The following is a 72,089-nucleotide window of genomic DNA, read 5'->3' on the forward strand; positions in this document are numbered from 1 at the left end:
ACCAGGATGGATTTAGTGAAGTAAGATATCATAGTTTCACCATGATAGGTAGGAAAGGTTAACATGAGGTTGTTAAAGGACTCAGTCATGGTTAGTGAATATCAAGTAGCCTTGTCTAGGGAGAAGGAGACTATTCTAGTTTGCTAGCTGCCAGAATGCAATATACAAGAAAACAGAACAGCTTTTGTAAAGGGGAATTTATTAAGGTGCTGATTTACAGTTCTGAGGAAGAGAAAATGTCCCAATTAGAGCAAGTCTATAAAAATGTCTAAATTAAGACACCAACAAGAGGTTACCTTCACACAAGAAAGGCCAATGAAGTTCAGAGTCTCCCTCTCTCAACTGGAAAGGCACATGGCAAACATGGGGATGTTTGTCAGCTTTCTCTCCAGTCTTCTTCTCTCATAAAGCTACCCCAGGAGTGTTTTCCTTCTTCATCTAAAGGTCTCTGGCTATGTGGGCTCTCCTTGTGGTGCTCCTCATCCTCAAGCTTTTTCAAGAATTCTTTCTCTTTTAAAGGACTCCATTAAACTAATCAAGATCCACCTGGAATGGATGGAGTCATGTCTCCCTCTAATCCAAGGTTAATACCCACAATTGGGTGAGTCACATCTCCATAGAGATAACTTAATCAACTTTCCAACCTACATTATTGAATAGGGATTAAAAGAAATTATTGCTCCACAAGATTGAATAGGATTAAAACATTGCTTTTCTAGGGTATATAAATCCTTTCAAACCTGATAGGGACCAATATAGTCAATGCGCCACATATAAAAGGCCAGTTATCATGTGAAACTTGACCCCAGTATGGGAACACATGAATGTTTACTTTTGGAGCACGAACCACAGCTTTTTGTAATAGATTTAGCAAGTGAAGAACCAAAGGGTAAGCCCATTTTCTGAGTCCATTCATCTAGGTTTGATGTTCCCCTATGATCAGAGGTGTTATAGACCTAAATAGCTAATTGATAAAAGAAGTTGGGGGACTCCAAGGTGGTGATCTTAAAAGAATGTGTCAGTAGTATTAGCAAAATTGCCCCCAGTATGGTATGGTTGTTGTGTGCAGAAACAAGAAAATAAGAATGGGTACCATTGCCAACTATTTCCAGATGTGGGACCCCCAAAAGAGCCAGCCCTAATTGAGGAAATTATCTCATTCCCATTGGTCTAACCATACAACAAGCTGTGTTAGGAGCCGGTGGTGAGTCCTGGCCCTCCAGCAGGCTCTATTTCTTACAATAGTGATGCTGCTATCAATGAAGTACACTGACTCTCCATGTCTGATGGTTGGATCCCAGGGGCTTCCCACTGGGTCAGAGGAGGAGGGAAGGGGATGTCATTCCCAAAGTCTTGAAGCATGTGAATGTAGGGAAGCCACATTCCCCTGTAGCTTGGGAAGGCCATGTTTGTGAGGTTTAGCTTTCTCCTGAAAGTACAATGTTCAATTTGCTTTGGTTGCTTAAGTGGTCATGCTTGGCTTCTGTGGGAAGTATCCTTCTCCCATAGAATAATGGGACTCTGAGTACGGTGGTTTGGAGCTATATTACCGATGGAAAACTCAGGAAATGGGTTGTTCTTAAAATCAATCCATTCCTGTGGGTATAGACCCATTGTAAATAGGACCTTTGGATGAGGTTACTTCAGTCTAGTTGTGGTCCAATTGACTCAGGATAGTCTTAATCCTATTACTGAAAGTCTCAGAGAGAAAGCAACAGGGTGCAGCAGAAAGTCAACAGAACGCTGAAGCAAAAGGAAAAGCCAAGGGAGGCTGTACATTGCCAGGTGATAGAAAATCCAAGGATTAAATATCACCAGCATCCAGTTCCAGAACGCCACAGGCTTCTGATAATGTCTTGATTTTGGACTTCTCTTACTCTCAAAGCTTATGAGCCAATACATTCTCATTGTTTAAGCCAACCCATTATAAGGTATTTGTTTTGGAAGCCAGGAAAACTAGCCAGGACTTTTGTTGTTATAAGGCTGTGAATCTCTTGGTTTCTAGGATGGTCCAATAGTTTGCCATGATCTGTTATTCTGAAAGGTGTATTGGATGGTAGCCATGGGCAGTCTTTTATCTAGAAATCCATAGGGAGCCACTGTTTTCCATGTTTAGTCCAAAGGCTCCATGGGACGTAGTCAAGAGTAGTCAAGAATTCTAATGGGAACTCGGTTCCCAGAGAGACAAGAGGCAAGGTTGCTTCCTATGCTAATTCAAGGGCTTATTGTTTGGGATCCCCTTAGTGGAATGTGGCAGATTTATGAGTAATTTTATATATGGTGGAAATTTATATATTTCAATTTTATATATTGAAAGATGAGGGATATGTTGATGCCAGAACATGAAAAGACCAAGGATGGATGTGTATGGCTCAGTGTGTGTGGTGAACTTAATTGTAAAAATTGGTATTTTACTGCTGGTCTGTTGACCGTTATAGGACCATGTGATTTTCCAGGAACTTTAATGAATTCTCAGATCCTTGCATCTTATGTGGTATAATTGTCAAGCTTCTGCCCTGTTGTGTGAGTGTATCGATATCTTCCCAGAGGCCTTCCTGGGGTGTTCTCTCAGTAGAACATACTCAATGTAATGAGTAATGGGAAGCTCTAAGTCATATACCCATAGATCAGGCACCTTAGAAGGACTGTACATATAACCCATCTGCAGCCAGTGAAAATATATTGAGGCTTCTAAAATGTGAAGGCAAATTGTGGTTGAGGCAATATAGAAGTTGAGACAAATATAGAACATGTTAGCCAAATCAGCAATGACAAAGTAGTTGCTGACAGGCTCTCCATCAGCTCTACGATATTTGGAATGAGTGCTTTGACTGCGGGGGACCTGTACACTTAGGTTTCTATAATCAATACTTACTTGGCATTCATTAGTGGAAACTTTTAACAGGTTTTATGGGACTGTTGCAGGGACAGATGTTGGATATTATTACCCCTTTCTCTAATATATCTTGAATAATGGTTACAGGCCCACAGTACCTATTTGAGGTGATATTGAAGGATGGAAGATGCATGGATTCCTGGAATCTTCGTGAAATGATATTTTAATACTAATCCTGGAATGCCTTTTATCAGATGTTTACACAAGACAAAAATATTTCTGTCTTGTTTCAGATTATACAACTTTGGATATCCATTATTTATCAGTGAAATTAAACCTAAGTGATAGATTCCTATTCAAGAAAAAATAACAGAAGACACAATTTTAGTTAATTTTATTCTTCTTAAAATGAAGGATAAAATCTCTTCTCATCAGATTGATTTGGTTTGTAAAGTAGTACATGTAATGTCGTCAAGTAAAATTTTTCTTTCTCTTTCTGTTTCTTCCATATAGCAAAGGACTAAAAGATAACCTTTATTAAAGAGCAAGTTATTTAAGAAAATGTATATGATAGTGTTAAGCAATCATAGAGGAGATAAGATGCCAAGAATGTGAGAAAGTGAATTACAGAAAGGCATTGTAAATAGAATCTGTGTATAAGTTTAAATTTTGAAATGGTAAAACTTTAGAGCACTGCTTTTCTGATGTATTGAAAATGTGTCATTACAGGGGGTGCAAGGGTCATTCAGTGGTAGGATTCTCTCCTGCCATGTGGGAGACCTGGGTTCGATTCTTGGCCCTTGTACCACCACCCCCCCAAAAAAAAAGCAAATAAACAAACAAAAATTCAACAAATCATGCTGCAATAATGGGACACCAACATGGAAAAAGAATAAAATGTATGCTGCTATACAGCATACAAAAAAAGTGTTATTACATAACTTCTCATATCATAAAACAGATAATAGTAAAGTTCTTTGGTTGAAAGGCCTTGTTTTTTCACCTTACTCATCATCCAATAAATTATCCTGAGAATATCTCTTGGGATCAGTAGAATAATATGTTTCAAACACTAGGTAAAAGATTTGGTGGACCAATGTCAAAATGTTTTGAAAGTACCATTTCCTTAACATATGCTTTAGCTGTATTAGCCTAAGCCTGAAATCTATTTTGAATTTTAAGTAGTTAACATGAAACTGTCATTGAGACCATGTTACCTAGGGTATATCTTTAGGGGTATGAATCAACTGTTTGTAAATCCTGAGTTAATAAAGTCATGTCTCTGCATTTAAGAAGCACCCTGGCATAAATTTCACTTTTTCATCAAAGTCTGTGCTTATTGTTGTAAATGAGTCCACACACACAATTACCTGTGATTCAGGAAGGCAGCTGCAAATATATAATACCACTGATGCATCTGCAAGGCAAAAAGAATAAAGAAAAAAAAACAGATGCTATGACTTTTATTTAGACTCCTTTCAAAAAAAAGATGAGACCCAATAGGAAGAAAAGTCACTGGACAATTAATAAACATTACTTTTCATCTCACTGCTTTGCTTTTATTGCCTCATCCTTTATAGTTTTATGGGTTTGTTCTTGCTGCCCTAATCTTTCCCTCTTGCAATTTTGTGTTGATTTAGAATCAGTTTTCCTGTGACTTTTTTTAGGCTGGGGAGTTCTTTCTTAATAGAGTGCTTGCCTAGCATTTTCCCTGTATCCCTCACATCCCTATTGAAGCGTTGAAAAGTAGGTAATAAAGTTGAAATATGTTAGTGCAAAAATGAAGAAAAAGATTTGTCTTAGTATATTAAGAAGATTAAGCAATCGGTAAGAGGGTCTTAGACCATCTACGGTTTAGTATTTGCTTGTAGCCACATCTCTATAAAGGCGCTAGATGACAGCCCCTATCTAAGGTCAGGTACGCTCACTGCCAGGGAAAAGCATGAAAGAGATTTATTAGGCAGCAATGTGCACCTATGCATTTTATCTTCCTCCAGTAAAAATACCTAGGAGATGCTTGAAGCAGTGTTTAAAAGGAATCCTAATGAATTATAAATAATGATAAATTTGATTTGACTTCAAAGTGATGGGCTTCTTACACTTAACAATTTTACTATGGTGTAAACTTTTTATTCCCCAGCCCTTTTAAGTTTGCATATAGGATGCATTATGCAAAACTGGAATTTAAGGGAGTCAATCAAAACAAAGAATAAATAGAGTAAAATATACAAATATAGAACAGTTATACTGTGTACACAGGTACACGTATACGTATTCACTAATTTATATGGGTGGACTTGCTATTACATATCAAATATATCAATCTTTGAACTAAAGCATAAAATACAGATTTTTAGTTTTTACTTAAAGAAAATACAGGTGTTATAAAAATCTGGACATATTTATCTTCAGAAAACTATAAATATCTATATGTTCTGGCTTACCCAGTTTTGAACTTGGGTGTCTGAAGTATATGACCTGAAATAATAAATATATCAATATATATTCATGGAGCATATATCCTTCTTCACATTTCTCTAGGAATTAAAAAGGAAGTTTGTATATATAAATCATTATAATATTCAGTATATTATTATAAATAATCATATTATATTATTAATATAATTCAGGATTGACAGTAATTAGCCCTTTCTGCCACAAGGATCTAGGGAAAGTTAATTTAAAAAAGAAGCATTTTCCTTGGCAGCACTTAGTAAATCTAATAAAAGTAACATGTATTATTCAATATCTGTCATGAACATTATATGTAAAGTGTAATTTACTTTCATAATAACTCTTATTTCTGCTATTTATATTTGTCTGAGCTTGAGTGAATTTTGAATTTTTCATAGCATTTAACATCCTTATAGGGGAAGTAAGAATGATGACATTGCCCCTCTCCACATGGTGTTTTCAAATAATAAATAATTGAGTGAAAACTCCTAACTCAATCCCTCATAAACTGTATGGCTGCCCCATATGCTTTCCAAGTAATACTTTATCAGTTTAATCTTAGTAACAATAATTTTTGGTTGTTATATGATTGCCATTTTCATTTCTTGAACAGTAAACAAATAATTTCTAGCAACAAGTATCCCTTATTGAAAGAAAAGGGAATCTGAAATACTATTCTTTAAAATTATTCCGTTTATTAACTAAATAATATATTGATTATTTACTAATATCTTACTAATTAATATCAATACTGAATTATCTTTATGCAGTGCCTATTATAGGCTAAGGATTGTAGTAAACCCTTTTTATTCAATATCTTATTCGAGCCTTATAACATTACTCCACTGTTATATTTAATACACTAGTTTATTAATCAGGGCACTGAAATTCAGTATCATGCATAGCTTAGCAAGTGGCAGAGTTAGAGTTCAAATACAGGCCCTCCTGTCTAAAAAGGTTTTTTCCAGCATATGGTACTGTGTGTTTTATGGAAGTCACTTAACATCTCTGTTTTTGTGGTTGTTGTTGATGGCAAAATGGGATCAGTCTTGACCTGCATTGCCATAGTGGTTTTAATAATTCTGAGAGTCAGTTGACATGTTGCCATAGGGCTTTCCAAAATATACAGCACTTTAAAATACAAGTATTCTTTTTCGTAATTACTCTCTATCTAAAATAGTTTAAAATCTCTTCATTAATATAAGAAAATTCCCTCTTTTGGACTGTATAAATCATTTTCAAGGTCTTTTCAGCAATGTATTTTGTTCTGCAAAGGTTCTCATTAAAGAACTAAATGATACCTGAGGAGAAATTGTAATGTGGAAGTCATTCTGAAAGATTAAAAAAAAATGACAAACTAAATTTTAAAATACTTTTCAATTCTTTGCTCCTTTTATAAAATCATTCATCCAATAAAGCTAAAATTTAATATTAAATTAACTTAATTCTAAGAGTAAATTATCCTGACCGGTCTTTGAAGGTTTGATTGAATAGAGAATATTCTGTAGTAATGAGATGGGGAGGCATCCAGTTATGTGCCAGTGGCAGGAATTTCCTTCTCTGCCTACCTTCTTTGACCTATATTTATTGGAAATTTATTTGGTTTCTTTGGTGTTGCTTCTACTTCCAAACACCATTAGGTTTCTCTACACTGTCAAGTTCTGGGGTCATAGGATCCCAGGAACTGAGAGGAGGAAACACCTTCCCAAATGTTTTAATGGCCCTGTTTTGTTAGACATTGATGATCATTTTTAACTTTGGGATAAAATGTAATCAGAAAACATATGCCATTTCCCATTTCCTGAATTTTAACTTTTCCCTACTTGTAGAATTACAGTACAAATATTCAAAATTGCATTTGAATCTTTGAATAAACTCTTTGTGCTTTACATATATCTTTGGCATATATGAAATGACTCATGACCAGATTGATTGAACAAATTTTCCCCATACAGGAATTGGCTATGTTATTTTTAAAAATTCAGTTTTAAAATAACTTAAAAAGAAAAAACCACGTCTAAAATTTGGCACAAATTTTGCACAAGCACAAATTGGTGGCAAGGCTTGAGAAAAATAAGGATTTCAGTTCTTATCCGGTGACCACACAATTTGGGTAGGCTGATGGACCTCAGCCAATGCTCATTAAAAAGTGCAATACCCATGATGTGTTAGAAAAAATGAGTGATGCCATACTTTTCCCATCTATCCCCAGGATAAAATGAGGGATATGCCATTGGTTCCACTAGAAGCATGTGGTACAAAAGCTAAGGAGTGAATAAAATTCACATTCTTACTTCGTGGCTCTCAAATTTTTTGAGTGATAAGAAAAACATTAGATCCTGGGCTTAAGCCAACTGTTTCATTCTGCTTGCTCTTGATATAGTTCAGAGACTGTCCTTTTAAAGAGAAAAGGTTGTGGGCTTGAAAACCAATAGCACATGTGGATATCTTAACTATTGGCAAGGCCTGCCTTACTCTATTGTGCTAATTACTCAACTATGCAAGGAACCGACCTTCATGCACACTAAATGTGGGATGGTGCGGTGGGAGGGGGTGTGTGGGTAAAACATGTCTGACATATCAACTCCAGGTTTAAGCTTCCCTGGTTAACCCCCATTTAAGAAATGGGGTTTAAATATATGATGCAATTGTAATATGTTTTTGTATTGCTTATAGGCTGTAATTATTTCTAGGTCTGCAAATAAAAGATCTCATTCTTATATAGGGTTCAATAAGGGAGAAAATGGGCTTGCTTCAAAATTATCGCTACTCATTTTAGAGTTTGAATCAGAGCAAATCTCAATCTGGCCATTTTTCATTTGAAATAGAGAAGAATATTTCAAATGAATTCCCTTTACAATAAACTATACTTTACTGTACATACAAGAATTTCAAATAAACTATTTCATTGCCGGTGATTATCCAAGAGTAAGAGTCTGCTTCTTCTACAGGAGATCCATTTAGAATCTTGACTCATTTGCAAACACACTAATGATATTGATCTACGAAAAATAATTATATGTATATATGTAGTGTAAGTTATATGCTAAAAACTCTATAATTATACAAACTCTATGCTTAGAAGTCAATGGAAGTTAATTAGAAGAGTATATTTTTCACTTTGGAAATAAGTAAATAAATTATCTGAGGCTTTATTTCTTAGGTTATGCTTTAATAATTAAAGTACTTTACAATTTTATTATTGAAAGATCCTCTAATTTAAATTTTTAGAGATAAGAAATTTAAGTTACCAACTAGCTCTAAAATAACGTAAAGTTCCATACCTATAAAATATGCAGATTCATAATTATCTGTGAGGGAAAATAGCTGCTGTGAAGGAAACACAGTGATACATTGTGTAAATTCTTTCAAAAGCATAAATTATTACATACTTACGTTATTTTAAATTTTATTAGACCTGTATGAACAAAATGCATTTCTGAGAAAAAGTGAATCATCACAGTGCAGAAAAGCAAGAATTATAAAATAAACAGATTTCTCTAGGTTTTTGAATATATTATTTTAGAATAGTCATTGATTCTTCCATCTGAGTTTTTCCTTTATTTATTAATTAATTTATTTTATTTTATTTTTTGCATGGGCAGACTCCGGTAATCAGACCCTGGTCTCCGGCATGACAAGTGAGAATTCTGCCACCGAGCCACTGTTGTCCACCCCTAGTTTTTCCTTTATTTTGATGCCAAAATAAAAATTTCCCAGCTGCCTTTGAACAACAATATTAGGAAGCATAAACAGAGTATTTTTATTTTATCTTACCACTTTTTCTTTTTCAAGAAAACTCACAACCATTCATTTAAATAACATTGGTTAACCATATTAAAATTTTGACAATTCATTTAGAACCAAGTTTGTTATTGAATATTTAACTCTGTTTATCCCCTATTGCATTTTGTAGATTTTTCCATGTTCCATAATTTTATATATGTTTTCAACTCTCAAAATACATTATGTTCATTATTTTATACAATCAATATTTCTTTAGATTTAACTCCATATTTAACTTTCCTTTCTGCACCTATATGCTTCCTTCTTGGATCCTTTTCCTTCTGCCTTAGTGTAATTCTGCTACTGATGGCTGCATCCTGACTTTGTTGGTAATACAATGATAGACTGGCAATTATTTTCTCCCATCTCCATTTTCTGGTTTCCATTTTTTTCTAGTGTTGAAATATGTTATTCTTAGTATTTCAAACGTCTTTCATCCATGAAAATGTACCATTTTTTACAATTTTACCTCCTTCTCTTTTTTTTAAAGCTGTGTGGCTACAGTATACCATTTTTGCTTTTTAGTTTTAATTCTTAGTGTTAGTAGTGAATTTTATACCTGTGACTTGACCTTTTTCATCAATTTGAGAAATTCTCATCTGTTATCTCTGAATATTCCTTCTGACCATTCTCTTTCTCCTCTCCCCCTAGGATTCCAATTACACATTTCTTATGTGCTTTCCTCATATTCCATATTTCTAACATCACTTAAGCATCTTTCATATTTTTGTCTTTTTGTTGCAATGTGGATATTTTTCTTTGACTAATTTTCCAGTTCAATCATTGATCTCTTCAAAGATTTCCAATCTGCTATTCATTAATTTGCTAATTTTTAATTTCAGTCATTTCATTTTAAGTTCCAGAAATTCCATTTTTTGTGTAAAAATAATCATTTTAAACAACATTTATAGAATTGCTTCTTATTTCTGAAAATGACATAATCAATTACGAAGCTCCATATTCTGATCTATTGGTTTGTACACTATTCTTATGCTATTATAATGCCCCAATATTTTAATTTCAATATCATTATTTAAATGACAAGGACAACAAAAACAACTATGATAACTAAGTATCTTGTATTTTTTCTTTGGGAATGATCTGACAATACTTTTGCTTTGGATTATCCATTGAAATTTTAGAAGCACTAGTCAAACTCGATTTTACCCTATAAGAACAAATGAAGTCAAAGAAATTCAAACCAGAATTTGTTTTGGGTATCATCCTTAGCAAAATACATTATGAAATACGTTATCAATAAGAGTGTGTGTGATGATTAGGTCCTGATGCCAATTTGGCCAAATGATTATGCCCAGTTGTCTGGTCAACCAAGCACTGGCCTGACCATTGCTAGAAGGATATTTCATGTTTGGTTGATAAACAAGAAGGTTGTTGTATTAATCAGTCAATTGATTGCATGTTGTGGTTGATTACATCTGCAACCAACTAAGGCATATCTCCCACAATGAGATAATCCAAACAGTTGAAGGTTTTAAGGAAGAAGAGAGGCTCTTTCACTGCTTCTTCAGCCAGCAAGCCTCTCTTGTGGAGTTTATCCAGACCCTTCACTGGAGCCACCAGCTTCACAGCCTGCCCTATGGATTTTGTACTCTTCCATTCCCACAGCTGCATAAGACACCTTTATAAATCTCATATTTGTATCTCTCTCTTGTTGGTTCTGTTTCTCTGGAGAACCTCTGCTAATACAGCTTGATATCAGGAGTGATTCTTGAAAAACAGAATCTTAGAAATGGGTTTTTACAATTGATTTTCTACTCTGACTAGACTCAGAATTCACTAATGATTCTGTTTACAATAATCAAGATTAGGACTGACGGTCCGTGGGGTGAGTTGACAAGAGAGATACTCAAAATATCACAATTAGATTGTGTGAGTGGTACATTTCTATGAGGGAAGGCACTGAGGTATACTGTTTTGACAACTTAATGGAGTTTTGTGGAATTAAGAATTATAATTATGTTGGCTGGTTGCTGTTAGACACAATGGATAAATCAATGAGGGAGAGGAATGAGTTAAAGGCTTCATATTTGCACCTTAAGTGCCATATGAATGATATAAAAGTTTCCATGTGTGCCCTGGAAGAAAATCTTATTTTCTCTGGTAATAGACTTGAGATCTCTGAAAACCAGATATAAAGTTTCACTGTGCAAGTAGCAGATTTACAATGTAAACTAAAATCTCAATCTTGCAGGGTGTCTGCTGTTAAAGTAAGAAATTTGATTGGAGAAGAATGGAATCCTGAATTGTGAGTTGGTGATATATCACTTGATAACGATTGTGATGGGGAGACAGGATCCCTGGAATCTGCTGAATCTTTGCTAGATAGACCTGTAATGGACTGCCCTGAGGAAAGAGCTTTCTGACCTCCAGCCTGGCTTGAGGAAACAGCTTCCTAGCTTCCAGTCTCTTCCAAGGAGTGTGCCATCCAAATTCCAGCTAATGAGATTAACCTTTCACTGCCTGCTAACTGCAATCACCTCCCTTTGGGAAATAGCCCTCATTCCTCTGTCTGGAGCAACTAGTGATGTTTTACCAGATGTAACTGCAATGGAATGCCATGAGGTAATTGGCTTAAAAATTTCTGTTTCTTTTCATGTCTCACCTCCACTACCCCTCTTTTCTTCAAGACCTTTAAGTAGACTAAAGTCACAACAGACCTTGAAATGTGAAGTAAAAAGTGTGACACATGAGGAGGTATGCTATACTTCAAATGAACTGCATGAGTTCTTCAATCCATAAAGACAGAAATCAGGGAGGTATGTGTAGGAATGGATATTAAGGGTGTGAGCTAATGGTGGAAGGAGTATAAAGTTAGATTATGCTGGATTTATTGATTTGACCCACTAAGCAGAGATTCTGCATTTAATGTTGTAGCTGGAGGGACTAGAAAGGACATTAACAGTTTGTTTGAATGGTTGGCTGAACATCCAAAATCAGCTAACATTACCTGGGGCTGAAATGCCAGAAGTACCCCGGTATAATATAGATGAGGGGATCCAGAGGCTTAGAGAGATGGGAATGTTAAGGTGGATTTACCACGGAAGACGAGCTTAAACACCCCAGGAATGCAAGAGGACACATTTTTCACCAGAACCTTGAGAAACAGATTTGTGAGACTAGCTTCATCATCTCTGAAGAGCTCTATATCGATCTGTCTCCATAGGTCAGATATTACTGTGGGAACTCCTGTCACTGAGCTGGAATCCTTAAACACAATGGGTGTGATCAGATCTCAAGTTGTCAGATGTCATGTGATGACCATCATTCACCATAGACAAGGCAGACATGACCACCAATAATGGACAGTAGACTCTAAGCAGGAGTCAAAATAATCTTACACTCATAGGCTTATAGTGTTGGCTAGTAGATCATGGGGTACCTAGAAGTAAAATAGACAGGAAGGCTCCTAAATTCTTGTTTGAGCTATATAAGCAAAAGAATGCAAGTGAACAGAAGTCTAATTTTAATTACAAAAACAGGAAGTCATGACTCCTTAATCAATTCCCAGATTTGAGACAATTTACTGACCCAGAGTCCCTTGAATGGCAGGACTGGCACGTACACTTGGGGAAGACCCTTTTACAAAGTCCAAAATTTGCATTGGTAACTGTCATGGTTAAGTTCATGGTTAAGTTGATGAAGTGGTTGTACCTGTTTGTCTGATTGGACAAGTGCTGGCCTGTCTGTTGCAATGAGGACATTTCATAGAATTAAATCATGATCATGTCAGCTACATTCACAGCTGATTCCATTTGTAATCAGCCAAGGGGAGTGTCTTCTGCAATAAGTGATGCTTAATCTAATCACTGGAAACCATTTAAAGAGGATTCAGAAGAGATAGGTTCTTCCTGCCTCAGCTGGTAAGCCTCTTCTGTGGAGTTCGTCCAGACCCTCCATCGGAGTCCTCGGCTTCACAGCCTGCCCTGCGGATTTTGGACTATTTGTTCCCGTGGTCACGTGAGACACTTTTATAAATTTTATATTTGCGAGTGTTCCCTGTTGATTCTATTTCTGAGAACCCTAAGTAATACAGTAACCTTCCTCCCAACCTTCCCTAAGGAGACCTATGACATTTTACCAGTGTGACTGTGGACTAGGGAAAAGGAAATGATCAGATATTTTGAGGATTATTAGACATGGGTTTAGAAGTGACACTAATTCCAGGAGACCCAAAACATCACTCTGGTCCACCAGTCAGAGTAGGGGCTTATGGAGATCAAGTGATAGATGGAGTTTTAGCTCAAGTCTGTCTCACAGTGGGTCCAATGGGTCTCTGGACCTGTTCTGTGGTCATTTCCCCAGTTCCAGACTGCATAATTGGAACTGGAAGACTCAGAAACTGGCTGAATCCTCACACTGGTTCTCTGACTCATGGACTGAGAGCTAGTATGGTAGGAAAGGTCAAGAGGAAGCCACTAGAACTGTCCCACCTAGAGAAATAGTGAATCAGGAACAATGTTTTATTCCTGCAGGGATTGAAAAGATTAATGCCTCTCTTAAGGACTTGAAAGATGCAGTGTTGCTCATTCCCAACACATTGCCATTCACCTCTCCTATTTGGCCTGGCCTGTGCAGAAAACAGATGGGTCTTGGAGGATGACAGTGGATTATCATAAACTAAACTGTGTGGTAACTCCAATTGCAGCTGCTGTTCCAGATGTGGTATCATTGCTTGAAAAAATCAACACATTCCCTGGAACTTGGTAGGCAGGAATTGATCTGGCAAATGCTTTTAGCCCAACAGTTGTCAGTAAGGACCACCAAAAGCAATTTGCATTCAGCTGGCAAGGCCAGCAGTGTACCATCACTGTCCTGCCTCAGGGGTACATCAATTCTCCAGCTCTACATCACAATCTTGTCTCTAGGGGTCTTAATCATTTTTCCCTCCCACATGACACCACACTGGTCCATTATATTAATGACATCATTCTGATTGGACCTAGTGAGCAAGAAGTAGCAACTACTCTGGACTAAGTATGGCATTTGTGGGTCAAGGATGGGATCTAAATCTAACAAAAATACAGGGGCCTTCTACCTCAGTGAAATTTCTATGTGTCTAGTGGTGTAGGGCATATTGAGATATTCCTTCCATTGTGAAGGTTACGCTGTTGTTCTGAATCCACCTATGACCAAAAAAGAGGCAGAATGCTTAGCTGACCTCTTTGGATTTGGGGGACAAAATAATCCTCATTTGGGTGTGTTACTCTGGCCCATCTACCAAATGAACAAAAAGCTGCCAGTTTTGAGTGGAGACCAGAGAAGAGGAGGTTCTGCTGTGCAAGCTGGTCTGCCACTAGGACCGTATGATCCAGCAGATCCAATAGTGTTGGAAGTGGCAAATGGGAAAGCTGTGTTGAGCATTTGGTAGGCCCCTCTAAGAAAATCAAAATGCAGACTTTTAAGATTTTGGAGCAAGCCTTATCTTCCATTATAATTACTCTCCTTTTGAGAAACAGCTTTGAGCTTGCTACTGGGCCTCAGTAGAGACTCATTATTTAACCATGGGCCATCAAGTTACCATGAGATCTGAATTACCTATCATGAGTTGGGTATTGTCTGTCCCACCAAGCCATAAAGCTCAGCATGCCAAGAAGTACTCCATCATAAAATGGAAATAGTGTATTAGAGATACAGTTTGAGCATGTCCTGAAAGTACAAGTAAGTTACATGAGGAAGTGGCTCAAATGCCCATGGTCCCCACTCCTGCCACATTACATTCTGTTTCCCAGACCAGAGCTACGGCCTCTTGGGGAGTTTCTTATAGTCAGTTGACGGAGGAAAAGAAAACTTGGGCCTGGTTTACAGGTGGTTCTGCACAATATGCTGGTACCACCGGGAAGTGGACAGTTGACAATCCCATTATGAGATGACCTTAAAGCAGAGTGGTGAGTCAAAATTCTTGCAGTTGACAGAACTTTGAATAGTGCAATTGGTTCTTCATTTTGCTTAGAGGAAGAGCTGTGACTGATTACGTCTATGATCAGCTAAGGCATGCTCCAACAATAAGATAATCCAATCAGACATAGGTTTTTAAGGAAGAAGAGACTCTTTCACTGCTTCTTCAGCTAACAGGCCTTTCCTGTGGAGTTCATCCAGACCTTTCATCGGAACTATGGCTTAACAGCCTACCTTATGGATTTCAGACTCTTCTACTCCCACAGTTGCATGAGACACCTTTATAAATCTCATATTTATGGAACTCTTCTGTTGGTTCTGTTTCTCTAGAGGACCCTGGCTAACATAGTCTGTGCTTAGATAACAAGGTGTGTATTAGTGTAAATACTCCTTTTCATGTTACATTGGAAAAATATTAAAACTGATCATTTTTAAACATAGAATTAATTTCAGTTCTGTTTTGTGTATTTGTGTATTGTGTAGTTCTGTATGTTATGTAGTATTGATAATAAAAATGATTAAATTTGTAATAAATTGAAATTTATTACACTATAATATATATATATTTTTTTACTATAATTTTATTCACTATTATTTAAAAGGAGATGGTATTTATAGATGGTATCTATAAATAAGACAAATCCCATGTACTTTTGAAAATACATGATTAAAGGTGTGGTACTGTATTTTATGGCAGGGGTCAGTTACAAGCTCTACTTGGTGTGCATGTAACTCTTTTTGTATACTCATTTATTGGCTATTGGCCCCTCCTGGGTTCTCCTTAATGGAATTTCTGCCTTCTGCTTCATCACAGCCCTTTATCACATTCTCATCATATTTGTAATTTATCCAGTATTTCGAATCTCTGATATTTTGGGTTTTCAAGAAAATATGGGAATATATAGCTATGTGCAAATGTTCAAAACAACACGCATTTTGAATTCTATGCTTTTCTGTCTTCTATTGCAGTTTATATGAAGAATTAGTTTCTGTTATATGTAATTCTCAAAAACAAAGGAACACTCATCAGTTTCATCATTTGGAGACAGGTTTGCTGGTGTTTGGTTTTCCACAAGGACAAGTTGGCAATTTTGCTACCATCAAGTTCTTAGCAATGAGAAAAGAAGCTTATTTACATATTACTATGCACATAATTGGGAATTTGGGTATGCAAATTGAACACTCCACATTCTGGCCTTGTTTCTGGATTTACATTCACCTAATTGCCGTGAACAATTTTGAAAGATTGAAAAAATGAGCTGTTCCTTTTACAACCAACAAACAAATATACAATAAAATTTCCCTATTAGTGTGTAAAAAAAGCTGCATTCATCTGGTAAAAAATACTTTAAAACATAAGGTCTAGGTGAATAGAGAATATGAAAGTTGCATCTTTTTAAGTCTTAAGCTTTCTCTTTTTGTGTGTACATAATTTGACTTTTTCTCTATTTCACCTTTTTATGCCATGAATCAGTTTGCATTTATCAATCTTTTTTTTTAAACATGACACTAGTTAACTGAAAGATGTCAAATAAACTAAGCTTTATAATTGAAACTGTGTTTACAAATGGACGTATTATTTAATAAAAGGTTGAAAAAGTGATGTTATCACTATGCTAGTTACATGTGGTTACAAGATAAAAGCTCACAGACTTTCATATTCTTTCAAAAGATCAATTTTAACATTAAATAGCAATACCAGGACTCTGAACATTCTTTATAAAATTAAGAAAATATATAAGTTGTATATATAAGAAAAGAAGGCAACACTTTACATGCATTAAATTCATAGATTTTTCTTTTTAAGTAAATGATCTCAGAGTAATCTCAAGACAATTATGTTCTATTTAGGATTCTGCTTTTGGTAACCTTGGAGAATAAATTTAGCACAAACACTAAACTTGGAATAGCAAATAGGCCAGACCTAAATTTGCGGCACTACTATGAGGTAATATGGACAAAAGATAACTTTCTAAATTATATGAAGAATTTATAATTTGCTAAAAGTATATTAGCTCCAATGGATAACAAAATAGATAACCTCAGTTGCTTACAATTTTTCCATTAAATAAGAATAATATTAGTGTTCTCTACCACTAGACTGCAAAGTGAGAGTAGTCATTGGCAGTAACTTTTGTCCACATATTTAAACCTTAGATAAATAAATTTAATGCCTAAACATACTATAGTATTTTATCTTGAATATTTGAGATAGAAGAAATTTGTTTTCTTTTATTAGGACTTTAGAATGATTATGAACATATGACTACATTTTCAATTAATGCTATTTAAAAAGCAACAACAAAGAAACATAGTGAATCAATTTCTGAATATCTCTGTGGTACAAGAACATTCTCCATGTGGGGAAATGGTTAATAGAGGTTTATACCTCACAGAGTTAAATATAAAAATAATAAGGCTGGGTATACATTCTCTCATTTGCCTTTTCCTCACATGGTTTGTGACTTAATTCAGCATGCATTGATTTTAACAGACTAAAACTGCAGGATTTATATATTGATTGAAAGAGATTAAATTCAGGAAAAGAGAATACTTTAAAGAAATTAAGAAAATAATTAGAGTTGTGTTTTTAGAATTTAATGTGTCAGTATAGAGCAGAAGTGATTTGTGTAGTTAGAAATTAGAGATAAGTTTTTTTTTTTTTATAATCCTGATAAATTCAAAAACTTCATAGGACAGATGGGAATACAAAGAAAGAAACTGGGGTCTATAATATTTTGGAAGATTGGCTCAAGAAAACGAAGAGAAATGTACTGCCACTAACAGAAAAAAATGGCCATCTTTAGGAAGCTGTAATTGGTGAGTAGACTATATCATGCTCTTAGACATATAGAATTAATGGCAAGTTATGGAGATGATACAATAAATGAAAGACATTCAAGAAATCTTGATTCTAATGTATAACTGTTCTGTTTAGTTTTTAACTAACTTCCTTTTTTAAGCATTTCTTGTCACCTCATCAGCTTCAATCTTGATGGAAGTAACCATCAAATCTCACTATGATCACTAAAACATTTGACTATCTTACTGTCTTATTCGCATCTACCTTTGCCCTTTACAGTTTTTAACACAACGTTCTTAGTGTTTCTGTGAAATATGAGCCAACCACTGTGACTTCTTTATTTAAAACCTTCCAGTCCTCACCACAGCCCCCAAACCCAACATGTTCTACTTCCTGTCTTATTTTCTTTCTCACTCTTCCTATCTACTGGGCACTCTAAATTTTAAATCCCTTCTCTTTGAAAGTTTCCAATTTTCATCTGCTACATTTATTACTTAGAAGCATATCAGATATTTTGCTTATTTATCCTGCTAATTTTCAATCTCTCCTGGTAGAATTTGAACTTTTAGGTAAGGAATATTTTGTCCGTTTTGTTTGGCAATGTAGACCTATATCCTGTAACTGTGCCCAATGCATAATAGTTAGTAGGTAAATTATTGAATGAATGAAATAGATATTTGTTGTTATTTTAAAAGAAAAGATTAGAAGCATGTCAGGACAAAGAAGAACTGTCAAAAATAACCTAAATAGGGTTTTTGGAAAAAATTACATAATTGATATTAAAAACTTCAAGGGATAGTTGAAGAGTATTTTATATATGTTTCGCTTCCAGTAATGTGGTGGGATAGTTATTTGAACTGCAGCTGCAACTGAAAAACCTTAAAATTTTTGGTAAATATTGCAAAAGCATTGGAATGGCTTAGGGCAAGGACAGAGGGAGGAACAGAAACTCTTTGCCCTGTGCCCTCTGCACTCTATCTCTTACTGGCCACTGATGGCCTGCCTCTCTGTTCTGAGGCCTGGCCACTGCCCTGCAGAAAAACTTTAATTATCCACATTTTTTTGCCAGATAAGACCAGTGTTCAGGGCTTTGGTTCCTTATTTAACTTGGACTTATGCCAAAGATGTAAAATTCAGTGCAGACGCCTGATCCTTAATGCTTCAAGGTATAAACCTTCCAGCCCATCCTGCAGGGAAAAAAGGGAAGAAAAATGACTATTGAACAGGGTTGGGGAAGTTCCAAAGTAACAAAAGATGGTGTGACTGTTGCAAAGACAAGTTATTTAAAGGATAAATATAAAACATTGGCACTAAACTTTCTCAAGATATTGCCAATAACACACAAAAAAGACTGGGTATGGTACCACTTCTGCTACTGTACTGGCAGGCTCTATTGCCAGTGAAGGCTTGGAGAAGATTAACAAAGATGCTAACCCAGTGGAAACCAATAGAGATGTGACGTTAGTAGTTGATGCTGTAATTGTGGAACTTAAGAAACAGTGGAAACCTGTGACAACCCTTGAAGAGATTGCTCACTCACATTGCTACAATTTCTGCAGATGGAGACAAAGAAATTGGCAACATCACTTCTGATGCAATGAAAGAGGTTGGAGGAAAGGTTGTCATCACAGTAAAGGTTGGGATAACATTGAATGATGAATTAGAAGTTTTTGAAGGCATGAAGTTTGATTGGGGTTATATTTCTCCATACTTTGTCAATACGTCAAAAGGTTAAAAATGTGAATTCCAGGATGCCTGTGTTCTGTTGAGTGAAAAAATTTTTCTAGCATCCAATCCATTGTACCTGCTCTTGAAATTACCAGTGCTCATTGTAAGCCTTTGAGTATAATAGTTCAAGATGTTGGTTGAGAAGCCCTGAGTATGCTAGCTTTACATAGGCTGAAAGCTGATTCTCAGTTTGTAGCAGTCAAAGCTCCAGGTTTTGGCGATAATAGAAAAAGCCAACTTAAAGACATGGCTATTGCTACTGGTGGTCCAGTGTTTATAGAAGAGAGATCAACCTTAAACATTGATGATATTCAACCTCATGACTTGTGAAAAGTTGGAGAGGTCGTAGTGACCAAAGATGATACCATGCTCTTGAAAGGAAAAGGTGACAAGACTCAAATTGAAAACATATTAAAGAAATAATTGAGCAGTTTGATGTCACAACTAGTGAATATGAAACAGAAAAGCTAAATGAATGTCTAGCAAAACTTTCAGGGAGAATAGCTGTGCTGAAGGTTGGCAGAACAAGTGACTGGACGTGAATGAAAAGAAAGTTACAGATGCACTGAATGCAGGAGCTGCTGTTGAAGAAGGCATTGTTCTGGCAGGTGGTTGTGCTTGGACTCATTAAATCCAAATAATGAAGATCATAAAAAATGGTGTAGAAATTATTAAAATAACACTCGAAATTCCTGCAATGACCATTGCTAAGAATGCAGGTTTTGAAGGATCATTGGTAGTTGAGAAAATTATGCAAAATTCCTCAAAAGTTGGCTATGATGCTATGCTCGGAAATTTTGTAATTATGGTGGAAAAAAGAATTATTGAGCCCACTAAGGTGACAAGAACTGCTTTAGGGAATGCTGCAGAGGTGACCTCTCTGTTAACCACACCAGAAGCTGTAATCCCAGAAATTCCTATAGAAGAGAAGGACCCTGCAGTGGGTGAAGTGGGCAGAATGGGTGGTATGGGTGGTGGCAAGTTCTAACTCCTACAATAGTGCTCTACCATGATTAAGGCACTGTGATGGGAAGCTCAAGGCAGTGTTTCTCACTAATAACTTACGAAAGTCATTTAAAGAAAATGACAGATGAAAAAGCTGGCTGATATAAGAAAATCGCTATAACCGTCAGCTACTGGTTTCAGTTGACAATATATAATGGTTTATTGCTGTCATTGTCCATGCCTACAGATAATTTATTTTGTATTTTTTGAGTAAAAAGACATTTGTACCTTCCGGATATGGGGGACAAGAGCCACGCACTGGTGTACTGCTTTCAATTTAAATTACGGAGGCATTTTTATTGATTCTGTTAAAATCAGGATTTTAGTGCTTGCCATTACTACATGAGAAGTTAAGAAGCAGCCTGTCTGAGGAGAGTAAGAATATTTCAAGACATGATATAGATTATGTGCTCAGAATCTAAAATACATTCTTAATAAAAATAGGAACTGAAAATTCTATTCACTATTTGACAGTGAATCACAAATAAATCCGCTCCATCCTCCCTCTTCAAGGTTTTCAAGAAGAGTGGCTTTGATGCTAATTAGAGTATGGTGAATTTAAATACATATACGTATATATATGTATGCATATATATTTAAATATATATGTATTTTTGATACTTTATATCCACAAGTTGGCTAACATGGATTTGCAGCTCAAATTTATATTACCTGTGTTGTTCAGTGATAACTCAGTGATATATTTAGCTTAGTTAGCATAGTGAAAGAGATTAAGAAACTTAAAAGGTGAGAAGTTTTCATATATTTCATCAGAGTTGCAGAAGAAGAAAAGAGAAAAAGAGAATGAAGGCAGAGACAATGTTTGGAAATATAATAGGCAATAATATTTCAGAATTCTATTTTGATACTCTTTTATACCTAGGGGTGTTTATTTTTATTGCGTTGCCATTATTTCTAGGCTTTTTCAATGACCAGAGTTGGAAATATCTATTTTTTTCAAAAAGAAAAATAAATTGAAATTTAATATTGCAGTAATCTATTTCTTTTGTATTTTATGTTTTAACTCTTTTCTTTTCCACTCAAAAAGTTGTTTCCTCAATTATGATGATAAAAAAAACATTTACCCTCTAGCCTCCTGTATTCTGGAGCAGCTAGAAGGAAAAACATGAGAGGATGGTATAGCAGCCCATGACAAATTCTGGGATCTGTCTTGTAACCTTGTTGAAGGGTGCTTTGAAAACTATTGCTTTTTTATTTTTCGCTTTGTATATATGTTATACTGTACCATAATAAAAGTTGGAAAAACCTTGGTTCTTAATGGTGTCAATAGTAACATAATTATCTATCTGCTTTTTCTATATTTTTATGTAGCTTATCAAACATGAATATATTTATAATATTTCAACTAAACACATTAATATTCATTTAATAATGAGAATATATACATGTTTTAAAATTTCTTTGTTATTATTTTTATTTGTACAGAACTAAATTAGAGTCAAAATATGGTGCTTTAATTCACAAACATAATTCATTTTAAGATGATTTATGCCACCATATTTATGAAGTTTATAGATATGGGTCATTTCATTTTTTTAAATTTTAGTGGTTGCTTTGTTATATGTTTTTATTTTATTTTCTCTTTTAATTATGTAAAATACACACATGATTCCAAAGTCAAAATTATAGAACAAAAACATAGAATACTTACCTTGATCCATATCCTCATTTTTGATTTTTTTATTTAACAGGCAAGGCTGCAATATAGCACGTTATATTTTTGTCAATGTTTCTTTTGAATACATTACTAGAAATAGAATTTCTGGAACAAAACGTAATACATTTAAAAATTCGTTCCTGCAAAATCCCTGTCCATAGAGCTGTGTCATTTTGCATTTCCATTAATAATGTTAAAGAATGTATCATTATTTTGAGACTTGCCAACATAGTTTAATGTCAAACAATGTATTTATATCCTTAATGAATTTTAAATTTAAGTTAAAATATGAGTCAACATGTAATATATAAAAATTTGATCCAACACTAATATAAATAAATTGGCAAATTTTATCATGGAAATGTGAGGAAAATAAAACTGAAGCCACAGCAGTGATATCAACACAGTTGAGTTTAAATTAAAAATATTCGGGTTAAAATTGAAAGTATATTGATGGAAGGCACACTTTTGCTAGAAATAAACTTGTCTGAACAAAATGTATTGCAAATAAATGATACAAAAGCAATAAATATGAGAAGTCCAAAATAAAATTCAATTATAAAGATAGAACAGTACTTTAAATTTTTTGTTATACAATTCAATGACAAACTTTACCTGGGCATAGACTAATTAGTTAATATAAGAACAAATCCAATTATTTAAGTTTGTATTTCAAATCTATAAATGTTTCAAGAACAAAGGGTCTTCCACCTAGCTATATCTCTTGCCCCTGATTCAAATAACTATCATATCACTAAGGCATATGCATTAATTTTAAAATGTTGTTGCCAGTAACCATATGAGACACAGAATTACATTGTGTCACTAATACATCATACTCTTCCCCAAGCAATTACGATGTGAGTTTTTAGTTTTATTTATTGTTTAGTATAATATCTAGTTTTAGTTGAGCACCCTCTTTTACTTTCAATTTAGATACCTCTCTAAAATAAATTCTCAACCAGATATGTTTAAAAATGGGCATTTTCAAAGGCAATTTAGCTATTGATATTATCAATTCACCTTCTCCAAAATCCTCTTCTAAACTTCACGTGCAGTGTGCTTGTTTGTAGCAAAGTGATTATTAAATGTTTCCTCATTCTCTAATCGTCATGGTGTCATGAATCAATATAAGACAGAATTTTATTTTTATAATTTAAAGCTTTCACATTTTATTGTTTAAAACGATAAATGAAATTTAACCCATTTTTGGCATACCTTTTAAATGCTGGTAAATGTATAAGATAGGTGATTATGGTGAAATCACTTTAAGAGCATCTGTCACTTTTCTAAAAGGAAAACAAAAAATTTATATAGTTTAGAAGCAGACCTTGTTGCCCTACTTCAAGTATACTCTGTATAATGGCTACTTTTAAGTTAGGATGAAATTGTCTTATAATATCATCAGAATGCAATCTGACATGCTTTCCTACTTATCTTTTCTTTTAAAAACATACTTAAATGACTCTTTACAAGTAATTTTTCCCTTCAACATCATAAGATATTTGGTTTAGAGACCAAAAAGTCCCCTAGGTGGTAATTGAGTTTCTCTTATGAGCTGTTAACACAAGACTATCTACGTGTAAGCTGCCTCCCAATGGCAGATATCAAGAATTTAATTCCAGGATGTCTTGAAAATCAAATAGCATTTTTAAAAATTTGTGTATGTACATGTACATTTATATAGAGAGATGTATAATGTACATATATTAGCACATATGTAAATATGCACATACATGAATAAATCATTGAAATATTGCATAGTACTATCTTTGCTCCAATTAAAATGTTCCAATATGTTTAATAAATTGAAATCTTATTTTTCAAAGTGTTAAGTCTCCATTTTACTCTTGATTTCCAGTAAGTATGTCATATTCTCCACGATAATTCTAAGGAGTGGGGTATTGATCTTTGATCTAAGCATAAGAGTTCTAATATTGTAGAAATTCCTGCCTCGTTTCTCCTGTGAACCTGAAGATTGAGCTACAACTTTATACTGTCCAAATTTCCCACCATGAAATGAAGTTAATAGGTAGAATTAATGAGATGGTAAGGAGGTAGAAATACAGCCACAGAGAAAAACAACGTCTATTTAATACTTTGAACCTTCCAAGTGCAAAACGAAGAAAAATTACTTTTTTCTTTCTTTTTATGTATTTATTTTTCATATTGGAATTATTCCCCTTTGCCATCTTCCAGGAAGACAAAGAGGGAAGAAGAGAAACTCCCTGCAAATAGTCTTCTCTCTAAAATGTTTAAACTGGAAGAAATTGTGATGAGATTAATTGGTACTTCTGTGGGGGGAAGCTTAAAATGGGAATAAGATAAATGATAAAAACATTATAAAATTACATTCTTATTGCGTATCTTAGGGTAAAATGTAAATCTACATTACAGTTTACCTTTACCATGTTTACCTTATTGAAACAATTTCAGAAAATTATGATATTATGATAACCCTTCAAAGTCAATCTTCGCTTTTGAAAAATAGTATTTTAAGTGAAAGCATTTGATAAACCTATGCAAGAATTTTTTTTTTCATATTGTTTAATTTGTGAATGTGGAATTTTGGCTACCTAGAGATGGACACTCAATTACTGATTATTATTAATTGCTACAATTCTCAAAGAAGCACTCAAAAACAAATATTTTCTTACTACTACTCTTATATGAAACCTAGATGTGATGTTTTTTTCTGGAAATAGTTTTGCAAAGCACCTGGAAAGAATAAAGTTCATTTACTGTTACATAAGATTGTATCATATTTCTAAGTAGGCTACAGGTGAAAAATAGCATTCTGATTGTACATGTTGCTAATTAAGTAGCTAAAGCACCATGGCAGAACCTTTCATGTACTGAATATGTTGTCTATCTATTATGCTGGACAACATTGATGCTGCAGATATAGTTTACTTTCTAGTATTCATTAAAAATTCAAGAATGCTATAAAATAAGTATGTCACACTTCCTAATTAGAGCTATCCATGTTTCATTGTGATACTACTATGATTTAATCCATGACATTCTTGTCATGGAAAAGAAAAGGCCACATAGATGACCCAGCATACTTAAACACAATTCATTATGTACTTTTTCAGATTAATTATGCCCTTTATGAACTGAGAAGATATTCTATCGCATTGGTACCTCACTTTGAGAGTACTATAAAAGGGAAATTGTTCGGCTTGTCCACCTTTAGAGAAAAACCATTTGCAATTAGAAAGACTTTATTCCAATAAGAAGCATGAACACAAAAGCAATATTTATTTTTTATTTGCAATACCCCCCACACCTATACACCCCACATATACCATCTTTGTAGGACCACCTTATTGAGCTTAGGGATTTTATTATCCAGTTAACTGCACTAACTTCTATACTTTCTATATTCAATTTACCAACTGATGGAAAATGTTTATTGAAGCTAACCAACTCTAAGAAAGAGAAATGCATATGGTAAGATGTTTTAATTAGATTGTTTCCAAAGAAAAGTGACCCTACCCATTCAAGGTGAGACTTAATTCATTTACCAGAGTCCTTTAAGAGAGCTCACTCCTGGCCAAGAGAAGCTAGAAAGAAATATTCCAGGTGGTAAGCAAGGACTCACACAAATAGCCAGAACCTGAGGATACCATAGTTCTTTAAGAGAGCTTACTCCTGGCCAAGAGGAGCTGAACAGAAATACCCCAGGTGCTAAGCAAGGACTCACACAAGTAGCTGGAAACTGGAGAGAGCTAAAGATAGCTAAGAGAAGAAATCCAGAGTTTGCCCTGGAGAAGCTAAGATGGACCAAGATGCTTGGAGAGAAAGCCACTTGAATCAAAAGCTGGTAGCCATGAACCAGGAACAAGGACCTCAGACACCAACCACATACCATCCGAGCTAACAGGTATTCCGGATGCCATCTGTCTATCCTCTGAGAAGGTATCCTCTTGTTGGTGTCTTAATTTGTGCATTTTCATGGCCTTAGAACTGTAAATTTGTAACTTAATGAAGACTTTTTATAAAAGCCAATCAATTTCTGTATACTGCATTCCAGAAGTTTGAGCAAATCAGAATAGATACCTTAATTTCTAATTTAGTGTTATCACTTGCTATCAGTAGGTCTTCAATCACTTTGACCCAATTTTCTTATATATAAACAACCATAAGTAAAATGCCTAGTTCATGGGATGGTTGAGTGGCTTAATCTACTCTGTAGAGAAGCATATATTAATTTCTAAAGTTCCCTGTGTCTATAATGTGATTTCATGCTTCTTCCATTTTACTTCCTTTTTGTATGGTGCTGGGCTTATATCTTTTAATTATAAACTTCAGAATGAAATTAAAATATGCATTATATATATGTATATATCTACATATATGTATAAATATGTATGTATACCCATATTTATTACATTCAACTTAATCAACTGTTCTACTATGTACGATATATACATATAATATAGAACATAGTATATATTGCATTATGTATATAGTACAATGAATTACAGTTACCAAGTAGCCTAACAATTTGTGAAATAGGGGTAGATTTTTAACCCAAAAGATTGTAGAATTTAATCAAAATCTGCCGACATAAACTTTGATTTATGTTTTTCTTTGTATTTTCTTCAGACATATGGAAATTTCCTGAAGGCATGTAATGCGGTCAGACTCTAAATGTCATGCTATATTTAAAGATGAAATCATTTCATCAACAATTGATCCAACAAAAATAGATTGTCTTCTGAATATTATATAATAAATCTGTTTATCCACATTATATCAAATAATGACATCGTGATCCATTTATATTCTAATTACTCCATTAAAATTCAATATAAAAATATATTTATATTTACTCTGTAATTCATATAACCCATCCTATTAAGTTGGAGCAAAAGTGTACCTTACAGCTCTTCACTACATTTAGCTGCTTACTTCATTTCCTTAATGAAACTAGTTCTGATGTCACAGCCTAGATTTAAAAGCCCTCGCTCCAGGGAATTGTCTTAAGAATTTTTCTAGACTTTCATTAGTCAGGCACAGATCAATGAAAATGGGAGAAAATGTAGTTAGACAATAAAACACATAATTTAAAAATAGTTTTATTGTGATATCTTCTCACTCCATACAGTACATCAAAAGTGCGTGTTGGGCAGGCAATGGTGGCTCAGTGGCAGAGTTCTTGCCTGCTGTGCCAAAGACTCAGGTTTGATTCCCAGTGCCTGCCCATGTTAAAATAAAATTTAAAAAAGTATATAGTGCCTCACAATATCATCATATTGTTGTATTTTCATCAATATCATAATTTTTAGGACATTTGCATACATCTAAAGAAAGTAATTTTGAAAAAGAACTTCATACATCACATACCCTTTACCCCTCTGTCATGGTCAGCTTCATGTGTCAACTTGGCCAAGTGGTGGTACCTGTTTGTCTGGTTTGGCAAGTGCTGGCCTGTCTGTTGCTATGAGGACATTTCATAGAATTCAATCATGATCACGTCAGCTGCATCCACAGCTGATTCCATGTGTAATCAGCCAAGGGGAGTGTCTTCTGCAATGAGTGATGCTCAGTCTAATTACCAGAAGCCTTTTAAGGAGGATTCAGAAGAGACAGGCTCTCTTCCTGCTTCCTGTGGAGTTCATCCAGACCCTCCATTGGAGTCATTGGTTTCACAGCCTTCCCTGCAGATTTTGGACTCTGTGTTCCCACAGTCACGTGAGACATTTTTACAAATTTTATATTTGCGAGTGTTCCCTGTTGATTCTGTTTCTCTAGAGAACCATAACTAATACAATGTTCAAACATTTCTCAACATGAAATAGTGTGGGACATGATGGCATCACTGTTAAATTCAATCAAATATTTAAAGAAGTATTAATACTTATTTTTCTGAAACTTTCAAAACCAGAAGAGGGGAATCATGGCCTAGCACCATCTATGAAGCCAGCAATACCCTGAATCCAAAGTCAGTGTGCTGGTTTGGGGGTATTTTATATCCCAGAAAAGACATGTTATAATCCTTATTCGATCTTTTGGGGACAGCCATTTCTTTAAATCTTGATTCAATACTATATTTTGGAAAGTTCTGATTAGATTATATGTGTGGAGATGTGACACACTCAATTGTCAGTGTGATGTTTTGATTAGATGGAGATACATTTTCACCCATTCCAGGTAGTTCTTGATTAGGTTAATAATGTCTTTAGGAGAGAAAATTTTTTGGAGAGAAGACAAAGATGAAAGATCTGACAGAGAGAGAGAGCTAACACAGATGCTGACACTTGGAGAACAGAGACCGGATGTTTGCAGATGCTTCGAGCCTGGCAGATGTTGCCATGAGATGTTAAGCAAGCCAGAACCTGGAGAGAGCCAAGGGAAGCCAAGAGGTGAAAGCCAGCCCCGGTGAAGCAAAGTGAGGAACCCAACAGGAACAGAGGCTGAAAAGAATGGAGCCCAGGAGAAAGGGACCAGTGAAACTTCTCAGCTGACAGAGGTGTTCCAAGTGCATTTGCCTTCCTTGAATGAAGATATAATTCCCTGGATGTCTTAGTTTGGACATTTTCAGAGGCTTAGAACTGTAAAATTGTAACTTTTTAAAAAGTCATTCCAGTTCTGATATATTACATTCTGGCAGGTTGCCAACTAAACCACCATCCCTCTCATTGACCACTAGTATTGCAACCTAGTCATCATTTGTACCCCATATTACCCCTATTATTAATTTATTTGTCCTTAACATTTTACTAATTTGCCCATACACTGGAAAAGGGACATATATTGTACACAACTGTCACACAATTATCTTCAGTAATCAAGGCTCCTGGAGTACAGCTTAATAGTTTCAGGTATTGCCTTCCAGCTATTCTACTATATTAAAATACATTGAAAACTAAAAACCAAAATGGAATATGCATATTGCATAAAAAATGTCCTCCAGAATAACCTCTCAACTCTATTTGAAATCTCTCAACAACCAAAGCTTTATTTTTTCTCATTTCTCTTTTCCCATTTTTGTCAAGAAGGTTTTCTCAATCCCATGATTCCAGGTCCTGGCTTAATCCCAGAAGTCATGTCCCACATCACCAGGAAGATTTATACTCCTAGGATTCACATCCCATATAAAGGAAAGAGCAATGAGTTCATCTGTTTAGTTGATTTTGAGAGAAGGGCCACATCTGAGCAACCATAAAGGTTCTCTGAGAGTGATTGTTAGGTATGATTATAAGTTGACTTAGCTTTTCCTTTGCAGGAATAGGTTCCATTTGAGTGAACCCCAAGACTGAGGACTTGACCTATTAAATTGGTTGTCCCCAATGCTTACAATTATATCAGGAATTCCCCAGGTGGAGAAGCTTAATATTTCTTCCTTTCTCCCCAGTCCCGCAAGAAAATTCAGAAACATTTTTTTTCTCTGCCCAAATTATACTGGGATATATTCAGGCATCACAGTAATCTAGGCACACCAACAAGATCTCACTCCCTATACAAGATGCCATGTAATTATGTTGTGCAAAAAAAACTGAGTATATGTTCTAGTGTGCTAGCTGCCAGAATGAAATATACCAGGAATGGCATGGATTTTTAAAAGGGGAATTTAATAAGTTGCTAGTTTATAGTTCTAAGGCCGAGAAAATGTCCCAATTGAACAAGTCTATAGAAATGTCCAATCTAAGTCATCCTGGGAAAGATACCTTGGTTCAAGAAGGCTGATGAAGTCCAGGGTTCCTTTCTCAGCTGGAAGGGCACATGGTGAACACAGCATCATCTGCTAGCTTCTTCTCCTGGCTTCCTGTTTCACAAAGCTCCCCAGGAGGCATTTCCTTTCTTCATCTCCAAAGGTCACTGGTTGGTGGACTCTGCTTCTTGTGACTGTCATTCTGCTCTGCTCTCTCTGAATCTCATCTGAATTCTCGTTAAAAGGCTTCCAATGATTAGATTAAGCATCACATTGCAGAAGACACTCCCCTTGGCTGATTATAAATGGAATCAGCTGTAGATGCAGCCAACATGATCATGATTTAATTCTATGAAATGTCCTCATTGCAACAAATAGGCCAGCACTTGCCCAACCAGACAAACAAGTACCACCACTTGGCCAAGATGATACACGAACCTGACCATGACAGTCCACCCCTTGTCAACTCGACAGCTGTACATATCACCTTAAATCATACTGAATTTCTAAATAGAAAACAATAAAACACACATTTTTTTCCTTCACCTAGCAATACTCAACTGTCCTTCATATAACTGGAAACATATAAAATCTCTCCAGAACAGGGTGCAAGTCCTTGGTTAATATTCATTCTTAAACCTGTATCCTGTGAATATCCTCCTTTGCATATTGGCACCAGAGGGTGACTTCAGCAGGGTAAGGTTTTAATAACCAAGTGGATAAGATGACCCATTCTGAGGATACCAGTCAGCCTCTTTCCCTAACAACTCCTGTCATTGCCCGATGGGCTCATGAACAAAGGGGTCATGCTGGTAGGGATGGAGGTTATGCATGGGCTCAGCAACATGGACTTCCACCCACCAAGGCTGACGTGGCTACAGCCACAGCAGAGACCCAAACTTGGCTCCCAATATGGCACCACTCCCCAAGGTGACCAGCCAGTTACATGGTGGCATGTTGATTACATTGGACCACTTCCTTCATGGAAGGGGCAGCTATTTGTTCTAACTGGAATAGACACATACTCTGGATATGTGTTTGCTTTCCCTGCATGCAATGCTTCTGCCAAAACTACCATCTGTGGGCTTACAGAGTGCCTTATCCATCATCATGGTATTCCACATAGCATTGCTTCTGATCAAGGAACACACTTCACAGCAAATGAAGTGCAGGAATGGGCACATGCTCATGGAATTCTCTAGTCTTACCATGTTCCCCACCACCCAGAAGCAGCTGGATTGATTGAACGGTGGAATGGCCTTTTGAAAACTCAATTATGGTGCCAACTAGGTGGCAATACTTTGAAGGACAGTGGTGAGGGGAAATCCTCCCAGTGGGCAGAACTTCGAGCAGTGGTCCTGGTTATTCATTTTGCTTGGAAAGAGAACTAGCCAGAGGTGCATCTGTGTACTGACTCATGGGCTGTTGCTAAAGGTTTTTGCTGGATGGTCAGGGACTTGGAAAGACCATAATTGGAAAATTGGTGACAAAAAGGTCTGGGGAACAAGTATGTGGATAGACCTTTCTGAGTGGGCTAAAAACATGACCATATCTGTGCCCCATGTGAAGGTGCAGCAGCTCAGCATACCTCATCTCAGCATGTGCAGCTCAGCCAAGGCCTTTGGAGATGCAGAAAGGAATCACTCCAGGGAAAATTGTTGGAACCCAGAGGCCTGGAGAGAAGGCCAGTAGAGATTGCCATGTGCCTTCCCACATAAGAAAGAACTTCACTTGAAAGTTAGCTGCCTTTTCTCTGAAGAATGATATGTCAACTAAATAAATCCCCTTTTATTGAAAGCCAGTCCATCTCTGGTGTGCTGCATTCCAGCAGCTAGCAAACTAGAATAGCAAACAAGTTAAATTAGTTAGTGTGCAATCAAAAATATAAATTTCCCCCCAACTAAACATCATCTTCTTTGGTCTCATACAAAAGTTGAAAGTTTAAATATATAGACCATATCATCCCTTGCTTTGTATTCTGATATACTTTAGTTTTATCCGTATCAGCTTCATTCATATCTCTAGTTGAAGTTTGATCATTTTTTCAACTTTAAACAGTTATTCTATGGAATAATGCTAATTTTCATTGCTTCAGAGCTCTAACTCTGAGTTTTAGGTGTCACACAAACATCCAAAGTTCCAGGGAGCATACAGATTATTTACAAATAGCTCAGCATCTCAGAATTTAGAAATCATAGTTGCAACTCTGGAATAGATATGACTGTTTTAAGAGTTTACAATCTAGGAACCTTTACAATATCCCTTTACTTGCTAAACTTGTTCTCCATTTCAATTCTCCAAGTTTGTATTTTATAGTAAGTCCATGAGTGAAGTATGAAAATATTCGTCTTTTTATTTCTGGCTTATTTCACTCAGCATACTGTCCTCAAGGTTCATTCATCTAGTTGCATGCCACACAACTTCATTTGTTTTTGTAGCTGCTCAGTAGTCCATTTTATGTAAACACCATAGTTCCCCCTTCCATTCCTCAGTTCATGCACCCCTAAACCACCTCTATTCATTGCAATTTGCGAACACTGCTGCCGTAAGCAAGCATGTGCAAATGTCCATGTGTGTCCCCACTCTTAAGTTCCTTCACGTATGCAACTAGCAACAGGATTGCAGGATCATATGGCAACGTCATCCTTCGTCTTCTGTGGAGCCTTCATACTGCTTTCAAAGGACAGCACCTCTCTGCTTCTCTACCAACAATGAGTAGGTATATTTCTCTCTACATTTTTTCCAGCACTTGTATCTCTATGTTCATTTTAAAACAGTTTTAGTCACACATTATACAATCAACTCAAGGAAAAAAATCAGTACAATCATCCAGCCATGCCTTTGCCACCACAATCTATATGAAGACATTTTCTTTTCTTCCACAAAGTTTCCTATAGCCCTCCCCTTTCTTCCCCACTTACTGACCTTTAGTTTTGGCATACTGCCTTTGTTACATTCAATGGAAGCTTATTATAATATTTTTATTATACTAGTTGTATTTTTTTTTCCTGTATACCATCCCATTTTCAATATTTTGCAATGTTGACATTTATTTGTTCTCCCTCATACAAAAACATTTTTATTGTTGTACATTTAACCACCATCATTGTCCACTCTAGGCATTGCAAAGTTATACCATCTGTTTTTATCCTCTATCTTTCTTTCTGGTGTCACACATGCCCCCAGCCCTCCTCCCTCAACCATACTCACTGAGCTTCATTCAATGCACTTATATTATTGTTCTACCATCAGATAGTATTGTGCTATCTATTTCTGGATCTTTCTAATCAGTTCTATTTCACAATCTGTAATTTTTCAGCACCAAATGTCCAATCTGTACCCTCTTTCTATATCCTGGTAACCTGTGTCCCTAACTCTCAAAATTTTCTCATTAATGTTAATTCATATTACTAAGACTATACAGTATTTGTCCTTTTGTTTCTGGCTAATTTCACTTAGCATAATGCCCTTAACGTTTATCCAAATTTTGACATGCTTCATGACTTTATTCTGTCTTATAGATGCATAATATTCATTATATGTATATATCACAGCTTCTTTAGCCACTTTTCTGCTTATGGATATTTGGGCTTTTTCTGTCTTTTGGCAATCAGGAATAATGCTTTTACAAACATCAGTGTTCTTTTATCAATCATGCTTCGATTGTCATATCTAAAAAATCTTTGCCTAACTAAGCTTAAAAAGATTTTCTTCTATGATTTCTTCTAGAATTTTTCTAGTTTCAGATTTTAGGTCCATATCTAAGATTCACTCGGGGTAAAATCTGTAACAAATGAATGGGTGTGAAATGATCCCAGTTATTGTTTTGTTTTTGTATTTTTTTTCCATATGGATACCCAATTCTTTCAGCATTTAGTTATATTTGTATTTTGTCAGAAATCTGTTGTCTAGCTATAAAACAAACAGGGAGTTCCACTGTTGGCATGGTATCGTGAGGGTATTTGTAGGCTTTGATCCCCAGTTAAACTGGTGAAAATTATTTTATGAAACAGACATTTCATGGAAATTGTCCTAAGAAAATAGTGGATAACGAAATATTTATTCAGGTAAGTGTATTAAATCAATAACAGCCAGAGTTTGTGCCATCTGAATGATGAACTAATTACTCTTTTCCCCTTTCTAGCTCAGATATGATGGAAACCTTGCTTCCAGCAAATGAAGTGAAGAACAAAGGGCTCTGTTTCTCCAGTTTTCAAGAAGTCTACATTAATTTCCTGGGGGACGCAGCTTTCTTATTCTGCCCCCAATTAACTGTTGCGGTGTTTAAGTTCTGATTAAGTACAGTAACAGAAAAATGTGACCCTTATTCTTCCCAACTCAAACTTTTGGAATGAATGATCTACTGTAGGCTCCATATGTTAGTTCTGGGACCATAATTGCATTCACCCAGACTTTTTTACAAAGAGGAGATTCCACATTGGGAGGGCAAGCTACAGCAGGGGTATCACTTAGAAATACCCTGGTTCCCACTTTTAGACTATGGCTCAGAGATTGTTCCAAGGTGAAAAGGCATGCTGTAAATAACAGAGTTCCAAAGCTTTCCCACATGGATTTTACTTAATTTGGAATAGAGAATGGGGAAGTTCAAGTCAAAGGATGCTCTGAAAAAGTGGAAGTTATGGTAAAATGCAATTCAGAGGTGGATGGTAAAGCCATCACAGATATACATTAAACCATGGGCTTACTGTTTTGCCAGAGGGAACCAGAGAAAGAAACAGCAAAGATTGCTCCTGGGTTCAGAAAAACTCTCACACATAGACTTCAAAAACTAGCCTTGTAAAACAGGCCAAATTTAATTGGAAGAGTCTATAGAATAATTTATGTTCCAGCACACCATTGAAAACAATAGAGCAATCATCCAGAAATAATAGGAGCTTGACAGTCAGAGAAAGAAACTTTCAAAGAATACCTGCCCAAACCACTGTAATTGCAGTTATTGATGTGCCCAAGTCTGTGCTTTTGGACATCAGGAGGCTTCACATCGCACAGGGAAAATAAACTTCACTAAAATAAGCCATTCACTGAACAAACGTAAAAACAGGCAAAAAAAAAAAAAAAAAAATACACTGACAACCCGCAAGGGGACAATACCAAAAATTGCTACAATATGTTATCTTGAATGTCCACTTTCTAACAAATATGAGGCATGCAGAGAAACAAGAAAGGCTGACCCTGACCATGTTTGGGGGTGGAGGGGAGTGGATCATGCAATAGAAATTGCCTGGAAGTGTAAAAAGATGTTGGATTTATCAAAGCCTTCAACTTAGCCATTATAACTGTGTTCAAAGAACTAAAGAGCACAATGTTTAAAGTAAAGGAAGGTATGATGAAATAGTCTCATCAAACAGAGAATATATATTAAAAATTGTTATATTAGTTTTAAAAGACAAACATGTACCTGTGGTTAGAAAAATATATCATAGTAGAGGCAATATTATATAGTGGTTAAAAGGACTGTCAGATCATCTCTGATTATTTTCCATCCAGCTAAAGAAAGTACAACATTGCCTTAAAAAGTTATTTTGACAAGCTTGTGGTAATGTGAGAGATGTTTTGACAAAACCCTTTGAATTATGTAAAATACAGTATTTTATTACCACTTAGTCTGTGCAACGGGCATCTCTCACACATTGTTTCTGAGGCGTTCCCTTCTCTGAACTTTAAAATATTAACATGTGAGAATTGGGAAATGAGAGATGAGTGACATGAAATTGCAGAGACATCTAGACAAGCATTTCTGTATTAATTTACATTTGTACACATATATATGTATTTAGTTACAAACAAGCAAACAAGACAAATCACCTCTTGTTAACTTAATCCAAAATGAAATATACTGATCAGAGGCCAGACATTAATGCATTGGATAAAAGGGTAGGAAAGTATTTAAATGGGAATGGATATGCTCTAGATGTTTTCTTCCATTCTTATATTTCTCCCATCTCCAGAGTCCACAAGAAGCCATCAGATCAGTAAAATCTGAGTCTTAAATCGATTACTTTTCTAAGGGAGGATAGGACATCTAATTTATGGAATTGCAAATGCCCTCTACAATAAATGAGAAAATGGTGAATGTGTAACAAAATAAATAAATGGCAACTGCAAAAGTCCACTGAAATTTCTAAACATGACCATAGCAAGAAAAATAAATGAAATGAATGATAAATGCTACAAATCTAGCCAAACTAAAATGAAAATAAACAGAAACCCACTGCTATTATCAAGAGATAAATAATCTATAATATAAAAGAATAATTACAATTCAATTAAGCAAACAAATTCCTATCCAATAAAGGGATATGGAGAAAGGATGTTGTTCAGGATTAAGATATTTTTAAAATTCATTAAAATAAGCAAGTGAAGACACAATGAATAAAGTAAAAAAAAGAAGAAATGTTTAAAATTAAGATATTTATCTTCACTTCTTTCTGAGAATATATTCTTGCTTGCTCCTTATCTCAATAAAATATAGGACAAAAAGCAATTTAATCTCTCAAATTCCTCTGGCCACAAATACTTTATATTTTTGTCCTTTTTTTTTTTCCTTTGTTAGAGATGTTGTGGGTTTGCAGAACTATCAGGCATAAAATACAGGATTTGTATATACCACCCTATTATTAGCACATTGCATTTGTTTGGAACAGTTGTTTCAACTGAATGTAGCATGTTTATATAAGTGTACTACTGATTAAAGCTTATAGTTTAACTTAGAGTTAACTGTTTGTGTAGTGTAGTAACATGGATTGTTCAAAAATTTGGATGCTGTTAACAACATTCCCCCTTTTAATCACATTCATATATATATATATATATATATATGTATATATTTTAGTGTTGTTAATTATGTTTGCAATGTTGTGCTGCCATCACCACCATCCAATACCAAAGCATTCCCATTATTCCAAGTAGGAACCCTGCACATTGTGATCCTTAAATTCCCTTTCCCTATCCCCACACCATCCGTAGTAAACTACATTCTAATTCTATGTGCTTATTCTAATGATTTCAAATCAGTGAGATCATACAATATTTGGTCCTCTGCATCTAGCTTATTGCACTCCACTTGATGCTGTCAAGGTGCATCCATCCAAGCTGCACATGTGCTAGGACTTCATTCCTTTTTATGAGTGAACAACATTTTATTGTATGTGTATACCACATTTTATTTATCCATTCATTGGTTGATAAACACTTGTGTGACAATCTTTTGGCAATTCTCAATAATGCCACCACAAACTTTATGCCTAACATATGGTCCTGAAGAAGCTTTCCTACATTTTCTTCTAGGACTTTGATAGTTCTCGCTCTTATATTTAAGTCTTTGATCAATTTTGAGTTGACTTTTGTATATGGTGTGAGGGACGGGTTTTTCTCCTTTCTTTTTGCCAAAGGAGACCCAGTTTTCTCAGCTCTATTTGTGTGAGAGACTATTATTTCCCAATAGAGTAGTCTTTAACCCCTTGTTAAAAATAATTTGGTCATAAAAAATGTGAGGTTGATTTCTGAGCTCTCAATTCAATTCTATTGGTTCAAATATCTGTCCTTGCTGTAGTAGCATGCTATTTTGATTACTCTGACTTTGTAATAAGTGTTAAGATAAGAAGTGTGACGCCTCCAAATTCATTCTTCATTTTCAGGATGGGATTAGCTATTATAGGCTCTTTATCCTTCGTTTTTTCTTTGTAAATGTCCCATGAAGTGGTAAGCAGCTCCTCTACTAACTTAATTATTTTACTCTTTCAGTTAGCCCCTCTTTTATCATAACTTTGCCATCTCCTTTTATATAAATCTATCATTAACATTTAAATATGAATAAATAACAAAACTGCTTAAAAGTGAGGATAGCTTAGTAAACTTTCCAAGCATGATTTTCAGAAACAAAAGACATAACTGAATACATATGAAAGCAGAGAAAACCCACAGAAAGCAAGAATAGTGTTAACTATACAGTATAACCTTCAAGACATTTTTGCCATTTTTGCACTAGAGCGCAGATTGAACTAATTAAGGATGATACTAGAAGCCAAAAATTATTTCTCTTTTCTGAAAATGGATCACTAATAAAATATTTTGCATAATAAACCCAGTCAAAACCAACAATATAACACAATTTAGAGTGTAGATTGGAAGCAATAGGGCATTCATGATGGAGAAATGTACATCCAGAATGGAGATTTTCTTTCCATTTCTGTTGCACAGAAATTCTTGGTCATGTTGAATATTAGAAGAAAAATTTGAAGAAAAAATTTAGAAGAAAAATTAGAAGAAAAATTTGCAGCAATGCCATCAAACTTTTCTATGATCTGACTTGCTAAAATATGGGATACTCATATTTTCGAATTATATCATACAGGATGTTAGTAAATAGAATAGTAACCCATAGAATGACAAAGTCTGGAGGAAAGTTCAGGCTGTGGGAGAGGCAAATGTCATTGGATATATATTTGTTTTTTTTACCTTGAGTTAATAAACAATGAGATGATGGAATACATGCTAAGTCAGTAAATAGAAATGCTTTTGGCTCTGTTGGCTGAAAGAAAGATGAAGCCCTCTCAATCAACTTTGTCATTACAATCTTCAGTGTATCTGTAACCAAAAACAGTACAGGGAAAAATCCCACCTAATCCATTTATGCCATAGTGGTTCTTGAATCTCCATCGGAGTATTATGGCTTCATATTATAAGAGGTTGTGTGCTATCTCCAGTCCAAGTCTGCTCCCAATCTACAAGGCATTTCTGAGAAATTTAGCCCTGGAATAATTTTTGAAATAGAGATAATTGTTGGGGCATAGGGAAATAGAATGTATCTTGCCAGATAAGAAAGCTTCTGTTGGTTTTCTGTCCATCCCTTGTTCATTAAGGCCAAATGGTCCTGCAATGGCCATTCTGTGTACCTTTTGGATGATTGAAATTTCCCTTACGTAAACACTGGCAGATTCTCAATTAATATTTCTAACATCATATACTCACAAAGCTTTGCATAGTGTTTTTTTATCGTGTCCATGGAAAAGTGAGAAGGAACACATTACAAATTGCTTACACCTTTTTATCTTATTTTCAAATACTGCAAGTCTGTAATGTTTTATATTATTAATTTTTAGATGAGATGCTATTTTCTTTCCTTTAGCTTTCTTGAGATTGTGTTGACTTTTATAATTTCAAAATTAATAAAGCCCATTTTAACAAGTCAACAATATGTATTATATACAAATTAAAGTAAAATTTTCCCCATACTCCCTCTAAAGCAATTCTCTAAAAATATATATAAAAGTGTGTTGTGTATTGATTTATAATTTCCCCTATATGTATACAAGTCAATATTCAATATGTATGTGTGTGCATAGAGAAAAGGAAAGGGAGATAGAGATGAAGAGAAAAAATTATAGGAACTATATGAATTACTTTGCAACTTTTTAAAATGTATATATCATAAATGCCTTTCTGAGATAACACATGCTTATCTAACTTCTTTTTAATAGCAGTTTAATGTATAAAAATAGAAATATACCACAATATTATTAGTCATTTCCTCGTGTCAACATGATTTTGTTAACAATTTCTGGCTTTTTTCTTTGTTCTGCCAAAATAAATATTCCTTCAATAATCATGCTTGCCCATATTTCTTCATATGTCATGATTTTGCTTTGGTGGGAAATAAGCTTCTAAGTAGATTGCCAAATAAAAGCTTAGAACACTTAACATTTTAACAGTGATGAATGGATTAATTTTTCCAAAGATTTTATTGATTTCTTACCAGAAATGAATGCGTGACCATTCTTCCATGTATTTGGAATCACTATTATTATATCAGCATTAATTATTTTTGCCCATGAAATGGGTGAATAATGGTATCTCATTGCAATGTGTTTTAGACAGCATTGCAGATAGTACTGATATATATGTGCTAGAAAAAAGTCACCTTACTTTCTCACATATCTAGCCAAAAATTAATACCATCGAAGCTGTCCTTTATGTTAGAGACCAAAGGTAGGTGTTGTTTTCCAGAACTCATTATTAAATTAAATAGCTATTATTTGGGTCTAAAAGAAGATTTTCCCTTGATATTAGTACAGGGCAGTGTTTAATAGCTGAATGAAACTGTTACAGAATTGCCTGGTGAAGTTCAGAGACGTACTCAGCACACTTAGTAACAGAAAGTCCAGGTAGAAGCAGCATCTCAGGGTAACAGACATACACAGAAAGATGTCGACAGACATAGATTACAAGGTCACGGAAGCATGACTGGAGGCACTAAAGCTCTTTAGATACACAACATCTTCAACTTCTTTCCAGATATCTCTTGTAACATCAGAAAGGAAAATAAGGGATTAAAGCAGCTGATGATTACTATAGGAATATATAGCAGAAAAGAGTGAAGGCTCGGCTACAGTGGATTCTGGTACAGAACTCAGCTTCAAAAAGACTTAGGGAAATAAAACAGAGTCACATATGTTCATGCTTTTAGTTTTTAGTCAGAAATGAACGCAGGGAATTTCTTATTGAAACCAAAGTAAAATGTCAGCCTTCTCCTTAATGACAATGAGAAAATTCAGTTCCAGAAAAGGGCTGAAAGACAGGAAGTTTATTGTTGATATAAACTTATCAATTTGCCAACCAATAATTATGGACTACATTAAATATAGATTGTGCTGTATTCTTAACCAAAATGATCAATACCCCATGAACACATTTAAAATAATTTAAAATGGCATAAGCAGAAATTAAACTAAATAATTTATTGGGACAGTGCCTTCTGCTGAAAAATGCTAAAACTGAGAATTCAGATAAGAGAAAACCTTAAAATTTCATTGGCTTTTCTAATATCTGAATGTTTATGAGAATGTTTTTTTATTTCAGAACATGTCTGTTCTACAGTTGATATTCTCAATTAAATCTATTTTGGGGAAAGTATCACCTTCAATTAAAAATTCAGATATAAAAATAATTGCCCCTCCTACTCTCACCATATCATTTCCATGTAATTTCTTCCTCTTGCCATATCAAAACCATCTTCTAATATTATTCTTTTCAATCTTTTATTTCATTAGAATTTATGTGTGTACATTATACTGGGTATGGATTCTGAAAATAATGAGAGTGAAGAGAGAAACAAAATTTCAATATGCTTTATATCTTAGTTAATTGGAGATAATTTTTGCAATTGCAAAGAAAGAATTTATGACTTAGAGATTAAAAGGCAAAATATATCTGTCAAATTATTTTAAAGTACAACTATGTAAAATAAATATGTAAATTTAATATCTTATATTCAAATATCATAAACCAGGACAGATCAGCTGATTTCATGATAAATGCCTGAAGCCAGTTTAAAAAATGTTACTTTCCATCCATCGCCTCAAAAAATTTGGCTTGATACATAGATTGACCAAAGGATATATATCTACAAAGTGTATCTATCTCGATTTATATTCTGCTAGCTATTGCCTAAAATTCCAGGAATAGACCTTCATACCTTAAGACTTTCCTTACTGTTAACTTACATGTACTGTAAGATGAAATATTGTTCCAGAGATTTCTATGTTATAGGAATGAATTTAAAAGAATTAAAATTTTGTCCAAGGATAGTAAAGAAATAATAAAAGTGATACATTTATTAGGTCGATTTGTATTCAAAGATACTGAGAACCCTGGGATAAGATGGAAAAATGATACACTTTAGGAAATTAAACCTATTGCACTACTGTTTTCTATACAGACTAAAGCCAAAGTCTTGTATTCATAAATTCAGGAATTTTTTAATAGAGTTTCAGGGAGAAGGATATGAATGAATGTTTAGTATAATTGCTGGTAAATGCATTTTCTAAGGTTAGAGTTCTTATTTTCTTACCAAGGACTTTAACCAGAAAGGTTAATTACTGGTGGTTAAAGGCTTTGCAAAAATCCAAATATTTCATGAAATTTATTTATATATATATATTTAAAAAGTTTCAAAGGTGAAATATTGTCTGAGTATAATTTTTAAAATTTTAAAATGTTGGTATAAGACTTCATAAAAAGACAAAATGAACACTCTTAGATTACTTATTAATTCTTTAATGAGAGAGTCAGTAAAGGTAGGTCAAAGGAGAATTAAATGGGGAAGGCATTAGATATTTTACCAGGTAAGTCACTCTAAGTTGTGGACAAAACAGGTTATTGTCCTACTAGGAAATATAACCAAACCTTCAAGGTTATTTTTCTATGGAAAAAAATATTTCTATCTATATAAGACAAATTGCACAATTAATATGCAAATTGTATAACCACATTCTTCAACCAATAGTAAACAGCAAAGAAAAACTAAATTATGTTGATACAGATGGTTAAAAGGATGTTTAAATAACGTTTAGATGGAAAATTAAGCAAAGCAGAACTACATGTCATTTTCTCTTTTGCAGTGTTTCCAAGTTTGGGATAATTTTTCTTAATAACAATATTAGCCATTTATTTTTTTGTTTCTTAAGAAACATACTCATCTTAGATAATGTTTAGGGTTAAACGATATATTTTAGAAATTTTGTGTCATATGCCTTAGTTTTAAGAATATGGCTCAATTTCATATATTTTATTTATTTTTACATGGGCGGGCACCAGGAATTGAACCCAGGTCTATGGCATGGCATATGAGAACTCTGACGCTATGCCACCGTGGCTGGCTCTCAAGTCCATATATTTTAAATGAGATTATTTCTACAATATACAGTTGTGTTGTTCAGGCTGAATTGCATATATATTAATCGAGATGTGTCATAGGGGTCAATAAACTATGACGGCAGGTTGGAAGCTTGTTTTTGTAAATAAAGTTTTACTGAATACAGTCATGCTCCTTCACTTAACTCTTGCTAATGGCTGCTTTGAGCTGTAAAAGACTTGAGTGGTAGCAACACAGTCTTATGGCCCACATATCAAGAATATTTACTATCTTGCCTTTTAAGAAAAAGGTGACCCCTAAAAAAAGGGGTCTATGAGACTGTTTATATATTAGAACTTTGAATTTGAACTGTAAAAATGAGTCCTATGATACCTAAAATTTCTCACAAAAACTGTGAGAAGTAAAAAGCAACTAGAATATTTTATTAGAGAATGAAACTTCACTGACACTGAGATCATCATTAAGGCAAGTCTTGCAAGTTTTTTTTTTATTTCCGCACAGGCAGGCAACAGGAATCCAACCCGGTTTCAGCATGGCAGGCGAGAACTCTGCCTGCTGGGCCACCGTGGCCCGCCTGCAGGTTATTTTTATGTAAAATTTCATAGGCTATGTGATCATGGGGCATTTGGGCTCAGATTTTGGTTTTAAATTGCACAGTTTTAGACTCGAATTTTTATCATCGTTATGTCCAGACAATTGCCTAAATCAAAATGTAGGCTCTACTCTTGACTCCTTCTCTGCTTTTAATACCATAGCTTCCCTCTAAAATCAGACCAAAAATGTTGAAAAATGAATTTGCCACTTAAAACTTTCTGAACTTTGGCAAAAAATTCACCTTTCAATTCCAATTTATAAATCTGTATATTAAGAATAAGACTTGTGTCTGCAGGAAAGAAATATTGTGTTGTATAAAAGTAAAGCACTTACATGGTGACACATATTTTCACTGTTTTTGTGCAATTATTCCATCAAATGTAAATGCTATCACTTCTATTAAAATGTTTTCTTCTTAATTTCTTGAAATAATCTGGATCTTAACTGCCACAGGTATTATTCATATAAAGGAATCATCTGGTTTGCCTGGGTTACTGCAATGCATATTTTTTTAATATTTAATGTTATCATTGTTTTTTTTTTCTTTTTAAAAATCTTCCCTATTTTCTACTCTGCAGATATGACTTTTAAATATATTTTTCTCATATAATACCCTAATACCTTAGTACCTTTCCTTTAAGCATTATTGTTCCTAAGATCACATCCAATGCATTGAATACACCGACAAGGCTGCTCAATATCAATTATATCTCAAATTTATTTCTCCAGTTGCTTCCAAAAATTCTCATTCTACATGGAATAACCAGTCAAATCCCTCTTTCAGCCCAACACAGGTTTCAAAATTACTGAAATGCATGTGTGTTTCTATATCCTGGATTCTTCCTTTTCAAAGAAGTAAAAATTATGAGAAGCCTTGTAAAGCAGGAAGCTTCAGTCTCTATTATTTTTCTCCCTCATACTGTTGTGTTCAGCTCTTTCCCATCTTTAGCCCTAGGGACCTGAGGAAGGAGTCTAGCTCTAAAGCAGTTAGACAGCTGAAAAACCACATTCATCATAAACAGTTTGTTAGTGATCAGATCTGCAGCATAGCTAATGGATTCCACCTAGCTAAACATATGATTTTATACCATAGCAAAATGGAGCCATTTCTAGTGGAACATGAGCCATACACATTCTAATCTACTTAATTAAAATGTTGAGTTTTCCGTGTGTTTGACAGTTACGTGGATCAGATAGACAATAGGCAAAAACATTTAAAAAATTACTTTGATGTCACTGATACATGCAAATTTAGTCCAATTTCCTAGATTCTCTCTGCCTCATTTGCCCTATGTATTAATTGCCAATCCTTCTCAAATCATTCTCCCAAAATGTGGGAATTTCATGCAGTTCTTCCTATTTCCAGGCTATCATCTATAATACTATACCTTCACTGATGGGCCTTTCTGACTCCTCTTTTTCCTCTTTTCAAATGGCTATTCACAGAAGAGATGAAAATGATTATTTTTATTTTATTTGTTTTTAGGTACAAATTTGAACACATGAAACTTTCATTGACCCCAAGTGTATTTATAACAAAATATATGCCCCTCTCCAGCATCAGCTGAGGCTATTCTCACATCTAACATGACAATTCAGTTACATTAGACTCACATGCCACTTTAAATGCTGAACTCTTTGACTTGAGTCTTTTCAAATGGTGTTTGTGATCTGGAATGCTCCCCAAACCAAGCTCACACTTTGGCCTGTTCATACCCATCCTCTGGACTCGGCTTAAATGACAATTTCTTATTAAAGTTTTTTCTTTAAGTCTCATGTCTAAATCATAAACTTTTGAAATACACTTTCAAAAGACGATGAGTATTTTTTTTTAGAATTATCAGCATTTTCAGTTATAAATTTCTTATATGTCATATATATATATATTTATTGAAACCAACTTCTGTCCCTAAATAGTAAGCTCAATGAGGTCAGGTATGCTATTTATATTTTATTACCTGGTAAAAGTAAACCATTAATTATGACATATGCAATTAGTATGTCTTGGAAATTAGCAACATTTATAAAGACAATAAGATAATTCCGAAGTAGCTTGTATATTATTTTCAGTTTAAGACCTATTTTAATAATCCGCTAAAATAATTTAAATGGATTTTTAAATTATGTAAACTAGATATTTGTGATATTTAAAATTTGATCATTTCCCCAAAATGTCTGCAATGGAAAATGTCAACATTGTATTCAATGGTAATGTTCACTTCATCTTTCTTAGAAAAAAATGATTAGGAAAAGTCTTAATTTCTTCCGTTTCTTTTGATATGCCTTGGAAAAAATATTATTTCAATTTAGTTTCTTCCCAGATGTGAGAAATGGAATATAAAGGTGTAAATCTTCCTGTAAGATTCTATAAGCTTTTAAAATGTACAAATATCTACCTGTGCATCTTTTCTGAATATGAATATCTATTGTTTTAAGTTTTAGCAATTGCACATCTTCAATTTCAGTGAAATGTAGTTTGCCTTTTAGTCACAATTTTTTAAAAGAATCATATGTTCTAGGTTACAGCAGGTCCCCAGGACAAAATCAGAATCCATAAAAGATGGCAAAATTTTCAGTGAGGTTTCTTTGCGCTTGAATGTGATGTGGAAGATCATTAAGCAGTGAAACCCCCTTTCATTTATTTTACGTCGTGGGTGGGCCTTGACATTGTTGCCCTCACAAGGGGAACAAAATGCTTTAATTTTCATTGTTTCAGATTTATTGGAAGTTGTTTTAGTTTGCTAGCTGCCGGAATGCAATATACCAGAAACAGAATGGCTTTTTAAAAGGGGAATTTAATAAGTTGCTAGTTTGCAGTTCTAAGGCCAAGAAAATGTCCCAGTTAAAACAAGTCTATAGAAATATCCAATCAAGGGCATCTAGAGAAAGATACCTTGGTTCAAGAAGGCTGATGAAGTTTAGGGTTTCTCTCTCAAGTGAGAAGGCACATGGAAAACACAGTCAGGGCTTCTCTCTCAGCTGGAAGGGCACATGGCGAATATGGCGTCATCTGCTAGCTTTCTCTCCTGGCTTCCGGTTTCATGAAGCTCCCCAGGAGGCATTTTCCATCTTCATCTCCAAAGGTCGCTGGCTGGTGGACTCTCTGCTTTGTGGTGCTGCAGCATTCTCTGCTCTATCTGAATCTCTCTCCAAAATATTTCCTCTTTTATAGGACTCGAATAAACCAATCAAGACCCACCCAAATGGGTGGAGACATGTCATCCCCTAATTCAGTTTAACAACCATTCTTGACTAAATCACATCAACCAGGGAGATGATCTCATTATAGTTTCAAATACACAGTATTGAATAGGGATTATTCCACCTTTATGAAATGGGATTTATATCAAAACATGGCTTTTCTTAGGGGGCATACTTCCTTTCAAACCAGCACAGAAGTTAAATAAGGAGTCTTTCAGGAAGACAAAAAAGGCATTTTAGAGTTATTATGGCAGTCACAACTGTGACAAAGTTGTTTTCAACCTTGGGCAAAGTTAAAGATGTTAGTACATGCGAGACACAAAGAGGTGTGCTTTTAAGCACTCAGTAGATGTTATTATCAGTAGTATTCTAAATATGATTTTTCTATTACTCCTAATACTATACTACTGGATTTCTATTTAAATCATATCAATAACAACCACCAGAAATATTAGTATTGTTTGTATCCTATTGATAAAGTAGAGATAAGTAAAGAATGGCCATATTGGAGGTTAGGGTGGCTATCTTATATAAAGACAACTCAATTTTTTATACTTAGAATTAATATGTTGCAAAAGGATTTCTAAAAACTAAGAAAAACATGTAAAACTATATTAGTTTACTTGGGACAGAGCTAACAATCTGTGGAATGACTCAGATGAATCCATGCTTAGATCTATCAGCTTCCTTCTTCTTTCTTAATAATGCCCCTTACTCCTGATGCCTCTCATTGATTCGTTTGGTTTAATTAGTGCATTAGAAGGTGAAGGTGTTTTGCATGGCAAAAAAATAAAGGTTGCTAAATCAATTCTCAGTGTTTTATGTTACTGTATTATACCTCAGAGAGGAAAGGAAATCTAGACTAGTTATTCAGTATGGGAAAGTATTCTTATTGCTTACCCTACTGCTTACCATAAAACCTATTCACTTATTCTTTCTGCACAAATTGACTGAACAACTTACAAAAATGACTTCACTCTTCTTATCATATCAAGAACCTTATAAATTAGCAGATGATGTAAAATTGGTGCATAAATGACCACAAAAAGCAATAAATGTGTTTTGAAAAATAAAATAAAATAATTGAAAAGAATATTTGCTGACAAGTACTTTATTCAGACACCCATTGTCATGAATAATCTGTTAATTATATATCAAATAAATTCATATATTTTTCTGAGTATACACATGTGTGTTTTAAAAGAATAACATGAGTACATAATATATGACTATATTATATATATATTATGTGAAACTATATACACTTATATTTATGTAAATCTGAAGTTATATCATGTATGTTTAAAATTCTTATTCATTTTCCTAATATTTTCTGTATTTGCTCCTCGATAGTGTGATTAATAACAAATATTTATGAGTTTCAGCTCATGTCAGTAATTTTGTAAATTTTTGTCAAATGTAGATTTCCTCATCAAGGTATGAAAATATTTTATGTCCCACACATTCATATCAAATGGGGTGACATCATGGCTATAAAGACATACAAGGTTTGTGCAGAAAGCTAAGCAGATGTACATATAAAATAGATTAAACACAAAAATATAAATTTGGAAAATAGTTTTAGAAATAAGACGACATAAATAAAGTTATATAAATACATGCATGAATGCATTATACGTGTTCTGATTTTTTATAACTTTAAATGAACAGAGGCATCTATTTGCCATGTAGATTATATTTTCATGATTATTTGAACATTTTGATGATGTTTATACTGCAATAGATGCATTAGTTTTCAAACATTGATTACCACTTGCTGTGGCTTAACAATCTGAGCATGGTTAATTGGCTGCATTCCTTTCTGAAACTCAGGGTCTCTTTTAAGCTTGCATGATTTGTGTCAGATTGTGAGTTGTAGGGCTGTGATCTTCATTTTCTAGCTGGCTGAGAGTTGGACTACCTGACCCTTCACAGGCCCTCTCATGACACAGAGCTTCCTTCTTTGAATTTAACAGGGCATTCACATTTGATCTTCTCAGACATGATCGCCTTTGCATATTCTATTGGTGAGAAGCAAGTCACAGGCTTCCCCTTCACTCAAGGGATGGAGATTACACAAAGGCTTGATTCACTGGGGTAATCTTAATTCTTTCTATTACAATGGATGGCATATTTATGTATGTTAATATGAATATCAATTTCCTATAAGGTTTTTCTGTTTTGGTTTGTAAAATATCAGAAATTAAAGATTGTAAACTTTTGTCATTCATTAAAATTTTTAATTTGGGATTTGTTTTATACTGTACTATAATTATTTGACTTCCGGCATTTTTATGGTTAAATTTTTCTTTATGAGTTTTACCTTTGATATTATGTTTAAAAAGTTTTTTTTCCCATCCATAGATTTTATAATTAACAATCTAATGTATTCTATGTATATGCATAACCTATTTATTATTATTATTGTTTATGTATTTGTATGAGGCAGAACTCTATTAATACCTAAAACCCTATTTGCCTTGGAATAAGGGAAGTACTTCTCAAATAAGATGCATACACTGATGAGACAAGTAGAAAAAAGGCAAGATGGCAGATTTAAGCCTAAGCATAATAATATTCATATCATTTGCAAATGGTTGAAACCATGCTATATAAAAGCAGAGATTCTCAAATTTATTTTTTAAAAAAGCAAGCACCAGCTACATGCTGTAGCCAAGAAACCAACTTTTATTATAATAAAGGCACTGATAGCATAAGTGTCAAGGAATGAAAAATATATTTAATGTTAATACTAATCAAATGAAAGCTGAAGCATCTATATGGATTTTGGAAAACAGTAGACAGGGAAAATAATATTATCAGATTTAAAAAAGTTCATTTATAATAATAAGGGGGCCAATTCATTTAGAGAACATAAGAATGCTAGTTGGCTTATGCATGAAATAATAGAGCCTCAAAATACATGGAACAAAAACCAAAAGAAGAAACAGATGAATCCAAAATTCTAGTAGAAGATTTCCACACTTACTGCTCATGTATTGAGACGACAATTGGAAAACTAGCAAAGGAAGTCAGGATGTGGACAACATAATAACCAGATTCACCTAATTGACATTCATGGACTATCTCTCTAACCACAGGGAAGTATAAAACTACTTTTTCAAATTCACATGAAAAATTTACTAAGATATTCTGTATTATGGACAATAAAACAAAATCAAATATCAACAAATTGTAAGGGGCTGACAACACATGCGGTCTATTTTTAGACCGCAAAATAATTAAATTTCAATTAAAAGCTAGCGATAGGATGGAAAAATCCCAAAACATTTGGGGAAAAAATTTCAAAGAAAAAAATTACAAGGGTAAGGAAAAAATATTTCAAGCTCAGTTAAACTCAAAACCTGACATATCAAAATTGTGGAACATTGTCAACAATGCTTTATAGCATTAAACATCTATTTTAGAAAATTAGAAAGGTTTACAAAAGAATCAAGTCTCCAGCTTAAGAAACTAGAAATAGAAAAGCAAAAAGACCTAAAATGTGCAGGAAAAATTAAATAAAAGAAATTTTATTTCAATTTTAAGAGCCAGTACCATTAAAAGGAAAATCCGAAAAAAAATGTTTTTTGACAGATTAATAATTTTTAAATATCCAGTTAATACCAAGCAGTAATAAAAGAGAAAAGAGATAAATTATATTAAGGAGGAGACTGGTCACCAGGACCGGTGCAACAGACCTTAGAAGGGTAAAAAGGTAATGTTTCAAACAACTTTTCTTTTAGGGGAGGAGTGCATGGTCTGGGAATCGAATCCAGGTCTCCCTCATGAAAGGCAAGCATTCTAACCACCTTGTACCCAGTAATACTTCAAATAACTTTATGAAGTGTTTTTTTTATGAACAATTTAGATAAAATGGACAATCTTTTTTTTTTTTTTTTTTTTTTTTTTGCATGGGCAGGCACTGGGAATCAAACCCAGGTCTCCGGCACAGCAGATGAGAACTCTGCCTGCTGAGCCACCATGGCCCACCCAATGAACCGCCTTGAAATACACAAACAGCACAAGTTCACAGCAGAATAAATGGAAAGCTTGAATAAACCTATATCTGCACCATAAATCGAGTACATAGCTAATACATTTGTCAATAAATGAGAGTCCTGGCCCAGATATCTCTGCTAGTAGATTCTGCAAATTAGGAAAGCATAAGACTAATTCTAATTTCAATAAAATGCATCAGAAAACTAAAAATAGAAGATTTTGACCTAATAAGGAATACCTACAAACATCTAACAGCTGACAGCATAATTAATCATGAAACAATTAACATTTTCTCCCTAATAATAGTAATAATGCATTGAAGTATGTTTCTACCATTACTATTCAATATGTTATTAGAAGTCCTAGCCAGTACAGTAAGATGAAAAAAATGAAAGACAAGAAAAAATAAATGAAAACCCACACTGAAGAAAAAAAAAAAGTAAAAGTAGTTTAAGGGTGATGCAATCATCTATGTAGAAAAATCAGGTAATCCACAAAAAAGACAATATAACCAATAAGTGTGCTTATCAGCGTTGCAGAAAATAAGATCAATATATTTAAAACCTATTTAATTTCTATATCATTATCACAAATATTCAAAAACTGAAATTAAAGCTGCCTCTTAAAATAGCAACAAAATATGAAAAATGTAGGATTTGTTTGAGAAAATACACAAAACAAGAAATTTACAAAAATTGCTGGGACAAATTAAAGAATAAATAAATAAATATAGATATATTATACTCATGGATCAGAAGATTCAATATTTTTGACACTAATTTTCCTCATAATCAAAAGATTCACAGAATTCTAATAAAAATTGAAGAAAGTTTTACAGAAATTGAAAAGATCTATTCCAAAATTGTAAGACAATATATGGGATTAGAACAGCTGAAACAATTTTGCAAAAAAAAAGAATAGATTTTCTAGAATTACAGTACCTGATTTATTGTAATACTTCAAACCTTAAAGGCACTGTAATGACATAATGATTTCAGAGAGAAAAAATGGAACAAGATAGAGAGTAAAGGAAAATGTATTTGTTCAATTGATCTTTTTTTTAATATGGAATGCTTCATGAATTTGGATGTCATCCTTGATAATCTTCTCTGTATCATTCCAATTTTAGTGCATATGCTGCTGAAGTGAACACTGGTCAATTGATTTTAATGTAATTTTATTGAGATGTATTAAATACTCATGTACCATATAACGATCCAAACTGTAAAATCAATGGTTCACAGTGTCATCATATAGCTGTGCATATATCACAATTGGTTTTGAACATTTTTATTAATCCAAAAAAATATAAACAAGATTAAAGATAAGAACAAAAATAAAAAGAAAAGTAAAAAGAACACACAAAACATTCCATCTTCCTTATGTATGTTTTGTCTTTAATTTTTTACTCATCTATCTATACACTGGATAAAGGAAGTATCAGTCATAAGGCTTTCGTAATCACACAGTCTCACCATAAAAATTATATAGGTATACAGTCATCTCTAAGAATCAAGGTTACTGGATTACACTGCAACAGTTTCAGGTATTTCCCTTTAATTACTCCAATACACCAAAAACTGAAAAGAGACACCTATTATATGCTACATAAGAATAAACTCCAGAATGACTGTTTTTGAAATCTCTCAGCCACTGAAACTTTTTTTCAAAAAGATATGATTTAAAACTGAAAATGTAATCTACAGAAAGGGAGAAAATATTTGAAAACCATGTATTTGATCAAGAACTGGAATAAATAATATCTAAAAGATATCACATTAATAAGACAAATGAATTAAAATGTTTAAAAAACTGAATGAACATGTCAGCAAAGATGATATATGGATGAAAAATATGCACATAAAATGTGCATAAATCATTAGACATTATGGAAATGTAAATTAAAGCCACATTGAGATACTAACACATACCACTGAAACGGGCGAACATTAGAACAAGTGATCACACCAAATGACATGACTGCAGATCTCATAGGAATGTAAACTGGAAAAAAATACTTTAGAAAATAGGTCGGACATTTCTTTGAGAACTTAAACATATACCTTTAAAAAGCAACAAACTTGCTCTGTTGCTATGCTGTGGTCCAACTCTTCCATTCCTAGGTGGAAAGAAATGAAACCAAACATTCACAAAGTTTCTACAAAAATATTCATAACATTTTATTGGTAATAATAAAAAACTGAAAAAAAAAATTCAAAGTTCATCAGTCACTAGGTGGACAAGGAAATTGTTGTATTGCCATATAACGAAATATTCTGTACCAGCAAAAAGGAATGAATAATTGATGCACGAACAATATAGATGACTCTCTGCATCATTATTCTTGGAGAATGTAGCACTATTTAAAAAGTGTACAGGCCGTATGGCACCATTTAGACAAGTTCCAAAAACTTCAAACAAACTTACAGTAACAGAAGAGATCAATGTTTGCCTGGAGGACAGAATGGAGGCTCTCCTTGAGAGTGATGGAAATGTTTTTATCTTGATTTTGGTGTTGATTTCACAACTGCATACATATGTCAAGACTCATCAATTTGAACAATTTAAATGTGTGTAGTTTATAGTACATCAATTATAGTTCATTAAAATAGAATATAAGAAAATAAAAGAAACTGTGTGTACTTCAGATCCAGTAAAGGGAGGAGAAGAAAATAAATTTGCGCTGTTTAAAATTTCAGAACAGAAGTCATATTGTCTGAGTTTTTACCAAGTTTAAAAAATTGAAATAAAGGAAAGGAAAATTATTAAATTGTAGAAAATTCTACAATTTTGGATTGCAATTTCGGATTGCAAAACAATAACATTTCTCTTACTTAATCCACCTCCAGCCTTTTACATATAATATTATCTGTCAAACGTTCAAACTTGTATATGCAACATCAGTTTGCTTTTTCTTGACTTGGTATCAACTCATCCAAAGAAAATTCACATAACCTGCCTTCTCTATGAGTTCTGTTTCTTATAAATCTTTCCCATGTGTTTTTATCCTTGATATGGTTCATAGTATATAGATAATCATTCTCTTGGTTAAGTTACAATTTCATTAAACATTTTAATCATTATGGACTTGCCTCTAACATTAATGTAGATTTTCCTAATGATTTTGAGGGCATATTTGAAGAATACTGAAATCAACAAAGCAAGCAATTGTCAAGTTCAACTTGATACTGAATTTTTATTCATTGAAATCAAATTCAAACTCCACCCCTGATTCATACATCAAATAAAGAATGCTGGTATGTGCTTTAGATCTTACAAACTGTTTAGGATGCCCTTAAACAGCAGGCTTGATTCATCATAAATTAAGACCTTGTTCTTTGGCTTATGACTGCAGTACCCCTTAATACCCCAGTGCATATTCATTACTTTCTGTTCCAAAAAAAAGTAAAGCCAATTTACTCACAGATGAAACATGTTAATATTCTTTTAAGTTTCAGCAACTTCATAGGAAAAATAATGGTGCTTAAGAAACTTGTTATTTTGATTTCACAGTGTATCAGATGAAATAGTGCTCTTTTGAAGTTGTACAATGGTGCCAGAAGATTGCAGCAAAAGTCTATTACAGTATCAGCAGGGTAGAGACATAGTAGAGTTATTATTTGAGCTGCCAAGAAAGAAGGAGTTGCCTATAGGTATTTATTATATCTGAAACATTCTGAAATTGGAGAAACAGCCAAAATATAAATTTTTACCAAAGCTAGCTTTATTATATCCTTTTTCAGTATAATATTCAATTGTAGCTTCATTTTTAGGCTAGAAAAAAATCACCAATGTGGTAAAGAGGTCATTATGACATAGTAGGGGAAAAAGTACAGATGGAGAGAATTGGGTTCTAGCCTATTGTTTGTGCCTGAACTTAGTACCTGGGATAGTTACTTAGCTTTGCTTCAACTACATTTCATAACAATAAAAGCAAGACATTGGAATAAATGACTTCATAGCCTCTTTTAGCACTCATACTCAGCAACACTGATTGTCACAAAGGGTGGATTCAGCTATCTCTGAGAGAGTATGCTATCTCTCTCTCAGAGATAAAGATGTCAATTTGTTGCATACAGATAGTTGAACATAATGTCCATCTATTTAAGAGTTTCATAACTAACTGCTGTTGATCCACCAGCTCAACTATTTCCTTCTTTTGACCAAACAAATTCTCCCAAATGAAAGGCCAAATCGCTTTTCTGAGATTGAATTTTATTTCTTAAAAAATATAGCTACTCTAAAAGCAGGATGTTATCATTATTTTGATGATGAAATCTTAATGCTCTGATGTATTTGCATTCATGAGTTTGCTTATTTTTGCAAGCTTGTTTTTTTTTTTTTTGATTATTCCTTACATAGTTTCTATTTACTTGTCTTATACTGGCAATGCACATTGCCTAAGCCTCTCTTGTGGCTTCCTTGGATATGGATATTTGCACTTGTCTTGCTGTTTTGCTTTTGTTGTTGCTGTTATCCCCCTCTTCGATTCTTTCTTTAAATTCCAGCCTTAAAAATGTTTTTGTAAAATCATTTTGCAATGGAAGAACTAATGGCCTCTCAATTTTTCAGAAGTGCTGGTGTAAAATCTTGAATGAGACACTTACGGGCTACATTTTTTATTTGACAGAGAATAGATGCATCAGCTAAAGGAAGTGGTGAAGAGAATAGATGCTCTGGATTTAAGACATGTAAGTAAATTGAGTTGTGTGGTCCGACAGCTCCTAGGTTGTGACTCTAAACAAAGAGAAAATAACATAAAGTATGACTTACGGAGTTGGTATTGTATGCTATTAACCAAATAACGTTGAAGTTTTCTGAGTTTATTTCCTTCAATTTATCACACATCCTATATGCTGCTTCCTCTTAAAATTACTTTGTACTATTGTTTTTTATGACTGAATAGATCATGATTCATTTTAAAATCTTTATTCCTTTAATTTTTGCCCACTGCACCATAATTTCCTTCTCCTTGTTTTAGGAAAGGATGTACTTTCTAAGCAAAATGCTTATTTGAAAATGTTCTCTTCAAATTCTAACCTTTAATTTGAGCTATTTTATTTGTAAAATTCCTCATGAAGTTCCAGTGAATTATTAGAACTTCTGTTGGTTAATTAAGCGATTCATTGAAAACATCTGCAGCTCTTCTTTGACTTATATTTTTAACTGATTGGCAATTAAATGGAACATAATTCAGTTTTAGAATAGAAGATCTTAAATTTGGAATATGCATCAGTTTCAAAATCATAAAACTTCCATATTTGATAAGGCTTTTGGTTGTATGAAGTTATTGTTTCCATATTCCATTACTTTGGAAAAACAATAAAGCCATAAGGGAAAACATTTCTATATGTCCAGATCTTTTAATGTTTGTGGCTGTAAAAAGTAATTTTTTTGTGGGATTTTCTGTCTTTTGCTCTAATGTCTTGAGTTAAAGAATCTCTTAGATAATACCGCCTTTCTCTACATTTTCCTTTGCTCTACTTAGAAACAGGAGAAATGGTACACTATGCCCATTGAGATGATATGTTGCCCATTTCTTTCTGAAATTGTTGCCAAGCATGTTAACAAATAAAGAAAAAAAAAAGGCACTAATCCATAGACTTCTGAAAAGAGCTATGCATCATGTTGGATTTGAAAAAATGATAGATTATGGTGCCAGTGGATAAAAAAAAAAAAAACAGGAATTTATGGTGCTAACATTATGATAGAAATTTGAGACATTCATCTGATTTGCAGCTGGTAGATACATAGTCAAATAGGCTAAGGGAATGGGCTTCCAAATTCTGAGTCAGCTTGTGGTGGAAAATCGGAATCGGTCCCTGCAGCTGATGTAGGTACTCAGAGCAAAGCAGCATCTGTGTTTTGTTTCCCATATGTTTCTCTGCTTATTTTATAGCCAGAACAATCAGGGGTAGCCAGGGTAGCAGATGTGATGGCATATAGGTAAGGAAATAGTAGTTTGTTTTTACCATATCATGAGCAAATCTTGCTAAATTATGCACTGATGAAATAATTAAAATTTATCCCAGGGATAGCATTTTTTAAGGAAATTCATTATAAGTTTTTCCCCAAATGTCGTTCTTCCCCAAATGAAGAAATCTTATAGAAATCTTAAAGAATCTTACAGTGACTCCCCAGTTTAGAAATGCAGTCATCTAAATTACAGCGCTGCCAGACCAAAGAGTTAAAACAATCAAGTCTGACTACTTTGTGAGCTTCATTCTTTATAAACCAAACCTCCATATATGAAGTGTTCTACTACTATTGCCTTGTTTCATCATTAAATGGAGATAATATTAGTACCAACTTTGTAAATTGTTGAAATAATTAAATGGACAATTAGTGTACAGAAATTAGCAATATAGACAAATATGGGCACACAGTAAATTCCCCATAAATGATAATCAGTAGTTGTTATTTTGAGTTATCAGTCATCATCTGTACAAATTTTACTAGCCAAATCATGAAGATATAACATTGAACATTGAATAAGAACATTCTTACCCCTTTGGAAATGCAAAGGTTTATGGGAGAGAGAGACATGGTATTTTATACAAAAGATATGTAGAAAGAGGACTGAAAAAACCTGAATATGCAAATTAATCCTACCTTGTAGAATCAGATACAGTTTTAGAAGGAAAGTGATATTTAATAAGCAATAGAAAAGCACTTAAAGTAAGAGAAAATTAGGAGCAAAGACAAGGCAGTATTATCATTTGTACTATACTGGGAAAAGGTTGACTAATGTAGTCAAGGCGCAATGGGCTATCAATACTTAAATTATTATTTTTAAAGACACGCATTGGAGCTCATGTACATATTTTACAAATTTACTTTCTAAAGCTTCATCAACCAAACAACATGAAATACATTATTTTTTCACAATACCAAATTTCTTCCTTTATTAAGGAAAATTAGTAGGATCATTTGTCCGGGATTTATCTCAGCAATTCTATACAACTCTCAATTTTGTTAAGGGAAAATGAAAGAGCTTCTTCAAGGGAGGTGAATAGTGCTTGAAATATTCCTCACAGTTTTTTCTTGATTATGTAGGACTATGTGGTAATTGCAAATTTTCTCACCTTTAAAGTATTACTTTGATTCCTGTTAAAAAAAAAAAAAGGCTAAAAATAACTGTCTTCACCTCACTAAAAATTAATCTCTAATATATCATTGATTCTATTTTTCTCAAATTGACAGTCATTATCTTAATAAAACTTTAATTTTGTGACTACTTAATTATTTCTCTCTATATTTAAAATATTAATTTTAATTTAGAATTCCAAGAGTAAAACTATAACCTAGATATGTATTTTTACCTAAGTGTGTTGGATGGATTTTTCCTATTTATCCCAATTGATTACGAAAGTTTGTTTGACACAAACATTATTCCCATTTTTTTCCTCTAACATTTTACAACGTTATTTTCATTCATTCTCTTGGATTTCATTTGACTTATTATTCTCCATTTATGTGATTTACATCTTCTTCAAATATATACAAATACAGATTTCATCAGAAATTTTTACTTTCTTCCTTTTGTTCTTTACTATTTATGTGGTGACATTCACCTATCATTTTTCAGCCATGATTTCCTTTTTGCTCTTATACAAATAAAACTTGTATTGACTTATTAGAATTATTGCTATAATGATAAACTTACTATTCCAACTCTACAAAGTTCATTGATACGTACTTATTCAATGGATAGAAATTTATTATACTCCACTGACAAAAAATGCCTCACAACTGTTGGCTCCAAGTTCAATACTATTGAGCTGATAATTTAAATCTTTTATTGACATATAGTGTTATATAAATCACCTATTATACTAGACTGTAAGCATTATTTCAATTTCTATTCAAAGAACATTAAAATGCTAATTCATTTTAATGGAAAATATGAGGCATGCTTACTTTGCATTCTTAATATTTTGATACTTATAAATAAATATATAAATATAATGCATATGTACTTATCTATATTGTTTAAAATCCTAAAATCTGTCTTCATGCCATTATCTTATTTCGTTTCCAATTGTATATGCATAAAGCTCATTTGAATTGAGAGGTTGATGTTTTATATATTCAGCAGTTTCATTTGTTATATTTTCTCTCTTTTCATGTGTTTTCACACAGGATATTTGTTTTGGAAAACAAGTTGAAGTGGGGTTAATATATTAGCTAGGACTGAAAAAAAAGTGCTTTTCAGTTGACCTTGAAGGACAATAAATCCTTAATGGCAAATGGCCCTCTGATTTCTCTGTCTATTTTTATAAATTATGAAATATACTTTAAATTAAAATATGCTTTTATAAATTATGAAATATGCTTTATTCATGAGGTAAATTTAAAATATTGAAGATAAATAAAAAGACCACGACAAAGATTTAATCAGATTTTTCTAATGTTTGATTCATAAGTTTCTGTGTTGTTGATAAAATAGAAATGCGTTTCAACTTAAAAGATTATTGGAACTAGGATTTGAAATAAATAGGAATACAACTGCATAAACAAATGATAGTGCATTATCTCAATTTGAAATGTGTTCTCTTTATTTCTTGTAATGTTTACAAATGTTTCTTAACAAATATTATTTTAATATCCCATAAATACTAAAAAAAAAACATGTCCCCTACCTTGTATTCTATACCACGACAATATGATCTCCTTGTAATAACCTACTTTATGAAGATTAAATGCTTTTGCAATTCAAACACGGTAAAATTGGCTGAAAGCAAAATCAAACACTAGTTTGCTGGTTCAGGATTTGAATAGCGGAATGAGAAATCTCCCTTATATTGCTATTGTGCACTGGTCAGCTAAGAAGTAATTGCTTTTTATAAGGCAAATTTGCTTTTACTTTTCTAAGGTAATGAAATGAACCTGAAACATTTCCTTTGAAATCAAAGTCACTATCCCTGAAATGTCACCAGACAAATTCCATCATATAGTTTCAGCAAGCACATAATGAGAAAGTCGGGCCTGGAGTTGATTGACAGGATTCTAATAGAAAGCCATCTTGCACATTCATATATAATTATTTGTGTTGTAAACCAATACTGATTTTGTTTATCCATATTTGTGTACTATTAACATGGAGGGAAAACTGAATGATATATATTTCTGAAAAAAACAGCTAATGCAGAAAGAAAAGTAAAATAGAGATTTGTCCAGAAGTAGACGCCTGACCCATTCGCGACATACTATATAAATGGGAAACTGTCCTGTGCATCATTTGGTTAAAACAAGTCTTTATCAAAAAATGTCCACATAATTATTAAATATAGAAAGAAAATTCCAATTATTCAGTATAAATTTATTTATAAATAACAAAAATAGAAATTTATTTCCAAATGAAATATGACTGCTCAGATTGCTTCTATTCTCAGCTTGTTAAAGAAAAATGCTAACAGGTACTGCACCCACCTGGAATCTCTGCATGTATTAAGTGTAAATGTGTAAATAATAGATCATAACAGTGTTTTTGGGGGTTGCCTGATCTCCAGTGTGTATTGAGTCATAACAAGTGGAGTTGAATATTTCTAGCATGAACAAGATATATTGATAACAAGAAATTGTATATATATATTTTGTATTTAGATATTCCTATCAAGTGGTTTATAGGTAATTTCTAATTTGTTTTTTTTTGAAAAGCATCTACAGTTTATGGTGATTGTATTACATGGATCTTTCAAGATATAAATGCTATGGGAATGGATTACCTCAAACAGCTTTTCAGCATATGATTTTGAAATAACTTCCTTACCTGAGAACAAGTTACTACATGTAATGATTGTAAGGGCTAGTGAGCTATTTTTTTCCCTTGCTCTTTGCAGTGCTCCATCTTGGTGAGATGTTTGGTAAAAGCACGTCATTATTATCAAAGAAATTTGTGAGTGGAGTAGAATAAATCAGTATAGTTGAAAAGACAGTACAAAAGCACAGATATCATCAGGCAATGTTAATGCTTTTTACACAAATGTCAAACCTTTACTATGGCCAAACTTTACATTTTTCATTAAATATTCTGTTACCTAATATTACATACAGCTAAAATGAGCCATAAGTTAACGAGGCCATCCCTGGATACTCAATCGGATATTGGGATCCAAACTCTTCACATTAGATATTCTTTGATTTGACCCAGGGATTCCTTTGTTATTTAAAAAGTTTACTTTATTGTTTTAATTCATATATTAAGGTTTAGTTATTAGCTATGTTTTCTCCCAGCTCGAAATTGAGCAAGACCTACTTTTCTTTTACATTTCCAAGCATAATGTTTATAATCACATGACTCATTGGCTGCAAGCATCTGTTATCATCAACTATACTTTAAATTCTAAGTGACTGCAGCAAAATTAATGCATCTGCATCAAAAATTATTTACCATAGATTACTGCACATTATATAAACTTCTTCAAAATGTATATGTGTCTAGTTTGGTGCCTTTATAATGTTATTTTATTTTTTAACAAGTGTGTCTGTAGTGAAAAATCACTATATATATATATATATATATATATATATATATAACATCCCTGAAAAGGAGACATGGGAAACAGGGAATATGGCATTATCTAGTTATGTGAGTTTGATTCTACTCATTAATTTCACTGAATCTTAAGTAATTTTTATTGAAAATAAGATAATAGAATTAGTGAAGATTTCACTTATTTTCCTACTCTTAGTGCCATTAGCTTCATTTGATATGTATTTTCACTGGATATATCTATTATCTTTTGCTACATTTTCTGAAACAAATGATTCATCTTTCATATATGGTCTTACGGCCAGAATTTTACTATGAAAAACTAATGTGTAACGTTAGACTAGTCTGTGGCTTTGTGTACAATGGAAACAAATTTGCCATGGCATGGTCTGTACTTGGTCTGCACAGAAATTTTAAAGAGCTGGCATCAAGACAATTTTACCTAAATGAGATAATCAAATTTAGCCCCACAAATTAATAAAAACATTACTAGTTAAGGTAATTTGTATTGAGTGTTTATATAAAATTTATATACAATGTAATATTTCCTGTTTCAGACATCAATGTCACTTAGAATGTAAAGTGTTTGATCTTAAATGCAACCTGAAATTTCATAGATGGAAACATGCTTAATGACAGTTTCTAAAATAAAATTATATTATTTATTTCAGAAGCATGTTGGAAGACTCTTTCTAGACAGTGCAGGTTCATTTTTCCCAGATCAATTGCATTATTTAGCTGCCTGATTCACATGAAGTAAAGGGGCACTCACTCAGCATGCTGAACGATTTCTCCAAAAGGTCATTTTGTGTTAAATATAAAAGTAACTCCTAAGCTCAAGTAAATTGTTGAAAGGGAGAACCCCATTTAAAACACTTGATTATCAATTTTATCTCCAGTTGAGATCAGTCAGTAATATTGTCCACTGTATTCATTTTAATTCTGTCCTATCATGTTGATATTTAATAAACAAAGGTGCTTGGACTACCTTCTTGGAAGAAACCTAAAGTAAAAGCCAGTTTTGTTCTAAATGCCAGCCCCAATTTATTGCACCATGCCTTCGGTGTGTAAAAGGTCCTGTGAAGATCAATCAATCACTACAAAGTGCCCCTGAGGTGGATAAAGCAGGGCTGACAAAACAGTGAAAGAAAACATTAGCCTAAAAGACATCCTTGTGAGAAAAAAATAGATTTCTATAATTTGGGACCGCTTTTTTATTGTCTTCATAGGATTTCCTCACGGTGGAAAAGTTGTTTTTCTGGTAATATTTATGTCACATTCTCTTTTGACTCTAAGTTTTTGCGCGTTCATGACTGCTGATTGTTTAGAAAGCTAAAAGAGTATTCAAAAACTTAGAATTTTTTTTTAGCCCAGTTGGAGTTAATATTCAGATAGCTTTAAAATACATTGTGTAATGATTCTTTGCTTAAAGAATGAAATAATATTTCAATTTAAACATAGATAATCATACTAAAGACTTTAATGTCATAATAAAGATTTTAAAATGCTCTGGAATATGTATCTACATGTGAACTTACGAATATAAGAGATACTACTGATACATTTATGGAGCTATAGTGAACTTTATAATTGAGGTATCCATTTGTAATAAATTACATCAAATAAAATGCATATTAAGTGTTAAAATGGTGCAAAATATGTAATTATAAATTTTAATTTCTTTGATACAAATTGAAATTAATTGCGTTAAATGTAATCATTAAAAATAATTTAAGGTTTCATCCCAAAAGTAAATAGATTCACTGTGACTCCAGTATTAAAAATGTTTTCTGTCACACTTTAAGCCAGGTTGATTTACACTTAGCCAAAAGTAATTTTATATGATATATAATTTATGTAAAAAATGTCTAATAACTGAGGGTAAAACTATTTTTGACAGATTAATGATGAAAACACTTTTATATTATTATCAAAATGTTTTACCAAGAGCCACTGTTTAATTGTTTGGGTGGTTTTGATAGTAGAAAAATACATTTTTTTAGTATTTTTTAAAAATATAACTGATTCTGATCTTTATTTTTCAATTTTCTCTTTTTCTTTAAGAATGTAGTCTATTAAATAAATCCCTGCTAATATGTGAGAATTTTTAGTGAAATTAATAAAACTATAGAGGAGAGAAACAGAAAAATGAAAGAATGAAACAATCATATATATATGAATTACCAATTTCCCCTCTCTAGGCTGAGGAGAAGAAGAAGAAAGAGCTTTTGCTATGACTCTCTTATTGGGTCTTCTGGGAAGTGGCAATTGAACAGAACATTCTGGGACAACCCTGACCGTCCAAACTAGTTAAGACAGCAATTGGCACTGCTGAGATTCTCTCCTTAGTTTCTGGCATAGAAAATAAGATGCTAGCCAGGAGGCCTGCCTGGGACACCAATGATACTGTCTTGCTAGTAGTGAACGATGACAACTGCTCAGCCAGAGGACAACTGAAGATAAGTCCACAGATTTACGAAAGCTGAAGGGAGTATGAGCCAGCAAATAGAAACGGCCAGTGCTCTCTAGCATCATTACAAAACCCACCCCAAGCTAATCACATCCTACAACATGGAAAATCAAAAGGGCTTTATAATGAGGCAGGTGAAGAATGTTGCCTAGCTGACGACAGCAACATAAACCCAGAACCCGCCTGAAGAGCAGATCCTGGCAGCGTACCCAATGCTTACAGTAGTCAGAGGATGTTTAGAAAGCTAAAAATATGCCCACAAATATCACGAACTGCAGAGAAATAACAGAATTGAAAACATATCTCTGTATGTCTGCCTATGTATTTTGAGCATATCCTCTTTTACCTTCTATTAATAGACCATGAATTTACAATATTATTTTTTATAGAAAGGAAAGTGTGATATCAGTTCTTCTAAAATTCTTGATCATGATTTCATTTTTTCTGATTTAGAAAATCAGTATTACAACACATTATTGATAATGTCATGAAAATGTTGAGAACTTTTGTCAAATTTTGAACTTTCTGTCATATATAATCTATAATATTTCAGGACATTTCAAGGTATTTTATCCTCTAATAAGTTTAAGTATATTTTGAACAGATGATAATCATTAACCATTTTCTTGTAAGTGTCCTTATCTTTGCATTTTGGAAAAGTTGGCTAGATGGCTAGAACCTTTTCTTACACAGGATTGGCTAGCAATAATTCAGTTATACCCAGACGTGATAGAGAATCATTTAAGTTTATGTTACTACATCCAAACCAAATGTATCACCAAGGAGACACTTGGATACAACTCAACAGGAGGAGATGTGTGATAGAAGGCAAGTCAGAGATTTTCTGCCAAGATGCCAGAAACAACCTTTTCCAATTGAATAGATTTTACTTTGACAAATTTTACTAAAATAAGTGTCCATTTGAGCATCTTACCAGAGCTGCTTCTAGGGCCCCTGAGACAAAAGCTTCGTTAGCTTCATGGTAAATTTGACACAGCCAAAGGCTTCTTTTGCTGAACATTAAATATAACACATGAGGTAAAACGCAGCATATTTTCAGACTCCAGGATGGAAGAGATGGCTTGTGGGGGAAAGGAGATTTTCTAAGCGTCTGGATTAATTTCAAATGGAACTATTTAGATTCAAATCTCATTAAGCTTTCAGAAAGCTGGGAAATTGAATAGATTTTCTACTCCAGGCAGGGGTTTTAGACATTTTAATATTGTACACTCCTACCAAAATAGTTAACAATTAATGATAATTTATTAATAATTAATATAATATGATTAATATAATAATAAATTAATATAATAATAAATGAAATGATTCATTTATTTAAAATGAATCTTCCATATACAGGAGGAACTGTTAACTCTATATAATTCAAGAGGACACATCAAAATAATCTAAATAAAAATGATACACTACAAATATATAGCAATAGACCCAAATAAAAATGTGAAGGATGTGAATTTCAAGAATAATAAGTGGATAATAGATTTGAATTTCATTTGGAACAAAAATAGGGAAGAACAAATTCTTTATTTCAACAAGAATAAAGAAAATCCAATTGACCATCAGAGGAAAAAGTAAACATAAAAAGAAATTCCAAGCCAAATAAAACATCATAGATTATGACAATTGGTAGATTATTAGAAAGGATATCACACCTGGAAATATTACTTTGCATGCTGCAAGTGTCATGACATCCTTCTACAAATGAAAAAATAATAATAATACACTTCTGGGCTCTATAGTCAGCATGCCTTACATGCTTAAAATAAAGTACTATCAATAGTCCACTTATTTTAGCATCAACATAAAGAAAAAGCATAGAAGACATTGTTATGAAATAAAATCTAGAGATTATCATATTGAAAATTCAAAAGTAGTATAGACAGATGTTGGGAGAGAAGAGGTAGCAGTGATAAAGCACAGGATAGGAAAATGATGTTTTTTTATTACAAATTAGATTCTCAGATACTGGCGAATGAAAACTGTGTTTTCAAATATGCAAATGTCACCCAGAAAGGAACCTAAAATAGTAACTCTATTTTCAGAAAAGTTAGGGAAAGGAAAAGAAGATAGGTAAACTTGGTGTGGGCTGGAAGGAGCACAGCCAAGAAGATTTATGTTTGCATTGTAAACCCGATTTTGTTACTCTGAAATCTTTAATCATGAGTATATCTCACTGTAGTGATTAAGTACTCCAGAAAAACATGTTCTTTAACTTAACCCATTCCCATGGGTGTGAGTGTATTGTAAGTAGGAATTTTTTTTTAACATTTTTATTGCATAATATAAGAAAGCAAAGAAAGAAAAAAACAATAGTTTTCAAAGCACTCTTCAATAAGTAGTTACAGGATAGATTCCAGAGTTTGTCATGGGCTACAATACCATCCTTTCAGATTTTTCCTCCTAGCTGCTTCAGAATATAGGAGGCTAGAACGAGTAAATATGTATATTTTTTATCATCACAATTGACTTTTACTTTTCTATTTTGTGAAAAATATATATACAAAAAAGCAAAAATTTCAAAGCATGTCACAACAATTAGTTGTAGAACAGATTTCAGATTTTGGTATGGGTTACAATTGTACAATTTTAAGTTTTTACTTCTAGCTGCTCTAAGGTACTGGAAACTAAAGAAATATCAATTTAATGATTCAGCATTCATATTCATGTGTTAAACCCCACCATCACTTTTAATCTTTCTATCCCACTCTTTAGGAGTATTTGGGTTATGGCCATTCTAACTTTTTCATGTTGGAAGGGGTTATCAATAGTATAGGATAGGGAGATGGATCTAACTGATGTTTGGAGAAGCTGGGCCCCTAGATTTCAGGATTTATCTGGTTCAGTGACCCATCTGGAGAATATAGGTTTCTGGAAAATTACCCTAGTGCATCATGGATGCTTTTGCAGAATTTTATAAATTGCCCTAGATGTTCTTTAGGATTAGCTGGAATGCTTTTGGTTGGGATTTGGCAAGTTGTGATAGGTAGCAATGTCTAACTGAAGCTTGCACAAGAGTGACCTCACAGTAGCCTCTCAAGTCTATTTAAATTCTCTCATCCACTGATAACTTTATTAGTTACATTTATTTTCTCCCTCTTGGTCAAGTTGGAATTGTTGATCCCATGGTGTCAGGGCTGGATTCATCTGTGGAGTCATCTCCCACTCTGCCAGGGAGACTTTCACCTCTGGATGTGATGTTCCATGTGTGTGGGGGTCAATGATTTCACTGTAAGTAGGCACTTAAAGAAGTTATTACAGTGAAAATGTAGCCCAATCTGATCAGGATGGATCTTAATCCTATTATTGGAGTCCTTTATAAACAAAAAGAAGTTCAGACAGGGAGGGGAAAAAGCCACAGGAAGCAAGAAACAGGGGCCAACAGAACCTTAAAGAGGAAGGAGAGTCCATGGGAGGCCACCATGTGCATTACTATGGACAGAGAACCCAGGACAAAGGATCTCCGATAGCCCACCCCAGAAGTCACAGTCTTCTGGGAGAAAGTGTTCCCTTGAAGAAACCTAAATTTGGATTTCTCCTAGAATCCAAACTGTGAACCATTAAATTCCCATTGTTTAAACCATCTTTTTATGTGGTATTTGCTTGAGAAGCCTAGGAAACTAAAATGCACACTTTGATAAATCAGTGTGTATGCATTAATTTTAAGAAACAAAAGAGGAATGCTTATATGGGAACACTGTTTTGCATGCAATTTTCTGTAAACCTAAAATGCTCTAGAAAGGGAGTTTATTATTAACAAATTCTTGTAAAGATAAAATCTTAAGCATACTTAGCAATAAATATAAGAAATTATCAACAGTAATTTGATAATTACTGTTGCCACTGGTTTCTGAATGTGTGAAAGTGTTGAAAAATAAATGTCAGTTTTAAATGTTGAGGAAAAATAAAGGTTAATGAACTTTAAAGAATACTCAAATCTTGTGTTAAATATATGTTATGGATTCAGTGTAACATGACAAAAAGTGTATTTTCCTCTTAAATTTCATTTTTGAAAGTATCCCACAGTTTTCATGGGAGGGATTATTTCTAAAAGTATAATCAAATGAGAAAAATCTGGATTGGTTATTGTTTCAAAGGAAGTTAAACTCTTACATGTAATAATTGACATGATGGTGGTGGGTAGTAGGAACTAAAGCCAAACAGATTTCTTAAGAAAAGAAGAGGATATGGAATTTTCTATCCACTGGTGATTAACAATTCTGATTGTGGTTCATAACATATACATTTGTTTACGAATTAATAAAACATATAAATTTGAAGGTGTTCCATAAGTAACTTACATAGCTGATGTATTTTAGATGTCTTTGTATATACTACAGTGTTTGCAAAAATTTCCATATATAATTTTAAAATACCAAAATCATTCTATAACTTCAGTAATATATTTTAATAGGATTAGGATCAATTACAAGTGGCAAAAAAAGCAAAAATTATATTCAGGCTACATAAGGATAAAACTGTGTTTCTCTACCATATAATAATCCAGTGGGGACTTCCATTTATAGCTGTTGAACAGTAGCTGACAATTAGGTAATGCTCCTAACTAAGGAAAACAAAAACAAAAACAAAAGACTGGATTAAAAGAAAACAAATATGTTGAGAGTATTGGTGAGAAATCAAGTCTTCCTGGATGTGAGAAGCCAATGCCTATAGAGAAGGGAAACAAGTTGAGATGATCCAAAATTAGAAGCTACTTTCTCCTTCTGAGGCGTTTGTTAATTGATTGTGAGTCATGTAGATCAAAGAGAAAGTTGTGTACTAGAATTGAGGTAGTACTGCTGAGCTAGGGAGATAAATATTGGATTTGAGATTTCAAGTCAGACAGGATTTAGGGAACATGTGTCTAAAGAAATTGAACTTCACAGAAATAAGCTTGAAGCAGGTCCCAATTTTTGAAATCTTTGGAATCCCCTAAATTGAACATGTGCAGGGAAAGACTCTAAATATCCAAGTAGAAAGCAGTTTCAGAGATCAAAAAAGCAATTCTCATATTGTTTTAGTTTCAGGGTTCTAGGGGGTTAAACCCATGTAACACTGACATAGGCTTTATTAATCATGATCAAGGTAATAAGCGAGAATTTAGCAAATTATACAAAAATTGTAAGCTATGGAGAAGAATGCAAATGTAAATCCCATCACTAAAAAATGAAATTCAAAATTCAAGATGCACAGCATTTGAGGGAATGTTAAATAGACAATATGTCAGCGGAAAACATCCAAATGTAAACGAGAAAGAAAAAACATGATGGAAAAACATGGAAGTTGTCTCTGCGATAGGAAAATTGATTTGAGTACAAACATATGTCTGACATACGTAAAAGTGGTAGGGGATAGGAAATTAGCATAATTCATAAAGTACACACTGGCTGAGAAATGTTGATTCTGAAAATTATTAAGTCAGAAATTCAAAAAGCGCAGCAAAACCCTACTAGGAAAACTGCCAAGAAAGTCACATGTAGTCACGTCAAAGTGAAAGGGTGAAAAATAAAAGTACAGGAAAATAAACTCTTCTAACAGAGAGTTTGTACACTTTTTATTGACAACATAAGTCACTCAAAAGTTAAGCTTTGCAAGCCATGAGGCAAAATCAAATATATGTAGGCACTGAAGAGAAAACGCATTTTCACAATTTCTGACAAAATTAAAGTATAATAAAAATAGTTGAATACACCATATTTGTAAAACAGTTCTATTGATCAAAGAAAGATTTTTTTTCCCTATTCTTTTGTAGTGTGCAATATTTTATTTAATTGAGATTCAATGTTAGTATCCTAACATTTAAATTAGTTGTAAGTGGTCATCTGTTAATGTTATTCTGAAATGAGATTTTATGTATTTTATCTTTGAAATCATTTTTCACAAATGTGATTATGCCTGCATGACCTGTTAGGCATCTATATAATGTTATTATATTCTTAATAATTACTTTATATCATTGTAGATAAGTCATTAATTACACATTTAAATGGGCTTTTTCATTCAGTTTTTTTTTTTTTTAATAGAGTAGTCATAGGTTCACAGAAAGTGTATGCAGAGTACAGGGTTCCTAGATATATAATTTCCCCCTATTTATATTTTTGTACTAGTGTGGTACTTTCATATAAATTGATGAAGCAAATATTATTATGGTGCTTTACTAATTATTGATCATTTTACATAAAATCTAGCTCCATTGTACAGTCCTGTGAGTTTATTTTTAAATTATATTTGGTAGCATATCTACACCGTAAACATACTCAAACTGAAAAATGTTCATTCTAAAGGACATTAAGTCAAAGATTCAAGAAGCACCATAAATCTAGCGCTGTTTAATCTTTGCAAATATACAATTCAGTAGTGCTAATTGAATTCACAATGTTATTCTACCATTGTCACCATCCATTACCAAACTTTTTTCATCACCCAAGCAAAACTATGTACCAATTAAGAAAATCTTTCCTTTCTCTACCACTACCTCTTTTCCTGTTAACCAGCGTTCTAATTTCTGACTTCATGAACTTGCATATTCTAATTGGTAATGTCAGTGTGATCATATTTGTCCTTTTTCTGTCTGGCTAATTTTTCTCAATAGGATGCCTCAGGTTGTAGCATAAGTTAGAACTTTTTCACAGCAGAATAATATTCTATGGTATGTATATACCACATTCTATTTATCCATTCATATATTGTTGGACACTTGGGTTACTTCCACCTTTTTTTTTTTTTTTTTTTTTTTTTTAAAGAGAGAGGGAGGAAAGGAAGGAAAGACAGAGAAGGAAGGAAGGATGGAAGGAAGAAAGGGAAACATTTTTAAACATTTTCTTGTTTTATTATATTTTGTTTGTTTGTTTGTTTGTTTTTTACATGGGCTGGGGCCGGGAATCGAACCGGGGTCCTCCGGCATGGCAGGCAAGCACTCCTGCCCGCTGAGCCACCGCGGCCCCCCCACTTCCACCTTTTGATGATTTGAATAATGTCACTATGAACATCACTATAGAATTTTTTTTTTTGTCTCTGCTTTCAATTATATCAAGGAGTTGGGTTGTTGAGTAATATGGTAATTTTATCTTAAGTTTCTGAGGAACAACTAAACTCTTCCATAGCACCTGCACCACTACCCATTCCCATGAAAAATATACAAGGGTTCCTATTTCTCCACATTCTTGTCAACATTTGCTATTTTTTAAATGGTAGCCATTCTAGTGGGTGTGAAATAGTATCTCATTCTGGTTTTATTTGCATTTTCCTAATGGTTAATGATGCTGAAGTGATTGTTTGTCTTTTTGTTTGGAGCTATAAGAGTTACAAAATGATTATGGATATTAAACTCTTACCAAATATATGCTTTCTAAATATTTTCTTCAACTCTGTGCATTGTCTTTTCATTGTTTTATAATGTCTGCTGATGCACAAGCATATTCGAATTTTGATGAAGTCCCATTTACCAATTTTTCTTTGATGGATCATGCTTTTGGGGTAAAGTCTAAGAAGCTGTTCCCTAACACAAAGTTCTGAAGATGTTTCCCTGGATTTTCTTCTAGGAGTTTTATAATCTTAGCTCTTATATTTAGGCCTTTGATCTCTGTTGAGTTAATTTTTGTATATAGTGTGAGCTGAAGTAGTAATTTCCTTTCATTTCTTTTGCAGGTGAATATCTAGCTTACCCAGCACTAATTGTTGAAGAGTCTATTTTCCCCACTGAGTGAACTCAGCACCTTTGTCAAAAATCAATTGGACATAAAAATGTGGTGTTTATTTCTGAACTTTCAATTCTGTTCTGTAGGTTGGTCTGTCCTTTTGGTACTACCACACTAATATGATTACTATAGAGATTTATAATAAGTTTTAAAATCTATAGGTGTGAAACCTCCCAGTTCATTCTTTTTCATGATGATTCTTTTCCTATGGTGTCCAGTTATTTTATTTAAAATATAGATTACAAGTTAAGGCAATATTGAGTGCCAACAAAGAAGTCCTCACATGTAGTTTGTATGGTTTGCATTTCAAAGTGGTATATGAAGACTTTCCACTTCTGTTAGATATTGCATGTTTTCTCATATGGTACAGCATCAGACAAACAATAAGAGCTTTGTTTTGAAGATGGCATTCATATGAATATTCTCCTGAATTAATTTACTTTTATTAACTGAAGTAATAGTGATGACTAAAGCACTACCATGTTGATTACAAACATAGAGTTTCTTCATTAAGTGAGTTCCTTGGTGTGTTTAAAGTTGAAAGCTACTGCTTAAATTGTTTCCATATTCAAAATGTGCTCTCTCATTCCATCTAAGGTTAGAATATTGACTGAAGATCTTTCCAAATTGATCATATCCATAGGTTGCCTCTCATTTTGAATAATTTGATGTAGTCTAAGGATAGAGCAATTAAGTTGTTCCCAGATAGATGGTACTCTATGGCTTCAGTCCATTGTGCATTCTCCCAAGTTGCCTGAGGGAAGAACTATGAGCAAAAGCTTTACCCCACAGTGTGAGTTCTCTCATAGCTTTGTAGAGTAGAAGACTGACAGAAGGCTTTTCCATACAGATGTCATTCATGGAGTTTCTTTTCAGTGTGAGTTCTCTCATGTTGTGGAATATGAGAATTCACTAAAGACTTTCCCACATGCATGGCATTCATAGGGTTTCTTGCCAGTGTGTGTTTTCTTATGTCGTCCAAGATGAGAATATTTTCTAAGGGTTTAACTCCATGTATGGCTTTCAGGGAGTTACTCTCCAGTGTGAGTTCTCTCATATTATTAAAAATTAGA

The 72,089-nt window shown here is 33.6% G+C and overlaps 2 pseudogenes; one reads left to right on the plus strand and one right to left on the minus strand.

Annotated features, from left to right (window-relative positions):
* The first annotated feature begins 14,222 nt into the window (after positions 1–14,222).
* LOC143649078 (60 kDa heat shock protein, mitochondrial pseudogene) lies at positions 14,223–20,511 on the plus strand (annotated as a pseudogene).
* A 30,887-nt stretch (positions 20,512–51,398) lies between these two features.
* On the minus strand, positions 51,399–51,492 carry LOC143651090 (U6 spliceosomal RNA; annotated as a pseudogene).
* Positions 51,493–72,089: the final 20,597 nt, after the last annotated feature.

This window comes from Tamandua tetradactyla, chromosome 11 (genome assembly GCF_023851605.1).
Source record: "Tamandua tetradactyla isolate mTamTet1 chromosome 11, mTamTet1.pri, whole genome shotgun sequence".
Taxonomy (NCBI): Eukaryota; Metazoa; Chordata; class Mammalia; order Pilosa; family Myrmecophagidae; genus Tamandua; species Tamandua tetradactyla.